The sequence below is a fragment of the Puma concolor genome, chromosome E1 (genome assembly GCF_028749965.1).
Source record: "Puma concolor isolate L17-30 chromosome E1, mPumCon1.1.hap2, whole genome shotgun sequence".
NCBI lineage: Eukaryota > Metazoa > Chordata > Mammalia > Carnivora > Felidae > Puma > Puma concolor.
This window is the reverse complement of record NC_141680.1, coordinates 37,513,940-37,583,533: the sequence shown is the minus strand read 5'-3', so window position 1 is coordinate 37,583,533 and position 69,594 is coordinate 37,513,940. Positions and strand designations below refer to the sequence as shown.

The 69,594-nt window shown below is 56.7% G+C and overlaps 1 protein-coding gene and 1 pseudogene across 1 annotated transcript; both read left to right on the top strand.

Annotated features, from left to right (window-relative positions):
* Positions 1-30,768: 30,768 nt before the first annotated feature.
* NGFR (nerve growth factor receptor) lies at positions 30,769-50,690 on the top strand. The gene is made up of 6 exons (XM_086687044.1): positions 30,769-30,971; positions 37,853-37,994; positions 41,435-41,794; positions 45,430-45,682; positions 47,517-47,677; positions 48,334-50,690. The coding sequence occupies exons 1-6, from the start codon at positions 30,897-30,899 to the stop codon at positions 48,633-48,635; spliced, it is 1,293 nt and encodes a 430-aa protein (XP_086543170.1). The 5' UTR covers positions 30,769-30,896; the 3' UTR covers positions 48,636-50,690.
* An 11,989-nt stretch (positions 50,691-62,679) lies between these two features.
* On the top strand, positions 62,680-63,189 carry LOC112852683 (large ribosomal subunit protein uL23 pseudogene; annotated as a pseudogene).
* The last annotated feature ends 6,405 nt before the right edge of the window (positions 63,190-69,594 follow it).

The window sequence follows — 69,594 nt, the reverse complement described above, 5'->3', positions numbered from 1 at the left end:
GGAATTCCGGGGCAGAAGATGCTAAGTGCTGTAAGCACCTCCGATCCAAGAAGACTTCCTGGTGACTTCCTCAATTGGCAGCCCAGAGCTCTGGCCGCGCTCCTCTCCTGTCTCTTTTCAAGAATCAGTGAATTATTTGAGATGAGCTCAGGGGGTCCTTTGCTGTTTTTTCACCTTTACTGGGGGAGGGGGGGGGGCTGATGGTCTCCGCCTTCATCCCCCAAAGTACCATGGAGTCATGCTACCTCCCCACTGGGACACAGAGACCCAAGTCATGAGACTCAGGTCTACGGCGTAAGTGGCAACGCCTAGTTTATTTTTAGTCTATCCTGCTGGCAAAGGTCCCGTCTCTTGGCACCGAGGCCAGCTTAGATGAGGCCAGGCTGGGGCGCAGGGCGCAGTACCATCAGCATCCTTCCCTCTCCCTGCCTCTGCTCTATCTGACTCCTGCTCTGCAGCTCCAGTTCATGGGGAAATGGGCTAATGCCACACCCACTCCGGCTCCCCAGGCAGCTACCAAGTCCCCAGAAGAACTGGACAAAAGCCTGGACTCCCTTCGCCATCCCTCCCAAGAGCCAGCAGAGGGGACTGGGAGTTCCGCCTGAATCTCAGATCCAGCCTGGGTATTTGTCCAGCTGTTGTGGCGGTTGGGGTTCCCTGGACCTCATGTAGACAAGGGGTGCTTGGGTCTTGTCCTCCGATCTGCTGAAATCCTCGAGCCCCCTCCTCCTTGAAGGTCTTCTGTGGGTTCACAGTTGGAAGCATTAGAAATTCCTTTTCCACTCTGTGTGCCTACAGGCTGAATTTGAATGGAATCCCTCCCCCAAGCTCTCCTCTCTCTTTGGCACTAACCCAGAAAACAGGTCTGTTTTCCAGCGCAAAATCTGATTGGGTCCCTCCCCTCTTCAACAACCTTCAGTGGCTCCCTATTGGCTTCAGGATAAAATTATCCTTAGAATGACATAAAAAGCCCTTGGCCATTCAGCTCCTGCTTACTCTTGAAGCGTCTCTCCTCCTTCTCAGCCACTTTAAGCTTCAGGTATTTGGATTGAGTGAATGAGTGGATGACGAGACTTGACCCTGCCCTTGGAAACTTCTAGAACCTCCGAGGTGATGAGACAAACCACAAGAGCAATGACCCCAATGAACTCTTGGCTTCGGAGGCATCGAGATCTGGGTTTGAATCCTGGATCTCGTTGCAATTGCCCCCCCACAATTCCATGGTCCACCCCTGTGCCTGGCTTTTTTTTTTTTTTTTTTTCTGCTTAGAACAATTTCCTCCTACTGGTTTACCCAGCAAATTCCTATCTGGCCTTCAGTTCTAGGCTCAAGTTCTAACTCCTCTGTGAAGCCCTTTCCTGTTCTCTGAGCATTTCCTATGTATGTGCCAGGCCCCTGTGCCAAGCATTCTCTGTGTACCACGATTTAATTTTTCTTGTGCTTCCGTGTCTGTCGTCCCACCGAACTGTCAGCTTCTCAAAGGCAGGGGACAGAGGTGGGCAGTTAATGCTGGGGGAGGAAGGATGGAAGAACTTGAGGGGGGCGGGGCTCCGCAGGGTTCCCTGTGTAGTTAGTAATTCATTAGCCCTGTGTAGTTAGTAATTCATCAGCAATTAGTTACCGATTGCTGCCGTAACTAATTACCACGGATCTCGTGGCTTAGAACACATACACAGGTCAGAGGTCAGAAATCTGAAATGGGTCAGCAGGACTGGCTCCTTCTGAAGGGGAGAATCGTTTCCTTGCCATTTCCAGTGACTAGAGGTTGCCTGCACGCCTTGGCTCCCGGGTCCTCGCTCACACCCCTCTGATAGCGGCTGTCATTGCCACATCTCTGTGACTCTCCTGCCTCCCTCTTTCCCTTATAAGGACTCTCGTGATTACGCTGAGCTCCGATATGATCATCCTGGATCATCCCCAAAACAAAATCCTGAATTTTTTTTTTTATTAAAAAAATTTTTTTTAATGTTAATTTATTCTTGAGAGAGAGGCAGACGGAGACAGAGTGTGAGTGGGGGAGGGCCAGAGAGAGAGGGAGACACAGAATCGGAAGCAGGCTCCAGGCTCCGAGCTGTCAGCACAGAGCCCGGCACGGGGCTCGAACTCATAAACTGTGAGATCGTGACCTGAGCCGAAGTCGGACGCTTAACCGACTGAGGCACCCAGGTGCCCCAGCAAAATCCTTCATTTGATCCCATCTGCAAAGTCCTTTTTGCCATGTAAAGTAATGCATTTACAGGTTCCAGGGATTAGAACATGGACATCTTTGGGCAGGGGGTGGGGGTGAGGGGGCGGTGCCATGATTCTGCCTGCTCCATGCTGGAAACTGAGAACGGGTCAATTTGGGAAGAAGGAAAGTGTTTGGAGTCTCAGATGACACCCCTGTCTGGCCTGAGTTTCCTCATTTGTAATCAAAGGAATGGTGCCACAGGGTCCCTGATGTACTCTTGGGGACATTTTATGAGCCCAAGATTCTACCTCTGCGGCAGGAGAGGATGAGGTGGGAACACTTCCTCCTGCACAGGTGACATCTGCCCATCCAACTTTGACTCTGACTTATCCTCAAAACCCTCCCCCGCCCCCCACCTGCCTGCTCCCGAGACCGTGGCTGGTGCCAGGGACCGCTCCTTCCCCGGTGCCCTTGCCTTCTTTTTCTGGGACGGGATGGAGGGCTCTGTCTGGGTGCTCTGTGTACCCACGGAGCCCCGACACATGGCTCAAATGGGGACGCAGGCGACCCCCCCCCCCCACCCAGGTCAGTCAGGTGCCCTCAGCAGGCAAAGCCATAGGGTTAAAAATGGCACTGCTTCTCACTCACAGCTTTTTCAGGGAAAGGTTAGAGAAATTTAACTGGGAGACCAAATATTTGCATATAGAACGCCACGGGTGCCTTACGGTGTAGAATACAAAATTGGCTAGAACTTTGGAAACAAAACTGGAGAACTCATCGCGGGACAGCCACTGGAGGAAAAGCTGGAGGAAGCAAAGCAGAGGTCCCTACTGGGGGGCCCTGGAGAGGCTGCGAGGAGTTGAGAGAGAAAACAGGTGTATGTTGCGGGACAACCGGGAGTGAGCGAATAGAGGAGATTAAGGGCAAATCTGTGCTGCGTGGGGCCTGGGGGGAGGCGGGGGATGAGGAAGATGCCCCTCCCACTCTCCCCATCTGTTGCCCCTGCTTCGGCCTTGGCCTCCCCCGGCTCTTCCTCCAGAGCCTTCACCGGGACCTTGTGCAAGAGAGGCAGATGTTTCCAGATGAGGCCAGATGCTGAGACTCGGGGAGCGGGTTGGCCCCTGTGGGCTCGGAGGGGTGGGGGGGAATGAAGGAGGTACAGGAAATGAGCGAGGAGGGAGTGTGATCTCTAGCCAGGGGTCTCCGCTAATCCTCACCACAACTGGGGAGGCAGGTGTCAGGTCCGTTTTTACAGATGAGTCAACTGAGATTCCGCACGACCCACTTTCCCGCCCCACCCCTTACCACTGAGTCCGCCCTTCAGACGGATCAAGCACTCAGGGCCCTCCTGTAAGGCCCCTGTCCCTCTCCTAGTCTCACCATAGACCCTTCCTCTTTACCTTTGGCCCTGCTGCTCTGTCCTCACCTTGCCTCCTCCTCCAGGAAGCCCACCCGAGGCCTCCACTCAGCTCTGTCCCGCTGGACTGCCTGTCCCTTCAATCTGTCAGCCTAGATGTGTGTCCCACCTGCGCCCTCCCCATCAGACTGGGAGCCCATTATGAACTCCAACTGCCCCTCCCATCGGATCACCTAACTCCTCTGAGGTTGAGGGAGGCTCACTTACAGTCCCGGTTGGAGGTGGGGGGCGGGCCGGTCACCATGGCAGGCGACGGGCAAGAGGAGAAGTACAAAGGCAGCCGCCCGGGGCCCCAGATGAGGTGAGAGCCTTGGCTGTGTCCCAGCCCCATAAAGAAGGATGTTAACGGCCTCTTAGGGAGCAGGCGAGGGTCGATCAAAGGGGTGCGCGGGGGTGGGGGGTGCTGGGCTCACTGCTGAGGGAATGAGGGAACGGCTCCTTCCAAGTTGGGGGGTCAACCCTGGCACCTCCTTTCTGACCCAGCAAATGGAGTATCTCATCCTAGGAGGCTACTGATTGAAGGAGAATGATTTCTTCCAGTCTCCGATTCCTCCTTCCTGCCGGGGTCTTCATGATCTCGACTGCCCCCACCGGGGTCCACCTCTTCCCCTCCCCCACCCCGGGGACACCCAGCAGTGGGTCCTGAGGAGCGAGAGAGGGCTCGGGTGGTATCAGCTGGGAGAGGAGGAGGGGAAAGCATAGGAGGTGGGGCCGGCTTACCACAACCTGTGCCCCCCACCAGCCTGACTATGAAAATCAAAAGCAGTCGGCCGTCCTGCTGGCTGACTGACTCAGAACCGGGATCTGGGAGCGGCTGGAAGGCCTGCTTGAAAGTAGGAAATAGGAAAACAAACGGTGATTTGGGGAGGAGCCCAGGAGAGCCAGTGTAGACACCCGGGCAGAGGCTCAGATGTGGCAAACAGGTGGGGTGCGGGGGGGGCTGAGGCTGCCAAGGCCTTGGTGGGACCACGGGATGAGCCCATGCCAGGCCCATGGTCCTCTGAGCCGGTCAAGAGCAACCTATTGTTTTGCACATGAGGAAAGAGACGCTCAAAGACAAACAGGGACTTCTTCAAGGTCACACACCCCTGAGTCAGCGGCAAAGCCAGGACCAGACCCCAGGTTAGGATTTGAGGTTGGTGGGGTGGGAGGCCTTGCCTCCAGAACCGTGTGTCCGCTTGAAGGCGCAGCAATGAAATTTTCTTTAGTTTGCTTATGAGGTCTATGTTCATTGCCCTCCCCCCCCCCCCCCACCCCATGAAAGGAGACGCAGAAGGCTGCTGGGCCCCACTCTATTCATTCCCAGGGACTCTCCATGCCCCAGGTCTTTTCCTGTCCCCTGCCTCTGGCCAGACCATTGATTTCCACAATTAACCAAATCGCAAGACCTGAAGCCCTCCTCTCAGTGTGTGCCCGCCCTCCTCTCAGTGTGTGCCTGTCGGGCCTTCTCTCCAACTCCCCTTCTCCCAGGAGCCACCTCCTGGGACAGTTGCTTGTCTGCTCTGGGCAGCCCACCCCCAAGGTACAGCTTTTGCTTCTCATCTACCTACCACCTTTCCAGGGTCTTCCGCAGGCCATGGGATCATGAAGCGATACATTTACACAGCCTCAGCGCTGGAGGAGAGAGAGAACCCCAAGCAGGCTCCACGCTGTCAGCACGGGCCCCGACAGGAGGCTCGAATCCACAAACCATGAGATCGTGACCTGAGCCGAAACCAAGAGCCGGGCGCTCAGCCCGCTGAGCCACCCAGGCGCCCCTGGAAGGGGTTTTAGAAATGTCATCTGTCTCTGCCCATACCCTCACTTAACATAAGGACCCGGAGGCACGCAGAAGAGAAATGACCTGTCAAGGTCACGAACTTCAGTTCCGAATCTGGACTGCCTGACTCCAGTCTGTGTTTTCCGGTCCCTGTGGTTCTCCAGATTGGGTACTTGCAGTGACAGGGGTCACATAGATCTTGGCCAACTCCCAGGATCGCCTGCCTTCCACAGGACTCCTTTAACTGGATGGTTTTTCAGCTTGGGAGCCAGGCCAGAAAAACAGGAAGTTGGAGAATAGAGAAAGAGGAGAGAGAGGGCAGTCCACCCATCTATCAAACCTTTATTGACCGTCTCTGATGTACCAGACCCTACTGGGGAAGCAGAGCTGAACAAGCCACGGCCTCTGCCTCTCAGACAAGGAGGGGCAGACCCCCGCTAACCGTGGTGCTGGTGTGGAATCGCCAGGCTAGCAGTTTGAGCAAAGTGCTGTGGGAGCACAGAGGAGGGAGCACAGCACATCCTCCTGGGGCAGGGCAGGGGAGGCTTCTCGGAGGACACGTACCTGACCTTGGAAGGGGGAGCACAAGCGTGCCAGGTGGAGATGGGGGCATTCCTGACAGAGGGACAGCAGGAGCGAAGGCCAAGAGGAGTGAAAACCTGGGTACGTCCTGGGGACGTGAGCCACCCCACGTGGCCACCAGCTCACTGGCTGTTGAGAAGGAAGTGGGTTTACCCAGAGGTGGGTTTAGAAAGGTATGCTGGGCCTGCTGGTAGAGGCCTTGCGATGCTTTATCTTGAAAGCAATGAAGAGCTAACCTGTTTAAGGTAAGAAGTGGGGATTAGCGTGTATTTGGGGAAACACACTCTGGCAGCAATATGGAAGAAGGAATTGACTGGGACGCCCGCTGGAAGAGTTCTGGAACCATCCAGCGGAGAGAGGCCCAGGGCCCGAGCCACACAAGTGTCAGACAGCTGGGAAGTGAGGGCCCAGAGGGGGCCCATTTCATACAGAACGGATTCTACACTCACAGACCTGGTCACATATGGAGGACGAAGGGGAGAAAGGGGGCAATGTCTCCACGTTGCTGGCTCGGGCAACCAGTGACCGGAGGCACCTTTTACAGGAGAGTGGGCTGGGCTGGGAGGGAGGGACGGATAATGAGCCTTGAGTTCGACACATTGAGTTAGAGGGCCCTGTGGCACAGCTGGTTGGCGACAGCAACTAGGCAGCCGTCCAAATGAGGCTACGTTCGGGACAGAATCAGAGTCGGGCAGCTCAGAGGCCGTATCTGCTCACACGCTGAAGTCAGCCAGACGGGGGTTCAAATCCCGTTCCCGTGTTCTTGTTCTGGGACCGTGGACAAGTCTCTGAACGTCTCCAAACCTTAGTAGTCTCATCTGTAAAATAGAGAGAGGAGTAGTGAAGATCAGATGAGGCCCGGTCGTTGGCCCGCACTTGTCACGTGGCACCCAAAGTTCTGGATGTTTCCCCCTCCGCCTGCTCTGTCTCCCCCGCTGCAACTTCCAGTTCTCCAACCGTGATGCCGAGTGTCCCCATAGAGGGCCCACCCTTCCTCCTCTGCTGCTGCCCAGCCTGGACTCCAGGCCAACCACCGCCAGAGTTCAGCTTTGGGGCTTCAATTCAGCCTGCTGGGCTCCCAAGAGCCCAGGGAGGCAGCCCTAGGCCCTGGCAAGGCTGACTGGGTGTGTGGTCCACTACAGGCTGAGCTGGGCCCCTGATAAGACCTTTATCTTCTGTGGGCTTCCTCTTCCTCCTCTGTCACCGAGGGGCGGGTTTGGGTGATGGGGGCTGACCTGGGTCATCCCTGAAACTGGGTCCGGGGCAGACAACGCCGGATGTAGCCCTCTGTCCCCGGAGGATGGAAGAGAGGGGCCGGGCTCTGGGGTCACCCGCCAAGTCTTTTCTCAGGTCTGACCAGGTGCGCTGGAGGGGTGGAGGGGGCGCGTCTGGGAGCGTCCAATGCCCTCGTGCCATGCAAATGACATGCAAATGACATGCAAATGACCGGCGTGCCCCGCTGCCTTCCCCCCTCCTCCCCGCGGCTTCCACGACGTGAGGGTCTTAGCGGTTCTAAGACAGAGGGTCTCTGGGGAGGAGGAGGCCCGTCCGGAGGGAGGAAGGACCCCCGCCCTCCCGGCCAGGACCCCACTTGGGTGGGTGGGGGGAGGGGCGAGCCGGTCCGACTAATGGGCTCATGATTCATCGCTGGGCTCTTGTCTGCGCTAATTGGCTCTGCCGGCCGCCTGATTCATGGCAGGGAGCCGGGCTCTTGGGGACCCCGGTGTCCCTCCCCCGCCTCCCGCGCAGGATGGCTGCGTGAGGCTTTTAGACCCAGGATCCGTTCCAAGGGACTGCTGCCCGGCCATCCATCACCGCTGACAGACTGGGGCTCCAAGGTGGGGGGCGGGGGCGCCGGCACCGAGCTGCCATCTGATGTTTCCGACCCCCCCCCCACACCTCCCAGCCACCGAGGGGCATTGGAGGGCAGCAGGCCCTTGGCCTTGGGTCTTAGGGAGCCACGCGGGGTATTCAGGCAGGTGTGAGCGGTGAGGGGGGGGGGGTGTTTCTAGAGGAGGGGAGAGAGGATGCGGTGGGAGGTGGGAAGGACTTTGGGGGCAGGAGAAAAGGCCGCGGAGGCATGTGAGGGAGGGCCGGGCTCGAAGAGCAGAGACTCGCGACACAGGAGTCTGGTGACTGTGAGCAGAGATCTGTGGCAACAGTACTGACTCCGAAGCTTCCTCTGAGGCTGCCCGGAAGAAGACTAAAGATACCTGAGGCTTTGAGACCTTCTGGACGACCTATGGCAAGTCGCTTAACCAGTCTGAGCCTCCACGTCTTAGGACCTTTAGAAGAGAATCATGCCCAGGCGTGGGCACTCATGGGAAGCAACCTCTGGCAGGGTCTTCGTCTAGGCGTCCAAGATCCCCAGGAGTAGTGTCTGTCATTCATTATAACCTCGATGACAAAAAGTATACATTGGTCCCTGCCCTCCCAGGTACAGGGATTGGTGGGGGCTGTGCTCCCTGAACAGGGACATCTCCCCCCCACCCCCCACCCTACGATCTCCGCCAGAGCGTGTCACTGCACAGTTTTTTCAAGCTCTCCAAGGCCCCTCATGTCTACGCCCCTGCATCTGGGCAGAGGCAGTAGAAAAGGCCACACCCACCAGGCTGAGGGGGAAGCAGCTGTCAGCCCTGACTGTCAGAAAAGGGGGCGGGGGTAGTTCAGGGTCAGGGACTGGGGGCTGGAAGGAGCCTAGCCGAAGCTGAAGCAATACCTCCTGCGGGATGAATCCATGAATGAACAACCGTCCCGCAGCCTCCGTAGAGGGAGGCCTGGCCTTGCAGCAGGAGATGAATGGAAAACGGTCCGCAGCGAGGCGCCACCAGCCTCGTGTCTCCACTCCTCCTTTTGACCCGCAGCCACATCCAGGTGTCGGCAGGGCCCTACTTCCCAGCCAACCCCGATCGGGCTCTTCTGTCTGTCCGGGCTGTGGGCCGGACGCTGCCGCCAGCGGTGGGTCCCGTCTCCCCTCCCAGCCTCCGTGCTGGCACCTGTAATCCATTCTCCATTCAGCAGCCGGATCTTGTAAAGACATAAATCAGATCTCATCGCTCCTCTACGCAAAACTCTCTCGTGGTTTTCTCTCACGTTCAGCAGAAAATTCAGCCTCCTTGCTTTACCTCACGAGGCCCTACGTGATCTGGCCCCCGGCTACTTCTCTGACCACACTCGTCCTGGCCTGCTTGCTCTGGCTCAAAACCATTCCCATTTCAGCACTGTGGCACTGGGGTTGCTTCCGCCCAGAAGGCTCCCCCCCCCCCCCCCCAGTTCTGCACGTGGCTGACTCCTTCTTGGCCTTCAGATGTCAGCGGAAATGCCACCGCCTCAAAGAGTCCCTCCCTGACCATCCCATCTGTCGCAGCCCCAGGAACTCCCTACTTATCACGACAATCCATTTGTCTTCGAACCCTTAAAACTACCTGATGAATTCTCATTTATCTGCTTGAAAATCTGTCCTCCCCGGGGCGCTGGGGTGGCCGCAGGTCATGATTAGTGAGTTCGAGCCCCGCATCGGGCTCGCAGCTGAAGGATCCTCTGTCTCCTCTTTGCCCCTCCCCCGCTCGCGGGCTCTCTGTCTCAAAAATAAATAAACATTAAAAAAAAAAAATCTGTCCTCCCCCAGAGAGTCCTGTCTCCTGAGGCTTCCCTGCTCCGGCTGCTGTGTCTCCGGGATGTCCGGGTCTCTCCCAGCATTCCGAGGGTCGAAGGAAGGACTCACAGGGCAGGCCTCGCCACCAGCTTTTCCTAATGGAATATTTTTCTTTTTCTGTGTGGAAATACTGTCTGCCCGATGTCCTCCCCCGGTAGTTGGACGGCTGCCCCTCTCCACCATCCTGCTCACGGCCACCTTCTCCCTCCCCACTCATCTCACCCCACTGCCTCCCCTTGGCAGGAAGTCTGGGGTCAGAGCTGCGGTGGGGGGGGGGGGGGAGGGGAGGGGCGATCGCGGGAGGGTGGGGTTGCCCCTCCCCCCACCCCCGAAGGGCTCCGTGGCTTTGTAATGGCACAGGTGGCTTGTGGGTTTGTGAAGGTAGTGAGGAGAGACATCCCAGCAGCGTCTGGGAGTCTAGCACCTTCCACCACACCACAGCCTCCCCTGCCCCCAGGGAGGAGGAACAAAAAGAGGCTATGTCTCCCGAGAGAGGATCCCCATCCCAGCGGGGGGGGGGGGGGGGGGGGGGGGTTGGGGTGGCTATGCCCAGCAGGGTCACTGCCGCTAGGCCAGGAAGTCCCTCTAACCTAGCATCCATCCACTCTGCAATTTGAGCTCTCGAGTGACCCTCTACTCCTCACGTAGGATTTATTACCCTCCCCCCCCCACCCCCCGCTGCAGAGGAAACTGGAGGTCAGGGGTCAGGAGAGAGGAGGCCAAGTTCATGTCCTCAGTGCTTAGAAGCCGGTGTCCACGGGGGAAAAGCTCTGATTTACAATTAGCAGTGGGGCCAGACCGGAAAAACACAGCCCCATTTTCCAGATGGAAAAACTGAGGCCTGGAGTGTTCACTCTACCTGTCTAAAGCCAGGGCGCCAGTTTCCTCCTGCTGCTCCTCCCTCCCCCTTCCTCTGGGGACTCCACCTTCTTCAGGCTTCCACCACAGACCCCGCTGGGGACCCCGCCCTGACAAGGGAAGCCCCTGAGATTTCTGTGCTCCCTCTTCCCTTCCTCCTCCCTCTCTCCTCCTTCCTGAACGAGTGTGGTGACTGTTAACCCCGATGAGGGCCACTGCTGCCTCTGCCTAGTGCTGGCACCTAGGGAGGGCTCCTTGCCTCTGTAGCTGACTCAGCGGCACCCCGAGGCAAGTGTTGTTCCTTCTCTGAGCCTCAGTTTCTCCATTTGCGCAGTGAGGTTGCCTTTTGTGAAGTCCGTGTGACTGCGGTTTGGGAGAGGGAGGTCGATGCGCTTGACGAGGGGGTGGGGAGTGGTCATAGACATTGCTGCATGTCTTCACTGACCCCCCTCCTCTCCAGGCCCTCCCTGCTAAGCGGAAGAGGAAACCAGGCAGAGGGCTTATGGAGGGAAGCAGCAGAAGGACCCTAAATCACCCCCATCTTGCTCTAGCTGCCAGCCAGTGACCTTCTCTCCCTCACCACCGTCAGCTGGAGTGGAGGCAGGAGGCGCGGCCCCGTACTGGGGGCTTCCACTTATTGGGACGCCCAGTCCCTGTCCCTTTGCTGTGGGATCCATAGGCACAACCCCTGCCCTCGGGTCCTTTTGAAATGAGAGGTGTCCCCGATCTCAGACAGCTCTTGCCCAAAGTCTGCGGATATCAAGACATGAAGGCTGATGTTGCCCCAACATCAGGAGGGACTTGGCACCCGCCCCGGCTCCCGGCGGGGGGGGCTCAGAGAGGGTGACTCAGGGGTCTGAGACCACCCTGTGAGTGAGCCACTAAGGCTGTGGAGGGTAGGATAAGCCCACTCTCGGGGAGCACCAGGAAAGGGGCAAGAAACCCAACAGGTTGAATTTCCGAAAAACGCACCAGGATCACGCGTATTTTCCCCAGCCATCCTAAGTGTGGTTTTAAATGGAAAACACAGCCCATCAGGGCAGAAGCGTGTTTAGATGAAGCGAGCCCTCTCCCTCCCCCACCCGGCTGGAAGCTTCATTTCTGCTGAGGCAAACATGTGATAATATTTATTTCACAGGCCTGGGAGGCCTGACTGTCACCCCTCCCCTCCCCCCAGCTGGGGGCATGAAGATTTAGGTTTCCCCAGTCCGTGGTTTCTTCTCCAGGAGCTTGAGGGTGGTAGAAAGTTGCTGGGGGGGGGGGGGCCGAGGGGTGTAACCAATGGAATATCGTAGAAATGACAGAGTATGACTTCATGTAACTTCCTCCTTATTCTCTCCTAGATCACTTAGTTGGGGGCGGGACGGGGGGGGGGGGGACTTTCGCTGCCATGTTGGGAGAACACTCAAGCAGCCCAAAGGAGAGGCCCAGGGGTCGAGCGGCTGAGGCCTCCAGCCAACAGCCGGCGTCAGGTGAGTGCGCCATCTTGGAAGCCGGTCCTTCGGTGCCAGTCACGCCTTGGGATGACTGCCGCTACCAGAGGACATCTGACTGGGACCTTTCAAGAGACCTTGAGCCAGAACTACCCAGCTAAACGTCTCCCAACTTCCTGACCCGCAGAAACGATGCGAAATAACACGTGGCTGGTCTTGTTTTAGGCCTCTAAGTTGTGGGGTACTTTGTGACGCAGCAATAGATAACTAACGTAGCCTAACAGTCCCTTTTCCTTCTGGTGTGGGCCGCCCCAGCAGCTGCCTTCCTCATCTGTGAGCCTGGGGTGCCCCTCTCCCAGTCTTGCCACTGGGAGGCGTGGATCGCCCAGCGTTAGAACCGGCCTTCTTTTGGCTTTTGTCCCCTGTTAGTGTTTCCCGTGAGATTAACAATCAGCTGGGACCCTTGTTTTTTTTTTTTTTTTTTTTTAATTTTTTTTAACGTTTATTTATTATTGAGAGACAGAGAGAGACAGAGCGTGAGCAGGGGAGGGGCAGAGAGAGAGGGAGACAGAATCCGAAGCAGGCTCCAGGCTCCGAGCCATCAGCACAGAGCCCGACGCGGGGCTCGAACGCGCGAACCGCGAGATCGTGACCCGAGCCGAAGTCGGACCCTAATCGACTGAGCCACCCAGGCGCCCCTGGGACCCTTGTTAAAAACATTTTGTCCCCCTAGCGGATCTGGGTCACCCCCAGAGAGTCCTCAGGACCCAGCAACTCTGGAAAACTCTAAGCTGTGTAGAAGCTTCTTATACAGCCCATAGCAGTGGTTCAATAAGTATCTTCTCAAAAGTTGTTTCTACTGTTCACATGTTCTCCATCGTGAACACACCTGCCGGGGGACACGCTACGTGTTAACCTGCTTACTTCTCACTCCTCTGAGGTGGGGGGGGGGGGGTGGGGGTGCCAGAGAGCTGGGAACCCGGCTCCTTCCCTCTCTGAAGCCGACCCTAACCACTCTCCCGGGTGAAGCCCAAAGTGTCTGGTGTCCCTCAGGAGTGCCGGCGGACCCTTCCCTTGCTGTCACACCAGTTCACCCCACTCTGGCTCCGTTCCAGCCAGTAGGCAGCGAGGCCACCGCCCCTGTGCCGGGTGAGCTCAGCCTGTCGGCCAGCGACTGCCCCCGCCAGGTACTCCCTGCCTCCACCCCTCCTCTGCATCCCAACCAAACTCGTGGCTCCCTCCGCCAGGAAGACTGCCTGGGCTGCCCCTGCCTTCTTGCCCACTGCTTCTCTGTTGCTGCCACGCCCACCTGGTGCCTCAGTCTGGATGCCCCACCCCACCCCTGTCTTTCACAGGGGCCAGGGACTCCTCACTGGGTTTACTCAGTTCAGACGCATTCGGTTAATCTGACCCCTAGCAGCAGATGAACTCGGGGTCAATCGCTTGACTTCTCCGAGCTTCCGCTTCCCCGTTCGTATACTGGACATCTTGCCCCCCTGCCCCCCCTGCTTGGGGTGAAGGTTTGATGAGATTGTGACTTTGGAGAGCACCCTGCAGATTATAAAGTGCTGTGTAAACGTGAAGGGTTGGTAAGTATGAGCTTTTTCCAACACCTCCTCTGCCCACCCCACCCTGCACACGTTATCACAGCCTTTGCTACCGTCCAGGGGTTACATTGGTCCCCCCCCACCCCCACCCCCACCCCCAAATCTGTGCTTGTGTTGCTCTGTTGCCTGGAAGGTTCTGGAAGGCTCTTCCCCCTTTCTCTCTGCCCGGCTTGCTCATAGTCACCCTTCGCAGCCCAGCTCAAGTGTTTCCGCCTCCATGAAGCCCTCTGCTTCTCTCCCTGGTGGGATTGATGCCTTCCATCCACGGCATTCGTGGGTGCCTTTACTGTCCTTGTCACCATGCGTATGTCTGCTTGTATGTCTGCCTCCCCCAGTGGACCATCTCATTCACCTTGGTATATATGCATGCAGCAGGCGCTCAATAAATGCACGTTAGCTTTGCATTCCCTGCTCTCTGTTCCAGTCCTACTTAATAGCAGTTTGCTGCCCTTCCTAGCTATCCACAGACACTTCCTCTTCCAGATGAGTCTTTAGCATCCACTCCCTGCCTCCCCGCCCTCCAAAATCTTGATCAATTACCTGCCCTCCGCAAAAAGAACCAAAATGAGGCATGACTGTGGTCTGGCGCTGAGCCTCTCTCCTAGGGCCTGGGACAGACAAGAAAGGCATGGGGAGGGGTGCGGGTGGGTAGGAGGCTCCAGCACCCCACCCCCCACTCATGGGGAATTGGCTTTGGCTCCACTGCTGTGGGGAGGGGGGTGGGGGTGGGGTCAGGGTTTGGTTTTCTGGCATTTCATTTATGCCTTGGAAGTTGGTTTGGGCTGTCAGGGGATCTGGGGAGGGGAGCCAGGCTGGTGGCAGGGGGTGGCTCCATGAGCGGTCTCTGCCATCTCATTGGCTTCTTCCCTGCACTGAAGGCAAGATCAAACATCAAACGCAGCCGGCTGGTGCCTGGGCTAATGGAGGGAGCTGGGCAAGCATCTTCCAGATGTGTGCAGCTGTTTTCTCCCACTCCCCGTCCGGGTCTTGGATTGGAGACCCATGTCAGCTGCTCCGTGGGTCCCAGGGCCCCGGGTTTGGGGCTGAGGGGGCTGGCCTCCTCCTCTCCCACCCATGACCACAGTTTTCCACTGACGGAGTCTCTCTCACCTTCCTCCACCCCTTTCCTTCTTCCTAAGGAGTCTTTTCGTCTTTTCATGCCCTACCCACCCGGAAGTCCTTCTTGCTGTATAGCCTACATCTTTCCTGATCTCAGGGACTATCTTCTGGGACTGGACAAAGGTGGGGGGGGGAACTCTCTCAAGCAGAGAGGGAGGAAAGGGAGACGCTCCGGATGATTCGACAGGGGGAAATGTGGGGAGATAATGAAATATGTGAAGCCCAAGTTAATTTGAAAATGGGAGCACTCCACTCCCAGGCACTCAAGCAGTCAGGGAGGATATCAGCCTCTTAGCCGCCCGAGTCCCTCTTCCCAAATGCTATCAGCTTCTAATAAGGATGTAATACAATTGAATCTATTACGAACTGAATTGTTTACAGAAATTTACCCAGCTGCAGACATGGTCAGGGAAAGACTGGCCCAGTGGGAAGGCAGGAGGGCTGGAGAAACAGATGAGGAGCAGGGAAAGGAACGGCGGACGATGGAGAGGTGGGAAGGGAAGGGGTAGAGAAGAACAGAGGAGAGGGATGCAAGGAGGGGAAGGAAGGAGGGACGGTGTCTGGGGGCGGAGTGAGGCAGTCCTCATCACTCCGGGCGGCCCCGGTGCCATGTTGGTGAGAGAGAGCTGTGTGCAAGATGGGCCAATGAGCCTCAGAGGGACAGGCTGCAGTGACACCTCGCACAGGTCCAGGTAGTGGCCGGGGGTGGGGGGGGGGACACCATGGGCGGGGCTTGCGGCAGGGCAGAGTTTCCGGCATTCGTGCAGAGACACGGATGCCTGTGGTTCGACTGTGTGGAATGCTTCTGCAGGAAGGCTCATGGGACTAAGCGGGGCAGTGGGCTGGCTTTTCTGGATCTAGGACTCCCCAGGCCCCTCTGCTCTACATCCTGTTGTACCTTTCCTTGGCTGCCTGCTGCCTCAACGCTCGCAAACACCGGAGAGATAAGCACTCGCTTATTCATTCAAAACGAATGCAAGCAAGAAGCAGGTCTCGGGGTGCTGCCCTGGGTACTGGGGATTCACCAGCATGGCGCCCATCGTCAAAGAGCTCACGGTTTAAGAGGCAGAGGTAGGGACAGATGTAGACATAGCCCAGGACATTAGGACGGTAGGAAGAACCACAGAGCCCCGTATGTAATAGGTGGCCACGGAATATGAGCCTACCTCCAGGAGCAGAGGGGAGGAGGGGACTCACTGTCTGTGGAAGCTGGCCATAGCACAGAGGGGCAGCATTTGGAAGATCTCAGGTGACTCTGAGCCCCTTGAAGGCAGGGGGCTGTGCCTCAGTCCCCCCCCCCCCCCCCGCCTTGGATTCCACCACCCAGCTCCTGGCACAGAGCAGGAGCGCAGTGACAAATTAATGATGCGTTAGTCAGGAGCTCTTGGGTTGTAAGTGACAGAAAGTCATCGCAAACTTTTTAAGGGAAAAAAAAAAGGGAGAGAGAATATTGTTCAACATCATGGAAATTTCCTGGAGGAGGCAAAGTCCGGCAAAGCCAGGCACAGGTGCTACCTGTTGTCACTGAGCACCTCTTGCCTCTGTCTTCTTCTTACGTGAGCTTCTCTCACACCATCTCAGTCAGGCTTTTGTTCTTAGTCAGGGTCTCCCCAAGGGATGGTAAGAAGGCTTACAGTAGTCTAGGTCAGCATCCCCAGCACAAAGAAAGCACTTCTTTCCCTGTAGTCCCAGAGGAAGCCCAGGACTGACTGTCACTGGGTGGATTCAGTGATATGCTCATCCTTGAGCCAATCGCATGACAGGGGCATTGTATACACTAATTTACCAGGTTTGGGTCATAGGACCCCTCCCAGAGTGGCCAGGGGGGTAAAAGCAGAACGAAGGTAACCCTCTCCCTACGAGAGACTTGGGGAGAGGAGGTTTCCCATAAGCTAAAAAGAGCAAAGTGGTGCTAGGCAACAGGTGGCCGTGACGAATGAATACATGAATGATTGGATAAATGAATTGGGCCTTGAAGGGTGAATAGGAGTTCACCAAGCAGTGAGAAGAGAGAGGGTCACCTTATCTGTGTGTGTATACGCACAGAGCCTGCTTTAACATTCTCTTTTATTTTTGTTCCTGGCTGCCCATCCATGTCTGTTCCCATCTGTGTGTTTGGAACATTCTGGAAGCCCCAGAGGGCAGGCATGATGTCCGCCACACTCCATCTGGGCACTGCCCAGGCCTGTCCGTTGAGACACTTAATCAGGGCTGTTTAGGCTCTGTGGCCACCCTCCCCTGCAAGCAGGGTGCTCTCCTCCTCCTCCAGCAGATATGGGCTAGGCCAGGCCACCAGCCAGTCCTGGACGAGCAGGTGGGAACAGTGAGGAGCCAGAGACACAAGACGGGGAATGATGGGGAACCCCCTGCCCACAATCTCTCCTGTTCATCTGGGGGTTTCTCCCTGTCCCTGACGGCATCGGAAAGTCCTTAAACAGCCATCTGTGAATTGTAAACACGAGAATCTGACATGAAAGGAGGATTCTTAAAAAAGGAAAAAACACACAATACAATTGCTCCCTTCTGGCCCTTGGGCGCGTGGCATGTTGGGTCGCGTGAGTCGCGGTTCTGCTTTTTCCCACTTACTCCTCTCCCTGGGCTGCCCCTTGCTTGCCAATCACGGCGTTTGACAGTCGCTTGAAGTTCATAGAGGGGCGTGTCTTTGACCTCCCCGACCCTCCGCTAGCTGGTGTTTAGGCGGTCAGTACATCTGCTCCTTCCTTCATTCATTCCTTTGTGTGTGCATTCGTTCATCGGCAGTGATCGCATACTTGTCACCCAGGCCAGGAGGACGCCAGATGGATAACAGACGCAATCACTGCCGTCCCCAAGGGGCTCAGTGCCCAGATGGAGGGAAAAGGCAATCCCCAACCCCCCCTCCGCGGCACATTGTGCTGGTGGCCGGGAGGGAAGCAGGGTGCCTGGGGTCCACGCGGGGGTCACTCAGACTGGAATAAAAGGGAGGGCTTCCCAGAAGAGGTGATTTCCTGTGCTGACGAGTAGGAGAGAGGGAGATAGTTCCGGAAGGGGACATGGTGGGGTGATGAGGCTGGAGAAATACCCAGGGGTGATGAACTGAACGTCATTGGCGTCAGGTTTTTTCTTTGGCTGAGTTCTTTCCCCTCCCCTGCTGCACCGTCTCGGTTCATTTGTTAGCTTGACCATTCGTGCCGCTTACGTATTCCTGCCTGCCTCCCTCAGTTCCAGGCACAGGGCTTAGGCTGCAGCAACCCCTTCACCCTGCCCGGGACTCTGGGGTGTATCCTGCAGGAGGGGGAGGGAAGGACAGGGGGCCCAAGCAGAAGGAAGGGGTGAGAAGGGAGTTTTTTTTTTTTTTAAGTTTATTTATTTATTTTGAGAGAGACAGAGAATGCACACGAGTGGGGGAGGGGCAGAGAGAGAGAGGGAGACGGAGAGTCCCAAGCAGGCTCTGCGAGAGCAGTGTGCAGCTGGCCCCGGGGCTCGAACCCACGAACCGTGAGATCATGGCCTGAGCTGAAACCGAAAGTCAGACGCTCAACCGACTGAGCCATCCAGGCACCCCAGGGTTATTTTTGAAATTGATTTCTTATTATTTTATTTTAATGTTTTTAAGTTTGTTTATTTACTTTGAGAGCGAGCGAGCAGGGGAGGGGCAGAGAGGGAGCGCAAGCGGGCCCTGCCCTGTCAGCGCGGAGCCCCATGTGGGGCTCGAACCCACCGACATGAGAACGTAACCCGAGCCAAAACCAAGAGTGAGACGCTTAACAGACCGAGCCACCCAGGCACCCCCCCCCCCCCTCCTTCTCCAGAGTTATTTTTTATTTAGGAAGAAAGGCAGCATTCTGCTCCTTGAGGGTCCGGAGCTGGGCTGAGATTGAAGGTCACATCGTAACCCCCTCCCCATAGTGCTTCGGTGACTCTGTGCTCCCAATGCCTGTCCGCTAGAGGAGAGGTCTCCAGAGAAGACTGGGGTGGTATGGGGCACCTGGGTGGCTCAGTCGGTTGAGCGTCCGACTTCGGCTCAGGTCATGATCTCGCCGTCCGTGAGTTCGAGCCCCGCGTCGGGCTCTGCGCCGACCGCTCAGAGCCTGGAGCCTGCTTTGGATTCTGTGTGTGTGTGTCTCTCTCTCTGCCCCTCCCCCGCTCATGCTCGCTCTCGCGCGCTCTCTCTCTCTCTCTCTCTCTCTCTCTCTCTGTCATAAATAAACATTAAAAAAAAAAAAAAAGAAGACGACGGGGGTGGTAGAGGGACCTCAAAAGGCAGAGGCAGGAGAGAAAAGCCGCCGGGAAATTACACGTTTCCGAAGCCTCTGGGGCTGCAATAATGAGAACCAGAGAAGGGTCTAATGGAGATCAGATTGCCCGGGGGCTGGCTCCCAGCAGCCCCCTCCCCAGCCTGCGGAAAAGAGAGGCCCCGGGGACAGGATGTAGGTGGGAAAGGGGCCACTCTCCCCACCTGGTCCCTCCCTTAATCTCAGCTGGAGTGGAGGGGGGCGAAGCTGGAGGAGTAGGACCAGGTGGGGAGAGCGGCCGCCTCATCCGACGGGGGGAGGCCACGGCGGTGGGGAAAGAGGCCGGCCAAAGGCAACCCCCCTAGGGCCTGGGGTTCCGTGGTTTCCCCAGGCCACTCGGTCAACCACCTGCCCCACACGTGGAGCCCTCTGGCCGGGAAGGACCAGGGCAGGGCACTTGGAGGGAGAAGAAAGCCCAGGCTGCCCCCCCCGGAGGCATTCCCAGTCTGAGGGAAGAGACACAGTCCAGCAAAGCCCCCGGCCTGGGGGGCGGGCCACAGCCCTGCTCTCTGGACCCCAGTCTGGTGGCTGGGCCACAGCTCCACTGGGGGGGGGGGAAGGGGGAGAGAAGACTATGCGTCCACGGCGGGGCGGGGGGGGGGGGGGGGCGCTCACAACCAGGGGTGAGACAAGGAAGGGGACATCAGCCCTACTGCAGGACCCCTCTCTCCTCGTACCACTAGGAGTAATGACATAGCCTAATGAGGGTAGTAACAGCAGCCATCTTGAGGTGAGCACTCTTTTCCCGCCAGGCCCCTGGGTGAGAGTTTCGTGCATATTAAATTTTTTTTAACGTTTATTTATTTTTTTCCCAACGTTTATTTATTTATTTTTGGGGGACAGAGAGAGACAGAGCATGAACGGGGGAGGGGCAGAGAGAGAGAGGGAGACACAGAATCGGAAACAGGCTCCAGGCTCCGAGCCATCAGCCCAGAGCCCGACGCGGGGCTCGAACTCCCGGACCGCGAGATCGTGACCTGGCTGAAGTCGGACGCTTAACCGACTGCGGCACCCAGGCGCCCCTTAACGTTTATTTATTTTTGAGAGAGAGAGGGACAGAGCACGAGCAGGGGAGAGGCGGGGGGGGAGGGGCAGAGAGAGAGGGGGAGACACAGAATCCGAAGCAGGTTCCAGGCTCCTTCCGAGCTGTCAGCACAGAGCCCGACGCGGGGCTCGAACTCACGAACCACGAGATCATGACCTGAGCCGAAGCCCGGCGCCCAACCGGACGGGGCCACCCAGGTGCCCTGAGTTTCATGCATATTTACTCTCGTTCAATCTTCACAACCACCTTGCGGGGAGGGAAGGGCTGACCTTAAGGCCATTTTGCGGGGAGAGAAGCCGGAGCTCAAGAGGAGCGAAATCCAGTGCTCCCAGGCCTGGCCTCCCAGGCCTCAGCACGCCCTCTCCTTCCACCTCTGTCCCTCTGTCTGTCTGTCTCTCAGTCCTGCTTTTTACTCCTTCCTCTTGTCTCTTCACTGACTTAGTGCCTCTTTCCCCTTTCCTGAGTCCCTCCTCCTCTGACTCAGTTCTGTCCCCTACCCCCCCCCCCCCGCCCTGTCCAGCGGGGCATTTGGTCCTGGAAGGTCATGTGCAGCCTGCCCCTTCCCCTACAGCAGGGAGCCAGGCTGCTGGGGGCTGCTAGGGGACCTGGGTGGGGCACACAGACCACAAAGGTCACCCACACCCAGGGAGAAGAGGCGCAGAGGATCTTGACAGGAGGCAGCTGGACACAAGGCTGGAGCAGGTCGGTGGGTCTCCGGCGAGGGTCTCTTGCAAGGCGGGGATGAAAATGCCTCTCCCCCCACCCCGCCCTGCCCCCACCTTCTCCTCCCTGACACTTTCCCTAGACTTGCATTTTCTCTCTTTCTCTCTCTCTCTCCCCCCTTCCCCACCCCTCCTCCTCTATCGATCAGTCTCCCCGGCCCTAGCCAACACGGAGGCCTTGGATGGTGCTCACGGTCTTGCTTTAAATTTATTGCCCAGTAAAGGAGGCAGCAGGTTGGAAGCCTCCATCACCCGGCCCCCACCGTCTGCGTCTCCTCATCCCAACAAAAGCCAATCGAGACGCGAACGTCGTCCATCAAATGCACCGATATGGGGTTATTTACAGGCTACCCCCTTCCAAGAAAGCAGAGTGTTTTTCCTCCTCTCTTTTCTCTTTGAGCTTTCGCGTCTCAGGAGCGAGGGGATGGTTGGGTTCGTTATTTGAAAAGGCTGCACAATGAGATTCCCATGCCTCGGATTCTAGGGTAGGGGGGCCTAGAAGTGTCTTGATTGGAAATGAATTAATTAGAAGCGAGGCTCTTCAAGTCTCTGAGTTGGGTTATTTATAGTGTTCGGTTAATTTTGATAATTAACACCGGGGAGGAAAAGCGAGTTCCGGGCAAAGCAGGGCCCGCCAACAGAGACACGCTTCCCGCCCCGTCTGCTCCCCTCCCCACGCTGCTCCATTTGGGCTCTGTCTAAATAGGCTACTCCCTGCCGTGGAGTCCCTGGGTTTTCTAAAAGTAGAAGGAAGGAGACAAAGGCCAAAGCTGGGGGGCTGCTTCGGTGAATAGCTCTCTCTGAGAAGTGGGGGGACTCAGGCTGTTGGGGAGCCAGGCGTCCCGTCCACCTGGCATCGGGCCAGCACCGCCCCCCCCCCATCCTCTCCCGGCCACGTGTCCTTCCTGGAGGAGCAGGTGCCAGGCTGAGGGTCTGGGTGGCATTCGGCAGGGTAGCCCGTGGAACTGAGAGAGCGGGGAGGGCTGCGCCCAAGAGCTGGGCAAAGACGCCCATTCTACCAAAACGGGCAGGGAGGGAGAAGCCGGGGGACAAGGGCCAAACAGAGACAGCCATTCTCCAGCCGCCTGGTTTGGAAGGAGAGAAAGGGTGGATTAGGAAGATTTTTGGAGAAGCAGGAGGTTTGGACTATGATCCTGCCAACTGCCCCCCCCCCCCCCCCGCCAGGAGCAGGACGGGCATTTCAACAAGGAAGGGTGGTCTATCACTAACAATGGAAATGGGACTTCTGAGTGCCCCCAACCGGTGTGGCCAGCTCCATCTGGGCCCATTTGCTCCCCCATCCCTCGCACAACCCCCACACTGATCGCTCCCTGTCACCCCCCTATACCCCCTGTTCAGAATGTCCTCCCCTCCCTGCCCTGGGAAGGTCCTTTCCTTGGGCATGGTTCATGGTGCACAGGACCTCACCGGGGCACCTTCGCCGAGTTGGTGGTTCTCGCTGCGCCTGCTCCCCTGACTTCGTCAGGTGCCATCCTCAGTGGTGGCAGGAGGCTGGGGCCAAAAGACGAGGGGGGGGCGACTCTGAAGCGCCCAGCTGGGACCCTCTCACCAGAGCTGAGCAGCGGGATGGGTTCTGGGCTGCCCCCAGACACCCAGGGGGTTCACCAGGAAGAGAGCGCTTTTCTTCCCCGGGATGAGGACCAAGGGCTGTCCCCTGAGTGGAGGGCAGGTGGGACCACCCAGCACAGGTACCGGAAGCGGTGGGAGGCCTTCCTCCCCGGGCCTGGCGGCTACTTCGGCAGCCTGGCCTCTTTAGCGCAGAGGCGGTCTGGAACACGAGAGGAACTTCAATGCAACCGTCCTCTCGGAGGGGAGCTCTGCTCCAGGGCTTGCCAGGGGCTGGGGCCAGACCGGAAATGGGATCGGTGACCGAGGGCTGTGGGCTCCTGTTGTTCCCGAAGCCTGTGCCAGCTCCCCCCGCCCCCACCCGCCTTCCTCCTCCCCTGCGGATGTTCTCAGGTGTCTCTACCAAATCCCTTCCTCTGCCATTCCTTCCCTTCTCTCCAGCTCCTGATCCCTGATAGGAGGGAGGGAGAGAGAGAGAGAGAGAGAAGGGTTGAGTTCTTCTGCTGGCTTCTCCCTGCTCTCTGTCTCCCCATCTTCTTAACAAAGTGCACCGTGTCCTGGTCTGGCTCCCCTTCCCGAAGCCTTCCCAGCCTTCCCACCACTGTAGGCTCCCCTCCCACACGCGTGCACCCCGTTGTTCTTTTCCGTATGCTGGGCCCCTGCTGCGTTTGCCTCTGGGTTGTTGGGAAGCTACTAACCCATCTCTCTCTCTCTTTATTTTTTTATTAAAAAAAAATTTTTTTTTAATGTTTATTTATTTTTGAGAGAGACAGAGACAGAATGCGAGTGGGGTAGGGGCAGAGAGAGAGGGAGACACAGAAGCAGCAGCAGGCTCCAGGCTCTGAGCAAGCAGCCAGCATGAAGCCCGATGTGGGGCTCGAACCCACAAACTGTGAGATCATGACCTGAGCCGAAGTCGGACGCTCAACCGACTGAGCCACCCAGGCGCCCCTAACCCATTTCTTATTTTCTATCCTGTGTTCTCTGGGTCAGACTCCACCCCTTCTTGAAGGCATGTTCCCACCCCAGACTAGGGCGGGGGGGGGGGGGGTTGCAATCGTGAGGGTTTGTGGGAATGGAGTCCCTTCTGCTTCCCAGCCCATCCCCACCCCAGATATGAGGAGCTCAGCTCCCCTGCTTGTTCACCCACCTGCCTGTGTCCCTGCTCTGTTCCTGGGCCTAGGGGACTCCAGGCCCCCCTCTGTCCTCTACAGGCAGGGCCCGTGGGCGCGTGGTGGCTGTGCAGGCCAGGCCCCTGACCCCAGGCCACCGCAGGCCAACCTTCAGACATCTCTTGAGTGTTTTCCCCTCACTTTTTCAGCCCAGGGGCCTTCGGGGAGCTGCTGTTCTGTCTCCAGCTTCCTCTGAACAGAGAGCCCATTTTTAATTAAAGTGGAAAAAGAGCTGAAAATCTGTTCGCATTTAATCATCTTGACGACCTTTTCGCTTAAGAGTTTCCAGCTGAGGGGGGACGTTGGGGGGGTGGGCAAAGGCATTCCTGGAGACTGGGCCTGGGTCAGAAAGGAGGCGGGAGAGCCTCTTACACGGATGAATAATGGAACAGGAGCGGAGGTGGCTGAGGCTCTGAGTGCCGACTCAGCACTTTCCTCCGCCTGCTGGCTCCTCCAGGAGATCCCCCCTCCTCGTCCCCCCTGCACCTCCCGCACCTGCCTCCCCTCCTCCGGGCACCGTGGGCTGGACCAGGCTGGGGCTGGACAGGAACCTGGCTTCAGACTCCCTAGAGAGGGGGAGCAGGGGTGGTCTGGGAAGGACCACTTTCCTCTCATGGCAGGTGGGGAAACAGGTCTGGAGAGGCCCTGGGAGTGGTCTCAGGTCACGGAAGTAGGGGCAAGCGGAGGGGACAACCCTCACCTCCTGCCTCCTTCAGCTGAAACTGCCAAAACGGGTTCTCGTAATCCCCTTCTTTGCAATGGACCCACTGAGCGACTTGGAATACATCGTGCGCTTCTCGGGGCCTCAGTTTCCCCAATTGTAGACGGCCGGGGGGGGGGGGGCGGTGGTGGCTTCCACTCCTGAGATCCGAGTCCTGGCCTAGAGTGGGTAACTAGGAGCATTCTTCCAGGTGTGAATCACTGTTTGACTGGGAGCCCCTTAGACTGGGAGATCCCTAAGGCCATGAGCTGCCCCCGCCTGCCGCACCCCTGTCCAGCCCAGCGTAGGAGTGGAAAGTGGCGTTGAAGTTCCTCTCCGTGTTCCAGACCCACCTCTCCGCTCCCTTGGGCCAGCAGATTGCAGCCTAGAGACCATGTCTCTCTCTCTTTAGAGCAGGGGGACTTCCAGGGTGAGGGCTCGGTCTCCTGCCTCAGCAGGAGCTGTCCCCAGGGCAGGGTGGTCTCTTCTCTTTCCTCCGAGGGAGGGGGCGCTCATGGCCAGTGGATATAAGACTGAGAGAGCAGGCGGGTGTAGGGAGAGCTGGCTGCCCGGGGCCCTCTGTTCAGCCTCCTCTCAGGGGCCCCCCCCAGCCTTGGAAGGGTGGGACAGAGAAGGGATACTCCTGCTTCAGCTCCTCCCCCTTCCTGGGCCCTCTTGGGGGTCTTCCCTTGACTGAGAGACTTGCCAGACTGTGCATTCCTCCCCTTTACCCTCCCCTGCTAGGAACCAACCCAGACAATTGCACTTGACCCTACTTCCCAGACGCGCCAGGGAGAAGATAAGCTCGAGCCTGGGATAGCTCCTCCCCCCAGTGATTCCCGTGGGAATTGTGCGGAGCCCAAGGCCCTGTCACAGGTCTGGCTCTTATCTGCAGCAGGAAGGCCCCGGAGCCTGGGTCTCCAGTGCTGACATGTCATCTCACCCCTCATCCGGTCCCCAGCCTGCAGGCCAGAAGCCACCAGCAGCAGCAGCAAATAGAACGAGAGTAATTGACATCTCACAAGCCCCCTTGACTTTCGGAGCACCCTCACTCAACACCGCTTTGACTCCTTGCAGCAGCTCTGGGAGACTGGGATCTCACACCCATTTTTACAGATGAGGAAACTGAGGCTGAGGGGAGGGGATGTGGGAGGGGACTGGGCCCAGGGCACCGGCAAATAATGGTAGACTGGTACCTGGGTCTTCTGATGCCCCATCCTCTTACCTTCCCACCTGCTGGCTTTGCCCGGCTCCAGCCATGGTGTAAGCCTGCTTAGTTTTTCTTTAAAATGTCTTGACTGTCTTTGGATGCAGGATAAAAAGTAGACGGACGACTGAGTCCTTCAGAACTGCGGGACAGCGCTGCGATCCTTGAGGGCTGGCACGGAGGAACTTTCTGGAGGATAACCACCCACAGGGGAGTGGGTGCTGCAGAGACGACGGCAGAGGCTCGAACAAAAGGCCAGGGAGGCTTGGGCCCTGGAGTTAGCAAAAAAGACCGCCTCCCTGGGGCTTGGGGTACCTGAATCTCTCCCCCGTGCCCTTACCACAAGGCCTGGAACACTCCACCAAGCACTCAGGTAGAGCCTTGCCCTCTCGGGGCACCCCTCCTCCCAGTCCCAAAGTCTGGGGGAAGTAAGTCCCTACTGCGGATGATGTCTGATGAATGGATCGGATCTGTGATTCCTTGATGAGAGATATGGATGCGAAACAGGGCACAGGAGAGAGGGTGGTTTCTGAAGGAAAAGATTCCAGATGGGAAGGTAGAAGCCTTGACCAATTTCGCTGTTATGTCAAAGGAAGAGAGAAGACCATTCTGAAGGAAGCGGAACCCAGGCAAGGGCTTGGGGTGGGGGGTAGGGGGCGGCTGATGAATGTGGGTCAGGCGGCGCCCTTGCGGGGGGACGAGTGGAGGCCTCTGAGGCTGGGGCAGGAGGTGAGGGAGGGCGCTGTGAACTGGCCCGCTTTGACACTCGGGTTAACCCAACTGGACTCGGAAACTGGCTAATTTCTCCCACCCCCTCGCATTTACTGACGCTGCTCCAGAATCAAACTGCACTGACCCAAACCAGTCCCAGGGCCCCCACCCTCCCCCTTTGTGGGTCAGGGTCCCCCTTGCAGCCCAGAAGGAGTCAGCTCAGAGGTGATCACTGCATCACGCTTCAAAGCCACCACTGAGCCAGCTCCTAATGGGGGACAGCAGGTTTCACTTACCTTGCCTGGCCGCCTGCCCAGGGCAGATGGGCTGCAGCTGGGGGGGCGGGGGGGGGAGGCCCCGCACCTCCTCTCCCCTCCCCTCCCCCGCAGAAATTGTTATCTTCTTGCCCATCTCCCTTCACCCCTTCCCTGGCTGGATTTTGGAACCGGGGGTGGGGGTGGTGGGGGCATGGGTAGGGGAGGCGATTCACCCAAAGCAGGAAAAGTGAGCGCTCACTGAGAGCGCTTGAAAATCATGCCTTGGAGCAAATGACAAAGATCGTCCCCGGGCTTACCTCCATTCCTCCCACCTGGGCCCCCAAGCCCAGATTCCATGAACGGGTGTCAGGAGGGGGCTCCTGAGTGGTAGCATGGAAGGACAGAGTACAGTCTCTCTGACATGGCAGGTTCTATCCCCCCAACTCAGGGTGAGGGCTGGAGGGGCAGGGATGGAGGGAAAGAGTGACAGGGAGAAGTGTGGCTGTGGGGGCCTTGTGTATTACACTGGCCACTTACCCACTGCTTCCTGCCTGGGGTGGGGGCAGGGGTGGTTCCTTGGGCCAGTGGCTTACCCCCTTCGAACCTCAATTTCTTATCTGTAGAATGTCAATCCCAGCACCTCCTTCAGGGGGACCCAGTGAGGATTCGAGGAGGTAATGTGTGGATCTCCCTGCCCACAGGACGTCTCCACAGATGCGAGTTCTCATAGTCTGGCTGGGGCTTCAGGCTGGTTCCCCAGGGACTGCTGGGGATGGGCACAGGGAGCTGTGAGTGGTGTCTTTCAGGGGGCCTGAGGTGAGGGGTCCCCGCGGGACGGGAGGACAGGGGGTGTGTATTAGGAGCTTGCCTCCCGGTGCCGGGGGGGGGGGGGGGGGGCGGGTGACGGAGGGGTGGCCAGGTGCATGCGGGGGAGGGCCACACACGTTGACTTCTGAAGATGCCCTTGACCCCCGATGCCACTCCCAGCTCCACGTAGGAGCGCACTGATATCCTCACCTTCTCACCTCAGGGTCACTATCAGGTCCGGGAAACCTCAGAGAGTGTGTGGTGGGGGTGGGGGCGCAGAAGCAGGAAGGCGGTTGGCCCAGCAGCCATGGCGATGATGGTGACGGTGGTGGTGATTGTCCCACTGTCACGGTAGTGATGGGGGTGATTGTGGGTGTGGCCGCGGCGGCCGCGATGGCCGTGCTCGTTCTGGTAGTGGTGCTGGTGTCACGGGGATGGTGGTCATAGTACGGGGATGGTTTTGGCACAGGAGGCCGTGATGGTGACAGTCGCAGTGACGGTCATGGTCCCAGCGAAGGAACGTCCCGTTCACAGCCACGCTATCTACAGGATGGTCGAGTCAAGGTGCCACCTCATAGAATAGTACTTCACATCAAACACCTAGAACCTGGAAGCCTCCACGAGGGCAGCTGCTATTCACCGCTGCGTCCCCAGGGCCTCCAACAAGCGTGTGGCACGTAGTAGGTGCTCAATAAATATGTGCTGAGTGAGTAAAATGAGATCAAGTCTTTCCTTGTGGTGGACACTGTATTACCTCATTTATTCTTCACCAAGCCCATTTCAGACTTTTTTAAGTGTTTATTCATTTTGAGAGAGAGAGAGAGAGAGAGAGAGAGAGAGAGAGAGAACCTGAGCAGAGCAGGAGCAGAGAGAGATGGAGAGAGAGCATCTCAAGCAGGCTCTGTGCCTTCAGCTCAGAGCCCCATGCAGAGCTCCATTTCATGAGCCACACACACCATCATGACCTGAGGCGAAATCAAGAGTCAGATGCTTAACTGACTGAGCCACCCCAGCCCCCTCACCCGCGGAGCTTTTTATTTTTTTATTTTTATTAAAAAAAAATTGTTTTTTAATGTTTGTTTATTTTTGAGAGAGAGAGCGAGTGGGGGAGGGGCAGAGAGAGAGGGAGACACAGAATCTGAAACAGGCTCCAGGCTCTGAGCCATCAGCCCAGAGCCTGACGCGGGGCTCGAACTCACGGACCGCGAGATCATGACCTGAGCCGAAGTCCGACGCTCAACCGCTCAACCGACTGAACCACCCAGGCGCCCCCCACGGAGCTTTAAAAAAAATTCCCACTTGAGGGGTGCCTGGGTGGCTCAGTCGGTTAAGCAACCGACTCTTGAGCTCAGCTCAGTTCTTGATCTCAGGGTCATGAGTTCAAGCCCCGCATTGGGTTCCGCACTGGGCATGAAGCCTACTTACAAAAAAAAAAAAAAAAAGAAAAGAAAAAAAAAATCCCACTTGATAGGTGAGGAAACTGAGGCCGAGAGAGATGACATAACCCACCTAAGACACCCGGGAGTGCGTGGTGGGGATGGGGTAGGGTGCGTAGGCATGCACAGCCAAGCCTACCTGACTCTCAGTTCAGTGCTCTTCCATCTACATACTTTGCGGCCCCTCCCCCCGCGGGTTCTCAGCACTGCATTGTGGTCTTGCGCTCAGGCTTAATCATAGAAATGCCGCTAATAATAGTAACAATTGCTGTGTGTAATTGTTGAAGTAAGGCTTAAATGATCAAGACCATGGAAATTATTAATAACCCAGGGCCCAGCCATGGTAGTGTGGGTCATATTAAATCGTGTTGAGATGGATAACCTTAGCAATAGTAGTAACCGGCATCATAAATTAATAACAGGAGTATTTAAATTAATGCCACATTGTCGATACCCTTGGTAGTAAGCAGCTCGATGCCCCTTCCTGCATCCAGGCCCCTTCCTGCCTTCCATGAACTTGGAAAGGAGAGGCAGGGCTGTGAAAAGCTGCCAGAGGAGGTGACAGTTTGGAGGTGGTCCCTGTTGGGGAGGAGGGATTCCTCAGGGATCTCTGGAGATGGGCTAACCGCCTGGCCTCTCCTGCCCAGCCATGGAGGTGGTGGCTTATCCACACTCATGCTCAAGGACCCAGGGATGCCCACCTGTTCTTTCTGAGGCTGTCCCCTGGACTTTGTTGGATGCACGGGAAAGATGCTCCCAGGGCAGATGCCCCCCCTCAGCCCCCCGATGAAGAAATTAGCTTCAGCTGATCTAGGGAGTCACCTACCAACTGCTTAGATACTCTCTTCCCAAGTGTACTTGATCTTCCCCCCTCTTCCTGTCATGTGGGAGGGCAGTACTATTTTTTTTTTTTTTCTGAGTCAAAACTGAGGTGGACACATGGCCAAGATCAGGGTGTGGGGATGGGCTTTGTAGATTTGCTCCTTACAGGCTCTCTGTTCGGTGGCCTCCTTGTCTGGGAATCAGGAATGTGTGGGGACAAGCAAGGAGTAGGAATTGAGGTGGGGTGCTTCCCCTCAAAAGACTGGTGGCACCCTCCCTGGGTTGCTGGGGCGGGGGGGAGGCTGCGATTGGGACCTGCTGTGGTTTGTAGGGCACGGTGAGTGTGGTCCTGGGGTTGCTTACGTAGTCCGTGGTATGTAGGTGTGAGCGTATCCAACCCCCTTTCCTCGTAAACCCTTCTACAGACCTTTCCTGAACCAGGCATTCAGATAAGAAACCGAAGTCCCCGCCGGCAGGCAGCTCATAAGCTAATGGACACACTCACAATCTAGTGAGGGTACACGTGTGCTTGCGTATGGGTGTGCATGTGTGTTCATGAATGTGTGAGCACCCGGCTGGAAGACTGCACCTGTGAGGGCTGGTGTGGTGACTTGCACGGAAGTGTGAGTGTGCAGGTGAGCATGTGTGTTTGCACGTTATGACCACAAGTGCAATGAGTGTGCACCGCGCACGAGTGGGTAGGTGCACATGCATGTGTAGAATGCACAGGTTTACACGAGTGCCGGAGGGTGGTGTGGACACGTGCGTAAGCACGTGTATACGTGAGCTTGAGGGTGTGTGTATTCCTGCGATCTTGTGTGCACACCTGATACCCCCCCCTCAACCCATCTTTTGCGAATTCAGAAACATCAGGATGGACTCCACCTTGAATGCCCCTGCTGCACGCTGTTGGGCTCAGACCACCTTGCTACCCCTCCCGTCCCCTTCCCCTACGCCTTTGCCCGGGGAAGGGGCAGAGGTAGGGATCGGGTGTGGACCAGGAGGTGAGGGGCCGGGCGGGCCTTCCTGCTGAGAACGGCTGGGAAGGGAGCAGAGCCCCGGGGAAAGAAGCCGAAGCTGGAGGCAGAGGAAGACGGGTTAGAGAGTGAACCCGGCGGGGTCTGCAGCCCAGAGGAATGGGAGCCGCGGTGGGGACGCCCCGGTCCCTGAGCCCACAGCAACCGGGAGCGACACGCCGTAGCGCGGACCGGGCACTGGGTACCGGGGCGGAGTCGGGAGAGGCTCTGAGGGCCCGGGCGCGGAAAAGCGGCCGCGGGGCGCGCGGGCGCGCAGCTCTCCGCAAGCCCTCCCTTCCCCTCCTCTCCCCTCCCGGAGGCGGCGGGGCGGGCGGGCGCGGTTCCGGGGGTGGGCGGGCTGGGCGGGGGAGGAGGCGGGGCCGCCGCACTGGCTTCTCCCGGCCCCTCCCGCCCGCAGCCAGAGCGAGCGGAGCCGCGGCCAGCTCTGGGGGGCGGGCGCTGGAGCGCAGCGCCGCGCAGCCCTATCCGTCCGCGGAGCGGACTCAACTGGAAGCCGAGCGCTGCCGCGGGAGGCGGGCGATGGGGGCAGGTGCCGCGGGCTGCGCCATGGACGGGCCGCGCCCGCTGCTGCTGCTGTTGCCGCTGCTCCTGGGGGTGAGTGCTAGCCGGAGGGGAGCCCGCGCCCTCTCCCCGGACGGGAACCCCAATGGGCTCAGGTTCCGCCAAGGGAAAACAGAACAGAGCGAGGGGGTCCCAGATGCTGGGGGTGGATGGCGGGCGGGGAGTTCCAATGCCAGGATCCACGGAGGAGCGTCTAGGGTTCTCAGAGCGCAGAGGCGACCCTGAGACCGAGGACAGAGATGCGCGAGACGGGCGCGGGGATGCGGGTCCTCGGGTACCGCGGAGGGTGTGTACGGCAGAGCCGAGAGGGGCTCTCTCGGATGCCTGGGTTCTTCTGAAGAGGACGCTTGGATGCTGGGATCTCGAGGCGACTTTCCCCCTGAGCATCTTGATCTCTGGAGGGTCGTGGGACGGAAGGCAGAGGAATGGGACGGGGATTGGAGATATGAGGGACAAGCGGGGCTGGGGCGGGGAACCGGAGACGAGGAGATAGAACAATGGGGGAGGAGGTTGGAGGGACTGGAGGCAGAGGGGACCGGGCATCGGACAATGAGGGCCAGGCAGACAATGGGGGGGAGGGGCGTAGGAGGGTGAGCTTCGGGGAGCGGGGGTCGGTTGCAGAGAGAGAAGTGGGTTAGGGAGGGCAGAAAAAGGACGACGGCGAGGGAGATAGATGCAAGCAAATTGAAAGAGGACGGAGAAGGGAGAGCGGACCCTGAAGTGGTCGGGGCCCCGCCTTCTCGCCGAGGGACAGTGGGACCAGCAGACAGCGGAGGGACGGACGTTTCCCGCGCCTGTCGCGTGCTCTTTCTCGCGGCCTCGCCCAGTCTGGGAAATGAGGCTGGGAAGGGAGCGCCCACTTCGCCGGGGCGAACCCGTTCCCTGGTTCCCCCGCGACCCGCGGGCTCCTCCGACGCGCTGATGTTCGCGGTTTGAAGCAGCGCCTAGGACCGACAGGGATGGAGCAGACACCGCGCGACCCGGTCAGGCCACAGCCAAGTCTCAGGGCGCAGAGCGCTGGGATTCGCAAAGCGGGGAAGGTCCCGGCGGCGCGCAGCCCCGGGTCGCGCTGGCCGAGGTGGCCGGCAGGGGGCGCTGAGATGCGACGGCTGTGCCACCCGCAGCTTCGGGCGCGCCTAGGGCTGCGCGCCGCGCCCGCATTCCGACCCCGTCAAGTTAAGCAACCCGAGCGCCGCACCCGCGGTTCGCTGGGCTCCAGCGCCCAAGCGGGTCTGGATACCGCCCGTGCCCCGCCCAGCTTTCGGTGGAAGACGCTGGGCACCGAACCAGACGGAGGCGCTCAGGTGCCTCGGATCCTGCCTCCGCCTAGGATTGCGGGTCCTCTTGAGCATCTAAGTCCGTCCGGTAGTCCCAAGATACTCAGGAGATGTGACCTGTGGGGGCCCCTGAACGGCACGGAAGAGGTGTCATCACTCTCCCTGCCATTTTCATCTCTCATCTGACCACTGCATCCCCAACCCCCATCTTACAGGAAGGGAGACAGAGGCTCTGGGAGTGTAAACGACTTGGCCAAGATCTCACAAGCAAGTTAACTCCCCAGTGCTTGCTAGGCCGTCCCTCACCTGATTCCCAGCTCGGTACTCCCCATACCTCGGAAGGAGGCAGCGCGGCGTCCCAGCTCGTTTCTTCGCGGGGGCGGGCTTGAGGCCATGCCCAGAGTGGGCGGGCGGTGGAATGTGGGGGCCAGGGTGGGCAGAGACCCTCTCCGGGCACTGGCCCCATCCCCGAAGCTCAGCCCCTTGGAGCTGTCAGCACCTGTGGCTTCGCCGGAGATCTGGGAGTGACCGTGGGCATGGTTGCTGACTAACGCGGCGGCTTAGAGAGGCATCTTGACTCGGGGGGTGGGACTGGGGTGGCCAGGAGTGCAGAGCTCAGAGGGACGAGGGCGTGGGCTCCAGACCAAGGCTGGAGAGAGTCCTCCCCCCACCACCCCAGTAGAGAAGGGGCGAGGAAGGAGGGGAGCTGGGCGCGGAGCGCCTGGGAGCTCGGGAAGGTGGATCCCGCGCAGAACGCGGCCCCCAAGCGCCTGCGGCTCTGGCCTCCGCCTCGCCGCGGGTCTGCTGTCTATGCGCCCGCTCTGCGCGCCGCGGCGGTCCGAGGTTCTTCCTGGGCCGCGGCGAGAGAGTGCTGAAACCAGAGCGCGTCCCGGCGGCTCGGCTGGCCGGCCGCGCCGGTAATGGAGGCACTTTGTCATTCAGACGTCTGTAACCGGAGCCGCCGGGCTGGCTAATGCGCCTAATAGGGATGCACCGAGCGCAGCAAATGAGAGGACAGGGCGGGGGAGGCGGTCGGGGATGGAAGGGGTCCCCGCTCCCCTGTACCCGCCGGGGTCCATTCACACGCCTAGATTCCGCCCTGGGGGTGGGGGGTGGGGTGGGGAGGCGGGAATAATAAAATCGGGCGAGTGCCTACTATGTGCCACGCACTGCCCTGGGTAATTTCTACTGTGTCATTTAATCCTTATAAGATCCCCGCAGAGTAAATCTAGTTATTCCCCTCATACAGTTAAGGCAGTTGAACCTGCCAGACGTTCAGGCATGAAACCAGGCTCCCCCAGTTCGGAAGGGGTGGCGCCCCTGTTGGAACCCGGGATGCTTGGCTTCGAGTTTATTCTGTCCTCCGTGTGCCATCACCACCCCACTCCCCGCCCCCCCCCCGCCCCCGCCAGCCTTCTAGATCACGGAGGGACACGAGGTCCTTGACCATCACTAGCCCTCAATATTAGATCTATGTCCTATGTCCTTGGCGCCACAAATTTGGAACTGAGCCCCTGCCCCCCACCCATGGTCTCCCCCCCCCCCGCCCCCTCCCATAGCCTCCATGCAGCATCATCCTCAGTAATTAGCTCTTGTCTCCTACCCTAAATTCAACCTCTCTCTAAAGGAGTGGCGCGCATGTGGCAGTGTCTCTCCTGGGTTTGCATCGACCTCAAAAGACCCTCCACGTATTTGAAAACTCTCCAGCCCCCTGGCGGTGGTTAATGGCTCCATTCACCTAAGGACCCCTTTGCGGAGACTGTTGTGAATGGTTAGGGCTCATCCCACTGAAGCAGTCATACAGTTTCAAATTCTTTCACCTATTTAGTGTGTTTTCTTGTTTGTCCAATTAAAAAAAAAAACAACGTTTTAAAAAGCCCGTTCATCTGAGGATGGGTCCACCTTAGTTTTTTGAAAGCCTTGAGATGGTGACAAGATTGCAAAACATTCTCAAAAAATGGGATGAAATCACTCCATTAAGTTGGAAGTGAATGAGTGTAATAGATGTACATTTCAGGCCGATGTACATTTCAGGCCAATGTGGCTATCATTTTGGTAAATTGATCATTTTGGAGCAAGAAGCCTGAATCCTGGTCATCCCTCCTTGCTTCCCGATATTGCCCCACTTTGGACCGAGCAAAGGTGTGACACAGGCCATGAGTCAAGCCACTTGGCAGAACGGCCTCTGTGAGCCTCAGTTTCCCCATCTGTCAGAGAGGAGATGAAGGCAGTCCCTCAAGTCTTTCCCCTTCAGCATCTTGGCTTCTGATGTCACTGTTTGAAGTGGTATTTTCTCTCCCTCAAGGGACTGTGACTTCCCCCAGGGGTCAGTGACCATGTCGCATTGGAAACTCTTAGTTTAGCGCTCAGTAAATAGTTGTTGACTAGCGAATAGTTGTTAATTAATCAGTTATCTGTAAGGAGAACAACTCCCATCCTCCTTTGGTCCCTGTGCCTTCTTCAGACTCTTCCTGGTGGGTAAGTCTATCTTCGTGCCTATCCCGCCCCCTCCTCTTAGATAGTTTCCTCTCTCTGGGGCTGACTACAACTCTCCCCTCCCACTTGGGCTCAGCAGCTCAGCCTCAGACAAGACACTTCCCTGACGACCAACATCTATCGAACTCCTACTACACACCGGACGGACTCGCATAAATTATTTCCTGTAATTTTCATGGCGACCCTGAGCCGTAAATATTACGAAGCCAGACTTTTAGGTGGGAAAATGGAGGGCTCAGGAAGACTGCGGTTTGCTCCCAGAGTAGCATACTGTTAAGTAGCAGATCTGGGGTGTTTTGAAATAGGACACACAAAACAAGCACAGGAAATGCCTGGGTACTAATTATGTGGCCTGGTGTCCAAATGCAAGACTTGGGAGAAGAGAGGGGATCGCAGGGAGGGCAGGCCTCGAGGAAGAGGGGGCTTGTACGGGATGCGCAACTGCCATCGACAGACCCCCTCAGCGGGCCCAGCTCTCTGCTGACCTCAACCAACTGGAACCCAGCCAAAAGCCACAAAAGCAGCAGGAAAGACCTTGGTGGGGGTGGGGGGCGGGGGGTGGGGGGTGGGGAAGAGGGATCTTGAAATGTATAAACACCTTCTTCGCTTAATGCCTACAGCAATGTTAGGAGACAGGTATTGTCACCATCACCTAAAGATGAAGAAACTGAGGCCCAGAGACACTTCAGCCTGGCCCAGGTCACCCAGCTCTAAGTGATGGGCCAGGATTCAGAGCAATGGACACCTCTGAGGAGGAAGGCAGTGTAGCTTGCCCCTTTTCCCCGGAGAATGGCCCCCTCCTGGTTCAGATCCTACCGACACTCCCGTTTTATCCCTCCCAACCCAGGCTAGTTACGTGCTTTCTACAGATTCAATTAGGTCTGGTAAGTTAGGGCGGTGGGGGAGGGGCTGCTCAGGTCACACTCTGGGAGCAGCGAAATTGACAACTGATATCTTGACAGGAAGGAGGGAGGCAGAAACACTTTAAAAAAAAAAAACACAAAAGGGCTGACAGGAGAACTCAGACACAAGAGTGTGATAGTTTGGGGTAAAGACACAAGGGCTTCACTGCACGGCAGCCCAGAATAATCACTGGGGTTCAGCACTGAGTCCCTGAGTCCTGGGGAAACTGGGCAGGCATGTTCTGGAGTCAGAAGGGCGCAACCATGATGCTTTACAACGGAAAGCATTAGAGCGGCAAATCCTCTAGTTCATATTGTATTTTCATATTCTCAAATTCCATAAACATAGGTTTTGAGTCCCTACTATGTGCCAGGTGCAGGGGCAACCACAGCGCTGCCCCCGGGGAGCTGACGGTCCAGTAGGGGACTCTGCGGACAAGAGCCGTGACCAGGGAGAACTGTAACAGGGCACCTCCACCTGATCTGAGAGGGGTGGGGGCCACAGGACCACTTCCTTGAAGAAGTGACGTTTAATCAGAGCCCTCGAGGATGAAAAGAAATCCAAACAGACCTTTCTGGAATCTCGCTCTCCTCCTGGGGGAAAGCCTGCATCTGGGACACCACCCACTCCCACCCCTCATGGCTTCCGGTCTGTAGAGATGTTCCCAGGTCGGTGTTCCTACCACCTGGGAGGGGATGGTGGCAATACCCAAGGCCCCCCTCCTGTGCTGCCTGCACCCTCCCTGCTGGTCACTTGAGGACCATGAGCCCCCTCCCAGACTGATCCCACCTGTCCATCCCCCTCCATCCACCAAACCCTAGGGAGACCTCAGAGTACTTTATTTATTTATGTTTGAGAGAGAGCGAGTGGGGTGGGGCCGAGAGAAGGGGAGACAGAGAATTCAGGCACTGTCAGCACCGAGCCCGATGAAGGACTTGAACTCACGCACCGGGAGATCATGACCTGAGCGGAAATCAAGAGTTGGCCGCTCAGCCGCCCGAGCCACCCAGGCACCCCTAGACCTCAGAATATTTTAAAGGGCTGGAGGGAAAGGGAATATTCTTGGCTCTGATCTGGCCAGTGTGGAAGCAGAGGGATATCCAAAATGACCTTTAACACTCCCCTCTGGTCCCATGACCCCAGAGCCCATACTTCCTCTTGGCATCAAAGGAGGGCTGCATGGTCTAAGGCCAGGGAAACAGGCTTTGGAGTTTTATTAGACATGAAGAATTTTTTTTTTTGGTAAGGAATAGAAACATAAAGCAAGCGGCCAGCACTCCCCCCTCCCCCCACCCCAGGGAATCTGGTGCTAAATCGTTCCATCCATGAGCAAAGAGCAAAGATGCCTCCGTGGCAGGAATCTGACTCCCCTTTCCCCCGGTTCCAGCGCTGTTCCCACTGGCTGCATGGGGGGCAGGGAGAGGGGAGGGCTGGTGGCTGGAAATCAAACCCTGGTGGAGCAGGGTGGCCGGATGGTGAGGGCAGCCCCGTTTTCATCATTGATAACAGGCGTCCCTTTCTCCCTTCTTGGCTCCAGACTCTTGCTAATTGGCCCGTTCTCTGCTCTGGCCCTGAGTGGTCTCTGTTGCCATCCACGAGGAGAGGCAGACTCAGAGAGGGAAGGCAGAGATGGTCAGAACTCCAGTGCAGAGTCAGGATTCGAACCCAAGACCCTACCCCCTCTGCCTTCTGTTCTTGGGTACAGACACCTCCCATCTAATATTCAGGATGTGGGAAGGTAGAATTAAGGCCCTGGAGCAGGGCCCTGCTAGCCTTTGTTAGAAAAGGGCTCCCCTCTGGGTAGATGGGGTGCAGGTGCACAGCTTTAGCAAGTGGCATGTGGGCTAGAATTTAGCTTCCAGTTGCCCCGTTGGCTGGGAGCCCTGTGCCAGCTGCAACCTGTACCTGCCCAAAGGCCCGCTGCTGGGTCTCAGGCCGCCTTCCCCAGGTGGCGCATCCTTGGGATTCCAGAAGCTGCCTTAACCCCAAGATGAACTCTGCACAAAGTCAGCCTCCGGGGCTCTGACCTCACACCCCCAGCAGCCGGCAGGGGCGCACTGTCCCCCCCACCACCTTGCTTCCCCGCCAGCTTTGATGTGCCTGATGCCTCCGTGGTGAGCTCATCCCCAGCCCAGGTGGTTCCAATAGAAGGCTCTAGGAGGGGGGTGTTGGATCCCCCGGAAGACCCCCTCTCTCCCTTCTCTTGCCAGTCTGACCTTCTGATCTCCCCCCACCCAGGTGTCCCTTGGAGGTGCCAAGGAGGCATGTCCCACGGGCCTGTTCACCCACAGCGGCGAGTGCTGTAAAGCCTGCAACCTGGGAGAGGGCGTAGCCCAGCCTTGCGGAGCCAACCAGACCGTGTGTGAGCCCTGCCTGGACAGTGAGTACAGGGTGGGGGTGGGGGGAGGGGCGGAAGGGCACATCGGGCCGGGAGGAACGGAGGAACATGCCCGCTAGAAGCCTTATGCGCGTTCTGCCTCCAGGCAGGGTCTCCGGCCCACCTCCGTGTGGTCTGACCCCATAGAGGAAGCCAGGGGGGAAGCGGAGAAGGGATGCAGGGAAGTATGCGGAGGACCTGATGAGGGATCCCCAGGGGGTGCCCCTTCCCAGCCCCCAGGCAGAGAGGCCTGGTAGAAGAATGTGGCCAGGTGGGAGGAGGCGCTGATGCTAAGACCAGCTAAAAATATCATCCGCACTGCAAAATCAATGGCTGCCACTTACCCTCACCGGGTTTGGGGGGAGTGGGGGAGGATCACATCCTGGCTGCCCTGGAAACTGACCTTGGGGGATCCTGGGAAGGTGTGGCTACCCTTCTCCCCCCCCCCACCCCCCCCAGGCCAACTGTTCTCCAGCTCTGACCAAGGAAGCGTAGCTTTCCAGAGGGGGTGGGAATGGGGGCTGAATCAATGTCAGGATGTCCTCCTCGCTGTGGGCTGGTGTCAGAGGGGAGAGGGCTGCTGTGGCCTGTCCTACCTGGGATTTCCTTGGGGAGAGGGGAGAACCCCATTTTCCAGGGCTGCTGGATAGGGGATGCAGAAGGATGGCAGGTCTGGGGTCTGAATTCTGGGTGCTTTTGACCCAGGAGTCTCTGTCCCTGCGGGATGCCCCCGGCCTCAGTTGCTGCCTTCAGGCCATGGGCTCAGTGCTCTCTCCCTGCCCAGAAACCTTTCCTCTCTGCCTAGATTCACATCCTGCCTTCTACCTGGCACTCACTGCCCGCCTGGAGGGCCGGTGGGAACCATCCTAGATTAGGCTTTTAAAAAAAAGTGTATTTATTTTGAGAGAGCGAGCGAGCGAGCGAGCAGAGGAAGGCAGAGAGAGGGAGAGAGAGTCCCAACAGGCTCTGCACTGTCAGCGTGGAGTCCAACAACGGGGCTCGGTCTCATGAACTGTGAGACCATGACCTGAGCCGAAATCCAGAGTTGGCTTAACCAACTGAGCCACCGAGGTGCCCTCAGATTATTCTTCAATCGTGATGGAAACAAGAGTATAGGAACCGGGAACCCTGAACCCACCCGCCTAGTCTGACCTCTGGATGCCTCTCCACCACCACCACGCAGGTGCACACACACACACACACACGCGCGCGCGCGCACACGCACACAGCCGATCGGCAACACCAACTCCTCGGTGTCCCCAAATACAGTTTTCCTCTCTCTGCCTGTGGATGCTGTAATTCTATCCTGCAGCAGAGAGATGCCTGGACCTCAGGTGGAGAGGCTACACACGCTGTAATGCCTTTTGCCACCTTGCCTTCTGGCCACTGGCCCTGGCCTAACGGGGTTTCCATCCCAGGGTGGGGGTGGGGGTTGGCCAACCGTTGGTTACCTGGAACCTCCCGAGTTTGCCTCTCTCGTTTCCTAGACCCCTGCCTAGTGCCTCTCCTCCCTGGACCCTAAGTCTCCCAGGATGGGACCCTACCCCCTTCTGTCAGAGCAGGAGGTAGGGGAGAGGAGCCTGGGAGAGAGGGAGGCTCTGGCATCTGCAGGGAAGGGGAGACAGGAGCAGAGCCCAGCAAGGAGGTGGTGGCAGGAGTCCCTCCCGCGTGTCTGCTTCCTCTGTTCCCCTCCCCCCCCTCCCCCACCGCTCCAGCTGTGTTAACAGGCCGCCTTTATAAGCTCACTTTATGGGATGGAGACCCCAGCGGACTTTCCCTCTGTCCTCAAAACGTTTCCACAAGGAAACCCATTAAGCTCCCGCCTTCATTCTCTGCCAAAAAAGGCCACATTTTCCCCACCCCTTAAAACCCCCTCCCAGGAGTTTTCTACTACTAGTTTTCTGTATTTTCCCATGGGCAGGGCCCCCCTTCCCCTCCCCCCTCCAGTGTGATTGAAACCCACGCCCCCTGCCACATGCCAACCAGACAGGATCCTTCTGTTTGCATAAACTGGACATCCTGCTTGACTGTGTATGTTTGGAAGTCCCTTCTGCTGACTATATCCTTGCTACTGAAGTTCACGGGGCTTACCACTGCCCACCCCAGGGGGCCCAACCTTTGTAGGGTCCCTGCTGTGTGGCTAGTGCTTTATGGTAGAATTTCATGTATTCCTCACCACAACCCTGTGAGCGGAGATATTATTCTCCATTTGACAGAGAAAGAAAAAAAGCTCAGAGAGGTTAAGTAAAACACCCGGAGTCACACAGCTAATAAGTGACAGACGCAGGTTTTGGGTCCAGGTCTGCCTGATCCCCGGGAAGAGAAACACAGGAGTTCCTCTGCCAGAGCAGACTTGACACTGGTCTCCTTTCAGGCTTGTCTTGTCTTCTGTGTTGTCTTCCCTCCTCAGTTTCTCTCCCTTTCATTCGGCTCTGCTTTTCTTTCTTTGCTTCTGCCAAAGATCGTGACCCTGTGCTCCATCTGGACTCTGGATTCCTTTAGATAAGGTTAAGCTCAGAATTGCAGGCCTCGATTTCCCCCCCCCAGTGGGGAAACCCTAGTTTACTTCCGCCTCCACATTCTGAACACCCCCTCCTTCCCTGGTTCTCGGTTCCTAAATTCTGCTCTTTCTGCCCTTGAAGCCAGGATGAATCCTCTTGGATTCGGACTGGCACAGAGTTCTGCACCTGGGCGAGCAGGGGTGAAGGATCTGTGCCTTCCCCGCTCCTCGCACACGGAGGAGAGGACCCTGGCATCCCCTGGCGTCCCTCTCCTTATTAGATCAGAGCTCACATCCATTACGAGAGGACTCTACGGGCAAGTCCTTCTTGCTGTCTAGCGTCAATCCCTCCTATTGTTGCCTTGTCAGGGAGACCATCCCCACCCTCAAGAGCCCAGCCCTTAAGCAGCGTGGGGTAGCGCCACGGGTGGACATTCTGCGGTCTCACCCTAGTCAGGTCACACCTGGGCCCCCCACCTGCGCACAAAGGAATGGAAGGGCAGAGGGGGCGGGAGGCTCCCTAAGCGAAGGCCCGCCCGTGCCTGGGTTGGGTTCGCAGGCCAGCTCTGGCCCGCGGGGAGGGCTGGATGGGAATCACGCTCAGATTATTCCTTAATCATGCTGGGAACAAGGGTACTGGGCCGGGAACTCTCTAAGAGAATTTAACAAGAAATTTACCGGCTCCAGGCGGGTTACCCCGCCTAGCCTCGGGGGTCCGTGCTTCCGGCCCTGGGGCACTGGGCTGGGGGGTGGGGAGGGGCCCTTCCCAGGAGGCCTGGGACCCCTGAGGAGGAGGGTGGGGCTCAGGGAGGGGCCCCTGCGGGAGGATACCGGAGGGAGGGAGCGCCTCCAGCCCCCACGTCCCGGATGCCCGGAGGGCAGGTGCCGAACTTCCGTGCCCACCCCCAACCCGCCCCCACCCTGCCCTTCCATCTGCCCTCAGGCGTGACCTTCTCGGACGTGGTGAGCGCCACGGAGCCGTGCAAGCCGTGCACCGAGTGCGTGGGCCTGCAGAGCATGTCGGCGCCGTGCGTGGAGGCCGACGACGCCGTGTGTCGCTGCGCCTACGGCTACTACCAGGACGAGACGACGGGCCGCTGCGAGGCGTGCCGCGTGTGCGAGGCGGGCTCCGGCCTGGTGTTCTCGTGCCAGGACCGGCAGAACACCGTGTGCGAGGAGTGTCCCGACGGCACGTACTCGGACGAGGCCAACCACGTGGACCCGTGCCTGCCCTGCACCGTGTGCGAGGACACTGAGCGCCAGCTGCGCGAGTGCACGCGCTGGGCCGACGCCGAGTGCGAGGGTGAGCGCGCCGCGGGCAAGGGCGCCCCCTGGGGGTCGAGACGGGCCGGGCCTGCTGGGTGGCCTTGAGCGCGCCGCCACCCTCCCTGAAACCCCCAGGCCCAAAGGACCCCCTCCCATTATTTCCTTCCTTGGGCTGAGTACTTAGAAAGCCCTCGTCTGGCCCCCAGGCCGCAGCTACTACCCTGGAACTCAGTTCCCGCGGCTTATTCATCTGTGGGACTGGATGGGCAACAGACAAGCAACTCAAAGGTGGCCTGCGGGTCAGAGCCCAGTGCGGGACATGTTTGGTCCTTGAGCAGCCTCTCTGGCCTGGACGAGGGGCTTGAGGACCCTCAGGAGTTGGGGCCCTTTGGCTCTGAGGCCTGGTCTCAGTCCAGAGTGGTTTATAGCCTTGGGGAATGGAATCTTCGCTGTCGCTCTTGGAGTGACGGTTGGGAGGTCACCCTTGTCTCTGGACCTCAGTTTCCTCATTGGTCATACAGCTTCCAGGGATGCTGTGGGTTAGGGAAGGTGGCTGGCCCTCGTTAACTTGCTGTGTCTGGGGGAGGGGTCAACAGTCATTGTTACCGTTAGCCGAGGAGGACATTGGACTCAGGGGACACTAAGGAGGTGGTGGGGGCAGAGGAAGCAGGCCTGGGGCTCAGGAGCCCAGGGATAAGACAGAGCACTCCTGGAGGGCTGTGGGTCTCCAGGGTGGCTGGGAACTGGGTGCACCCACCTTAGTCAGGCATGGCGCCCCATGGAGATGAGACAGTTCCCGGGATGGGAGGAGGAAGCGCTGTGGCAGCCAGGGCAGACCCATTTTGGTTTCTGGTTGGTGACATCCATCTCCGGGGAGAGGTTGTCAGTGCCTTTCCTTTCTGTCCATTGCCCTGTGGCTGGGTACCTCGTTAGCTACTTGCCTTTGGCTGCTGTCCCCTGAACAGCCTCCTTTGGGGAACCCCAGGTCTCACGGGGGAGAGACAGCCTTTGCCCCATTCCGATGGGACAGATAGGGTCCCAGGATTTAGTTCCCAGGAAGCCCCCCCCCCCATTCTGGGGGAGGCAGCACAGCCCCTGCCTTCAGTCAGCCCCCAGTCATTTGTGGGGGGGAGGGGGATAGATTCCCCTGCTCGTGGGGAGCACGCCAGCCTTCCACATCCTGTCATCCCTGGCTCGGGGAGCACACGGTGGGGAGGGTGGTTAAACATGGGCTGAGGCCAGGTATGTGTGTGAAGCTTCACGCACTGGGGTTGGGAGGGGGTGTTGGGGGGGGGGAGGAGTGGGGCGCAGAGCAGAGCGATTCCGGTGGCGATTGCCCTCGGCTAGGAGACAGGCAAGTGGCGTCAGGCACAGGGCAGAGCAGGGAGGGGGTTCCAGCAGCGGGCAGCAGGCAGGCGGGCAGCACGATTCAGGGGCAAGTCTGGACCAGCCGGTGGGGGGACTTAGTCAGGGGTGCGGTGACAGCAAAGAGAGGTGGTGGCTGTGGGAGGGGTAGGCTCTCCCTTCCCAGGCGTTCACGCATTCCGCCCAGATACCACCCTACTTTCCCAACCAGCCTGAAGGAAGAGGGTGCCCCTGAGGGCTGTGTTTATCCCTGCCCCTCTTCCCTTCTCTGAGTTTCCGAAGGGTTAAGTGTCAGCTTGGAACAGAAGGAACATTTCAGGAAATGGAATCGGATTGTGGTTTGGTCACCTCCCCCCCCTCCCCCCCAGTGCATTGTACTTTCTTGCATATACATTTCAGGTGTCAACATGGTGACTCACTCAGCCTTGGGGCAGAAGGACACCCCCCCCCCTTCACCCCCTTGTTCCAGTGAAATTTGGATTTAGGAGTAACCTGCTCCCTCTTTCAACCCCCAAGTCTGACAGCTCCCATTCCGGAAATGGCTGTCAGGACTTGCCAGGGGCTTAGCGGGTTGGAATGCTGGTGGACATGGCCACATCTGGATTTCATCCTGCTGTCCTCCCCCCACCCCCGCTAGAGGGGATCAGAGAGATGAGGAGAAAGTGCCCTGGACAGCCCCGTCTTAGCCCGGTCTGTCCCCTTAATGCCACTATCAACCGGTCCCATTTGAGATTTCTCGAATCTCTGTGATGGCCTGATTCACCAACACCCCCCACCCCCCACCCCTTCCACCCCCGCCAAAACCTTCAGCCTCTGGAGTGGGGTCGGTCCTAGCCAAGTTGTATCTCAGCCTCAGGGCTCAGGCTGCCCCGCCAGTTTGCCCAGTCTCCTCGCAGGGCAAGAGAAGACCCTCCCCAGTCCCAACACCCTGTCTGGGGCTGCCAAAGGACAGGGCCGTGTCTCTTCCACTTCCCGCCCTCCCCCCTCCCCGGACTGAGCTAGGGGAGGCGGACGATGGGGCAACAGATGGCAACCCCCTCCCTAATGCCAGCCAGATGGATTCCAGATTCACATCTGGGGGCCTTACCCCTCAGAAGGTGCTGAAAATGGGGGCCTTTGAACCGTCCACGTCTTGAGCCAAAGAGGCCCAAGGGACCAGTGGGCAGCCTCAGCTCCGACTTGGGTGGGCAAACTGGGGGCTGGGGGGGGTGCAGAGCCAGGGAGCGAAGTGCCTCTCCTTCACCCCACTGGCATGTTCCGTCTGGTTTCCCTCCGTGCCCCAGGCGTAGGAAGCGAGGATGGATAGGGTAGGCAACTCTGCCCAGACAGGTACCCCCCGGGCGGTCTGGAGCCCACAGCCCCCGGTCCTGGCCCTGGCTGGGTGGCAGAATGGAAAATCCCACCCACTAGTGCCCGGAGGTGCCAAGTCCCCTGTCAGGGAGGCTGGCAGTGCCCTGCTGGCATGTTCGGGCCAGGTGGGGGGCAAGGCGCCCCCCCCACCCCAGCAGCGGGCAGTATCTTCTTTGTAGGTCTTTTCTCCACCAACAGTCTGCTTCTGCCCAGGGAAGGGGTGGGCTACCCAACACCATCTTCTCTGGGTGGCGAGATCAGAAGGTTTGGTTTGGGGGCCGCACAGGGCAGGAAACGGAGGCTAGCCACTGGGCGGTTTAAGGATTGGCTGGAGGGGAGCAAGCCAGCTGGGCACCCCCTCCCCTGCCCAAGCTGAGAGCTAGGACATCAGAGACCGGGAGGGAGGCTGAGTGCCAGCTCCTGGGGAGGTGGTTTGCAGGGAGGTATCTCTCTGTCCAGGCCTGGGTATCTTCATCCTTCCCAAGGACCGGGATGACTGGGGCACTGGGACCAACTGGGACCGGAGACGTTCCAACATTTCCCCAGCGGGCTTCCCGCTAGAAGCTTCCTGGCGCTCACTCTCTCTTCTTTGTGTGTTTACTTCCCTGCCAGGCTTTTGGGTACCCAGGGCAGGCAAAATAGATTCCTAGGACCACGGCTACAGCTCAGATGGATGGGCGCCTAGAGACCATCTCTCTTAATATCCCCCTTCTAGAGATGGGGGAATTGAGGTCCTGAGCGGTGTGTGCAGAGTCCCATAGTAAGTCAGTGACAGAGCTGAAGGGGACCCCGGTCCGTCTTCTCCACCGTCATGACTCATACGCACGATGTCAGCTCTCACCCCTGTGTGCAGCTGGGCACCCTAGCACCTGGAGCCCGGCCGGGGCTGGGGAAGAAGTGGAGGGGAGGGGTGGGGGTGGGGGGACGGGCCCTCACTCCTGTAGTTCCTTCTCCCAGAGATCCCTGGCCGTTGGATTACTCGGTCTACACCTTCGGAGGGCTCGGACAGCACCGCCCCCAGCACGGAGGAGCCAGAGGTACCTCCAGAGCAAGACCTCATAGCCAGCACGGTGGCAGATGTGGTGACCACAGTGATGGGCAGCTCTCAGCCCGTAGTGACCCGAGGCACCGCCGACAACCTCATCCCTGTCTATTGTTCCATCCTGGCCGCTGTGGTTGTGGGCCTGGTGGCCTACATTGCCTTCAAGAGGTGAGAGAGGGGATGGGGGACAAAGCCGGGTCTTTGCTCTCAAGTAGGGCTTAACCGTGACCTTGACCTGAAAATTCATCCCCTTTTTATTTTTTTTAATTAAAAAAAAAGTTTTTTTTAATGTCTATTTATTTTTGAGAGAGACAGAATGCGAGTGGGTTGGGACAGAGAGAGAGGGAGATGAATCTGAAACAGGCTCCAGGCTCTGAGCTGTCAGCACAGAGCCCAACGTGGGGCTCGAACTCACGAGCTGCGAGATCATGACCTGAGCTGAAGTCGGACGCTCAACCGACTAAGCCACCCAGGCGCCCTTTCATCCCCTTTTTATTTTTTTTTATTTTTTTAAAAAAATGTTTTATTTATTTTTGAGACAGAGAGAGACAGAGCATGAATGGGGGAGGGTCAGAGAGAGGGAGACACAGAATCTGAAACAGGCTCCAGGCTCTGAGCTGTCAGCACAGAGCCCGACGTGGGGCTCGAACTCACGGACCGCGAGATCATGACCTGAGCCGAAGTCGGCCACTTAACTGACTGAGCCACCCAGGCGCCCCTTCATCCCCTTTTTAAACTCAACCCCAAACCATGGTCATCGTCACCAGCAGCTGCCCCATGCCAGGGTGTGGCAGGTCAGCAGGACGCAGGCAGGGGACGGTCTCTGACCGGTTCTGCCACCAGCCCCACCCCCCCTCTCATGCCGCTCCCCTCCCTGACTCCCCAGGCCCCCGCTGCACACAGAGTTTTCTTCACCAGCCACCTGTGCCTCATCCCTCAAACCCTATTTACCCACAGTCACCTGTGTGTGCCTGTGTCTCTTCCTTCCCATGGCACACCTGGGAAGTTGTGGCACCCACACCCAGAAATTCAGGATGTGCAAGCACTTCTGGAAAGTGCTTGAAAGGTTTAAGTGCATTTTCCATTCGTGGAAAAAAAAAAAAATCATCCAAGGAATACATGCTTGTTTGGGTAAATGCAATACAAGGCCAAGGTCTTGTAAAGGAAAAAAGTAAAAGCCTTCTTTTATCTCCTCAAGTCCCACCTCTCTTCTCATTGGAATCTGTTTGGAATGGATCCTTTCCAACCGTTTTGTGTGCCTTTGTAAACACACGTACGGGAAACTTTTTATAGTTATGTGTAAACACGCAGAGGGTTTTTTGGGGTTTTTTTTTTTGTTTTTTTAGGGATCAGCGGGATCACACTATACATGCACCACAACTTACGTTTTCACTTAATCTCCCTTGGGAGAGCTTTTCGCGGGACATAGGGATTATCTGATTGCTTGTAACCACTCATTCAGTGTATGCGTGGATCATAATTTAGTGGAACAGTCTTCTATTGATCCACCATCCATTCCATGAACGTTCTTTAAATTTTTTTTAACGTTTATTTATTTTTGAGAGAGAGAGAGAGAGAGAGCGCGTGCGCGCGCACGCAAGTGGGGGAGGGGCAGAGAGAGAGGGAGACACAGAATCCGAAGCAGGCTCCAGGCTCCGAGCTGCCAGCCCAGAGCCTGAGGCAGGGCTCAAAGCCACGAACCGCGAGCCCATGACCTGAGCTGAAGTCGGACGCTCGACCGACTGAGCCGCCCAGGTGCCCCTCCATGAACGTGCATTGGACGTTGGCGCTTTCAGTGCGAGGCCGGTGGGGGCGGGGAGGTTGGGGGTGAGGGGCGAACATGGAGAGAAAGGAGAACCTTAGGTACCATGGTGGGGGGGGGGGGGGTTGTAGCTGGGTACCTACCGTGGCCCCGGCCCCACGCATCAGAGCACAGATCCCTTAGCCGCCCGGCCAGTGTGGCCCCTCACCCGCTGACACTGGGCCCATCCTGTGGCTCCAGGTGGAACAGCTGCAAACAGGACAAGCAAGGCGCCAACAGCCGGCCCGTGAACCAGACGCCCCCGCCCGAGGGAGAAAAGCTCCACAGTGACAGTGGCATCTCTGTGGACAGCCAGAGCCTGCATGACCAGCAGTCCCACACGCAGACGGCCGCCGGCCAGGGTGAGCAGTGAGGCTGGGCGGGGTGAGGCCGGGAGGAAGGTTAGACCGCAGGAAGGACCGCCCGAGGGGCTGGTTCCCAGGGAGCAGGGCCTCTGCGGAGGACGGGAGATGCGGGTAAGAGAGGTCTTTCCAGCGGAGAGATGTGGGAGATGGGAGCTTTGACAGACTGGAGCATCCAGACTCATCAAGCTAATTGTCCCTCCTAGGGCTAATTACTCCCCAAAGTGGCTGCAATTAGCCTCCTGCTCCGGACTTCTGGGGAACACGTAGTTAATTATGGACCCTAATTAGTGGCCCAGAGCCCAGTTCCAAGATATTTGCTGCAGTTGAGTCTGGGGCTAAGCCCTGTCCCGGCTCATCGTCGAGGGGCAGGGACGGGGTTACACGGTGGGGTTGGTGCCAAAGCTGTGGGGCGACAGGGGATGTGAGTCCGCACCCCTGGGCCCCTCCGCAGCCCTGCCCCACCCCCCTCCATCCAGGACCTCATCTTGGACTCCTCTGCCTCTAGGCCCTTGGGGCTTCCCTACATTGGGAGGAGAAATGCCTCAGCCCTTCTTGGGTCTTACTCCAGGCCCCCCATGCCCACTGGGGAAAAGGGGGTCTGGAGGGTAGCCCCTGACTCCCCCACCCCCACCCCCACCCCGGGTTCTTGGCAGCCCTCAAGGGGGACGGAGGTCTCTACAGCAGCCTGCCGTCAGCCAAGCGGGAGGAGGTAGAGAAACTGCTCAACGGCTCTGCGGGGGACACGTGGCGGCACCTGGCGGGCGAGCTGGGCTACCAGCCTGAGCACATAGACTCCTTCACCCGCGAGGCCTGCCCAGCCCGGGCCCTGCTCGCCAGCTGGGCCGCCCAGGACAGCGCGACGCTCGACGCCCTCCTGGCCGCCCTGCGCCGCATCCAGCGGGCCGACATCGTCGAGAGCCTGTGCAGCGAGTCCACGGCCACGTCCCCGGTGTGAGCCGACCCGGAGCCCCCCCCGCCCTGCCCCCACATTCCGACGACTGATGCTCCAGCCAACCCCCACGGGCCGGCGTCAGAGCTGAGCTCCTCTGGGCAGGGCCTCAGAGCCCGGACCCCTCCACCACAGCCCTGTCCTTGCTCCCGTGGGGCCCCCCTCGCTTCTGCTCACTCTCTCCAGTGCCAGAAGTGCCCCTGCCGCCTCTCCCGCCCTGCCCCTGCTCATCGCCTCTCAAACCCTCTGCTCCCTTCTTCTCCTGGCACTCCTATAGGTGGGCCAGCCCCCCCCCCCCCGCCCCGCCGCCCCCGACCTCGACCTCAGCGGGTGTCGGGCCTGGGGGGCTGACACCAAGGACGGTGTTGGGGGTGATGACAAAGCCCCAGAGACTCAAAGGGAGAGACTGAGGAACCAGAGCCATGGGCTCTACACTGTGAACTTGGGGAATGAGGGACCATCATTGTGGCCTACATCCTCCCTCAGCCCCCTCACTCCCCTCTCTGGCCCAAGACGAAGATGGTCAGAGGCTTGTTAGAGCTGGAAGGGGGGTTTTGAAATCTGGTCCGCCCCCACCCCTTGTTTTTTATACAGGACAGTCGGGCCCAGAGAGGGAGTGGCTTGTCCAAAGCGCCCCAGCAATGGAGAGGCCAAATGTGGGCTGCCCCACCCCCACCCCACTCTCTGAATTAGGGGGTGTGGCCCTCAGGTTTACGTGAGCCTGAGAGCCGGGGGCAGGCGACCCTCTGGGAAATGTCTCAAAGCCAAATCCAGCCTGCCCTCCACCATCTCCAGGCCCGTCCAACCCCCGTGGAGATGGGATGCTGTGCCCAAGGCCTGGCCCGTTGATCCGTCTCGATCAGTGATGGATTTGATCGAGCGTGCTTTGGGGTTTGTGCTTCCCTTTGCTGATCCCCCGCTCAGGCACGTCCGTGTGGCACCCGTGGTGCGGCCCAGCCTGCCGGGTGCCCTCCATGCGGGCACAGACCAAAGCCAACGGAGGCAGTGTCTTCTAGAGCCGGCCCCGGGGGCCAGGGACTAAGGACCCCCCACCTGCAACAAACAGATACAGAGACACAGAGAGGATGAGAAATCTCGCTTTCCTCCACAAGTTCTTTCCCTTGGGCCGGGGCCGGCTCCTGCCCAGGGCAGCTGCCAGAGAAGCACGGGGAGGGGGGAATTGGGAGTCAGCTTGCTCCGTTCCCTCGCCCCTGGTCTGGCGGGCCAAAGACGGCTGAGGCCCGAGCTGGCGTCTGCCTTCCGAGGGCCTGCACGCGGAGGAATGCACCCCCATCCTCCCCTTTCCTGCAAGTGTGGGTTTGGCTGGGCTCCGAAGGTTGCAGTGGAGAAGAGTGGACCCGGGTGGGAATGCAGCAAGAGGGAACAGAGGTCGCCTGCGGCCCCGCACAGGGCCTCTCCCGAGTTCAAAGGACCCCGCAAAGGACTGTTTGTTCCCTAGCTTGGTGCCAGAAAGGGGCCATGAGGTCTCCTGAGGTCCCTCCTGGCCTGTTCTGTTTTGCTTGATGTTGGAATGAGTGTGGCGCCCCCTCTATTTAGCATGAACGAGCCCCCACCACCCATCCCCGAGCCCCAGGCAGGCTGTGCGCTGACAGGCACCCCTCTGCCGCCCAGGGTTCTCCCGACTCCGTGTAAGGGACTGGGGGCGTTGTAAGTAGATGGCATTTCTCCGACCTCAACCTGATGGGAGGAGGAAACTCACCTGCTGGCCCCTCACCTGTGCACCTGGAGAGCGGGACAGAATCAGTGTATTTATTTTCCTCCCGAGCAGCTGGGGAGGGGGTTGGGGTACCGCAAGTATGTTTTAGCATGTGTTTGGTTCTGGGGCCCCTCCTGCCTCCCTTTGGGCTGAGATGAAACCCTTTTGCCCTTCTCCGCGCCCCCCCCCCCCACCCGCCCCGGCCAACCTCCGCCACCAGCTGGGGGCTGTGAGCTCCAGACTCCCTGTCCTGTCCCCCTTGCATCCTGTGTAATCATTTCTTGGGCCTTCCTAAACCTACACATAAAACAAATGATGAGCATTAAATAGCAAAGAAAGAAAAACCGCGCCAAGAGATTTTTCGGGAAGCGCACGTGATCTGAGCCAGCGGGGGCTGCATGTGCTGCGGGGACCCGGGTATCCTTTCTCATTGCGTGAGCTCCCGTCCTATTGTTCCCGCCAACCCCCCCCCCCCCCCGAAACGGGGAGTTTTCGCAGAAATCAAGCAAATTCACATGGGTAGCCACGGAGTAAATTTAAGTGGGACAGGGAAGGAGTGGGGGCCCTTTGCCCCCAGATTTGGGAGAGGAAAAGTGAAAACAGCCACGCAGGAAGCTCGACCGCTGTGAACTTGACCAGATGTCAGAAGTGAAAGTGACCACAAGGGAGCCAGAGGCTTGCGGGGGGGGGCGGGCGAGGTCACCACCCCGCAGCTCCCAGCCACCCACGTGGCCTGGGAGACACACACTCACACCCACACACATGCACATACACAGGGTCTGGCTCCAGATGGCCTGGCAGGAGCTGGGACTGTTTGGCCTGCAGTTAGGCAGACCCCTCCCTTGGCGGCTCTCCGGGGCAGGTCCTAACCTCGGCTCCTGGCAGCCTGGCCCAGGAGCTGCAGGGCCTGCGCTCCTCGCCGAGGCTGGCCCGGGAGCGGGTCAGAGCTGCTTGGCCTCTGCTGGTCACTTGGCCAGGTCTTCCGGCGGGGCTGGCTTGTGGTTGCTGGGGAGGGCCACGGGAGGCTTGCTGTTCCCAGAAAGGACAGCAAACAAGCCTTCCTGGTCTCGAGATCCTGGCTGGGGCAGCCGAGTAGAGGGGTGGTGGGGGGGAGGCCGTCTTCCATACCCACCCCCAGCCTGTGAGGACCGTGGGGAGGGCATGTGGAAAGGGGTGGCTCGGAGTAGGTAAGAGGGATGGTCCCAGTGCTTAGATAACCCCCAGGGTGATGGGGGAGACCGTCTCTGTCTCAAGGGAGCCTCTTCTCGTCTGCTGGAGAGAACACAGTCCAGGACTTTGGGTGCCTCTAATCTGATGAGGGAGGCACAATTCCTGTCCTAACAGAGCCCCATTCTGACAGCGGCGGGGCGGGGGGGGGGGGTGGGGAGGGGGGGGAATGCTTCTGATTTGGTGGGGGGAGAGCCAGATGCTGCCCGCGGGAACAAGGGAGACGGCAGACAGGCCTTGCGTGATGTGCAGAGCCGTGAGTGGGGGCGCCCCAGCCCAGACCCACCCCTACCAGGGGTTAGGGAAGACTTGCCAGAAAAGGGACATTGAAGCGACCTTGCGTGGAGTCAACAAGCTGGGGGCGGAGAGTATTCCTGGCAGAGGGACGCAGCTCAGCCAAGGCCCAGAGCACATAGGATTGGGGAGTGGGGAGGAAGCTGGCCTAGGCTCCCTGGGTATAGGAGCAGGGAGCCTTACAGACGTCATACCAGACATTTGCACCCTCTCCCTCAGCAATTGTGAAGAAACCCTCTCTGCCCTCCGCCTAATCTCCATCCCTCCTTCTCTAATCCCCCCCCCCCCCCGCAAGGGTAAAAATGCTTCATCAGCTTCCCATTTTTAATGTCGCCCTCAGAGGGGTGTGTGAGGCCTCTGCCGACTCCCCCAGATTCACTGCCTTCTGTGTTCTCCCAAACCAGCCTTTTTACGATTCTTCAAGCTTCAATGTTGCCTTTAGCCACAGGGCCCTTGCACATGCTGTCCTTTCTGTCTGGAACCCTTTCTCCTTTCCTAAGTTACTTCGCAGTCCAGTGCTTCCCTGGGGAAGCTCTCACGTACTCTGGACACAAATCAGGTTTCTTTTTCAACGTTTTTTATTTATTTGTGGGACAGAGAGAGACAGAGCATGAACGGGGGAGGGGCAGAGAGAGGGAGACACAGAATCGGAAACAGGCTCCAGGCTCCGAGCCATCAGCCCAGAGCCTGACGCGGGGCTCGAACTCACGGACCGCAAGATCGTGACCTGGCTGAAGTCGGACGCTTAACCGACTGCGCCACCCAGGCGCCCCAACAAATCAGGTTTCTTGATTCCACGTCCAGAGGACATCGTCTTCCACTCCTTTTCTTCAGAATTCTTTGCGATCGGGCACCATCTGAGTGAATTTTTGATTATTGTAAATGCCAGGAATCCAGAGACAGGGTCTGGTTTTGCTCACCTTCTAATCTTCAGCACCTCACCTGGCATATAGCCGGCACCCAATAAAAATGTGTTGAATAAATGAATGAATGAATGAATGTGCTCTAAAACAGCCCTGTCCAGTAGAAATATTGGAACATACGTGATTTTTAAAAATTTTCTAGTAGCCACATTACAAGAGTGAAAAGGACCGGGTGAAATGAACTTTAGCCCAATATAACCAAAGCATTATTTTACCATATAATCAATATTTTAAAATTATTAATGACACAGGATACATTTTTTCCCCCCTTACTTGGTTTTCAAAATTCGGTGTGTATTTTCTTCTTACAGCATACCTCAGTTTGGACTAGCCCCATTTCTTTTTTTTTTTTTAATTTTTTTTTTCAACGTTTATTTATTTTTGGGACAGAGAGAGACAGAGCATGAACGGGGGAGGGGCAGAGAGAGAGGGAGACACAGAATCGGAAACAGGCTCCAGGCTCCGAGCCATCAGCCCAGAGCCCGACGCGGGGCTCGAACTCACGGACCGCGAGATCGTGACCTGGCTGAAGTCGGACGCTTAACCGACTGCGCCACCCAGGCGCCCCGGACTAGCCCCATTTCAAGTGCTCATAGCTGTATGTGGCTAGTGGTTATTACGTTGGGCAGCTCAGCTTTAGAGAGTCATACCCCCCAGAGTAGGGATGCGTTTGGAACCCCCAGTGGGCTCAGGGGACAGATAGATGCTTCTTCTTGTGTCATCAGTATCCTTAGGCCTGAAGCCTAGGGCTCCCCCCTCCCACCCCCGCTGCCCATCTCCATGGCCTCTCTGTTCTCTGCTCAGGCTGGGAAACCTCCCTTTATCTCTTTCATTCTCTGGGCTGGAGGATGAGATCCTTCATCTTTGCCCACCCATCGGGGCCCCTTGTCTTCCCCCAGTACCTCCTTCGTCTCTTTTCCACGAAGCTGAGATCAGATTAGAACCATGTGAAAGGCCTCTTCATCCAGTGGGGAGGGGTGTGGTGGGGCCACAGAGCCCATAGCCCAGTGCTCCAGGGGGCTGGGCCAGAGCTGGGGTCAGGAGAAGACATTTCCCATGATGCTCCAGGCTGGGGGGGGGGTTTCTGCTGACCATATGCCTGGGGGAGGCGGCTCCTCTGATAATGCAAAGCAGATTCCTCTCCAGCTTGGTGGCAGCTGGTGGGCAGAAGGCCAGGGGACAAGACTGAGCCCCCCAGGCTTCTGGGGCATAGAAGAACAGAGGCAAGAGGGGGACCTGCCCCCCTCTTTTCTGACTCCCCCCAACACCCCTGCCCTCCTGCCGACCCTCCCAGCTACACCAGGCTCCCTGCAGCAATCTGCCTGCCCGGCCCTGCCCCAGCCTCCAGAGCCCTCTCCAGCCCCAGCAAAGCCCCCTAGTTGTCAGCACATGCCCAGGCCAGTCTCTGGGGCAGCACCTTCATCATATAGGCACCCGGTTGTCCCCCTGGGGGAGACGCTGGGAGGCTCTCTGCGTCCCTGCGGGCAGGGGGAGTCCTCCCAGGGCCCCACTGAAAGTTAGGGCTTTGCACAGGACTCCCCATTTCCACACCCCAATTCTATCTGCTCCAGTCCCCCAACCGTGTTAGAGGATGCCAGGAACGTTCTCCTAGGGCTCGTTCATGGAAGAATACTCAGGAACAGTCCAACCCTCACCCCCCAGCCCTCCCAGGGCACTGCGTGCGTCCAGCCCTCTTCCCACAGCATCCAGGCACATCCCAATGCCTGTGCTTCCTTCCCGGCAATCTCTGCTCCCGGCTGCTTCCAGCAACATTCCCAAAGGGCTCCCGGGAAAGGTAGAATCGGGTCTCCTCCCTGCTCTGATGCTCTCTTTGGAAAAGTCTGGAAATACTCCCACCCCCCTCCCATATTTTAGTGACTCATAGAAGCCGGTCGTCCTTCTGCCTGACGCCCCCCTGAGAAGTCCGCAACGTTCTCTGGCCTGGGCTTGGGGCTCAGTGTCCACATTCCAGGGGCCCAGCCCTACCCCGAGGCCTAAGGCTTCCATCAACAGTCCAGATGGTTCTCATTCTACTCCTACGGACCTTGGGATGGCAGCAGTCCGCACCGGATGTGCGGGCCAGGGGCACGGAGCAGCCACGCTTCCATTGGTCAACCTCGGAGCCGAGGGAGGTCACACGATGACCTCCTGGAAGGTGGTGCTGACGGCCGGGAAGCCAGCCACCTGGGATCTCCCCTCTCCTCACCCCGGGTACCAGTTCAGATTCTCTGTGTTGCAAGAGGGCGAAAATCCCGCCCCGGGTGGTTTAAGGGAATGCACTGTCCATCCGAAGTCAAAGGTCCTGGGGTAGGGCCGGCTCTAGGCACAGCTTGACTCAGAGGCTCCAATGGCATCCCAGGGCCTAGCTTCTCTGTCTCTATCTCTTGCCTTCACTTCCTTCCCCAGACGATTCCCTGGTGGTGAGACGATGGCTGCACAGCTTCAGGTCTGTGGCAATGAGAACATGTCTTCGTTCTAGAAGCTCTGTGAAAGTCTCCAGGCATCCTTGGTTCTAACTGGCCTATCCCTGTGGCCGTGGAATGGCCACCACTGACGGGCTACGGTGGAGGTCACACGCCCCACCCCCGAGGCAGGAGGGTCGCCCCACTTGAAGCATGGGGACCGAGAGTGAGAGACATTGAGGTACAGTTACCCAAAGGGGGCCCGAAAGGACAAACGTAGCCCCCATCCTAGACCAACATTTGAGTTCCTTCCTCCTCACCAGGCAACCCGAGCGAGACCGCACCCCCAGACCCAGGTGGTTCTTTCTAGTAAGAATCGCCGTGAAACACCACGGGCGTCAAGATTCGAGGGCAACCAAGAGGCACTGGGGTTCTGAAGATGGAGGGAGTCCTCGTGGCTGCAGGCACCCGAGGAGGATCCCCTGCAGAGACCCGAGCCTTGAACCATGGTCAGGATTTGGATCGTGGGGGATGGGGGGAAAAATGTGGGAAGAATGTTCCAGGCAGAGGAACCGGGTGGAACAAAGACAAAAGAATGAAGGACAGGGAGGAGTCCCCTTTGAGCGGCATGAATAACAGTGGCAATAAGGTGAAAATCGGCCCGGGTCTAGAGGGGACCCCAATGCCGGGCTGGGGAATTTGGACTGAACGGGGAGCTACCGGAGTTATCTAAGCAGGAGAGTGTTCTGGAAGGAGAGGCAGGAAGCCCAGCTGGGAGGCTGGTGCTTCAGGCAAGAAAACCAGCAGTGGGGAGGAAGAGAGGGAAGCAACTCAGGAAATATTAAGGAGGGGGGAATGAGCCGGCTCTGGCACCGGATCAGATGGGAAACGGCACAGCGGAGAGGAGTCTACACGACTCCCGGTCTCCGGCTGTGACAGCCAAGGGCATGATGGTGCTGTTCGTAGAGTCAGGAGCCCTGGAGGAGGAGCGGGCTTTCACTCACTGTTAAGTGTGCAGGAGGAACAGGTGATCCCCGATGCCAGAACTGCGGGGACGCCTGGGAGGGAGGGGGCTGAGATGAGCCTCTGGGCTGGAGGAGGGGGTGCAGGAGACAGATGGCAGTGGCCCAAGGAAAAGGTGGCAGGTGAGACGAGGGAGCCCGCGTATAAGTCTCCTAGAAGCTTTGCTGGGAGGGGAAGGAGATGGGGTTTGCCTGGAGGAAGGAGGGGGTCTCCATGGTCAAGGAGGGCTGACCTTGAGCCATCCCTCTCCTCTTGGACTCCCTCTTGGGCCCGGCTCCATCAGCCCAGCCCCTCTGTGTGATATTCCACACCCTCGACAGTCCAGGCCAGCAAAGGGGACTGCGCTGTGGTCCTCGGGGCCCTCCCCGTCTCGTCCCCCACCCGCGCCAGGATCACGTCAGATTCATGCAGAAGCCACCTGGACAGCTCTGGGCACCAAGTCCCGCCTCTTCCTGGGGCCACACACGGGCCGAGCACGTGCCCACAGAGTGCCACACGCCTATCAGGCTGAGACCTGCCTCACGCCTCTCCAAGGAGGCTGCCAGAAATCCCGGGGCAAGACAAACCCCCGAACAGTGACTCAGGCGAGGGGGGGGCCTGGGGCGGGAAGGCTGCCTCCAGGCCAGATTGTGGCACCCCCACCCCCACCCCGCCCACAATACCAGGTGCAGGCTGCTCAAGGGACGAGGGGGGCAGGGAGGGTGCCAGGGGTGGGGGCTTAGCTCCCAATCTGGGAGCATGCTTCCCTTAACAGCAGGCAAGCCGGCATGGCAGACTGGCATGGAAGCCGTTTCAGACGGACCCGCACTTGGAGCGGGTGCCCCGATGCCCGGCAACCCTCCGTCAGCAGAGTCTCCGTCGAGGAAGGGCTGGGGCAAGGGGCAGGGCTGGGGAGGCAGGGAGCCGGGAGCGGGGACTGGAATTCAGACAAAAGGATGGAGGGTGAAAATAAGACGACCCCATTCAAATACTTCCGAAGTCTCGTTCCCCTTCTAGAATCCCCTGCCCCCCTCCCGCAGAGTGGCAGGGACAGCTGGAACCCACCAGGGGAAGAAGAAAGGGGATCCCAGTTCAGCGCCCGGTGTCTTAACCTCGATGCCGCCACCGCCACCCCCTCCCCTCTGCTCCCAGCCCCCCACCCAGGCGGCAGGAGGCTGGCGCCACGGGGAGCCTGGCACAGAGCCACATAGGCCAGGCCTGGTGGAGGGGGCAAGAAGACCACCGTGGCCAGCCTGCAACCCTGTGCCCGGACCCCTCTGCGCGCCCTCAGCTGCCCACCACTCTGCCCGTCCGAGACCTCAATCTGGGGTTCAGCTAAGTCTGCCGTTTCAAGACATCCCGGTCCTCCGTCTACCCTGGGCTCTTGCTGGATCCCCCTGGGCAGCCCCACAGGGACCGTCCCTGGACCCCTAAAATGAAGGCTCCACGGCCCTGCCAGAACACTCCTCCCTTCCTGCTGGGTGTTTCGCCTCCACCCCCAAGGGACGCAAGTAGAAACAGCGTAAGGTTTAGAGTCACGCCGTGCTCGGTTCAAACCCCAGCCTTGCTGCTTCCTAGCTCTGGGGTCTCAGGCCCGGCGAGCCTTTGTTTCTCAGCTGTAAAACGGGAATCGACAAAGCTCCCCGGAAGGTGTGCTGTGAAACGTAAAGTTAACATACGGGAGGCTAGAGCTGGCACACCCCGGGGTCACGGTGGATATCTGAGTCGTCGTCACCCCCACCCTGGCGTCGGAGATCCCATAGGAACCCCGCCCTGCCTTTCCAGCCTCTCCCCCGGAAGCCAGACGGTGTGGCTTGCGTTTCCTGAGGACAGGCCAGACTCCCCATTTGAGGTCTTTCCGGCTGCACCTGCAGCCTGTGGGGCCCCGTCTGTAGCCTGGTCCCTTTTCCAGCTCCTCCAGGAAGCCCTCCCAGACCGGCCTCTCACGTTGCATAGAAAGGGCTCTACTCCGCTTGGGGGGGGGGGTGTCCTCACTTCACATCTTTTATTAGATTTTTATCTTGATAGCTTTGAAGAACTCTTCTTTTTAAAAAATTTTTTTTTCAACGTTTATTTACTTTTGGGACAGAGAGAGACACAGCATGAACGGGGGAGGGGCAGAGAGAGAGGGAGACACAGAATCGGAAACAGGCTCCAGGCTCCGAGCCATCAGCCCAGAGCCCGACGCGGGGCTCGAACCCGCGGACCGCAAGATCGTGACCTGGCTGAAGTCGGACGCTTAACCGACTGCGCCACCCAGGCGCCCCTGAAGAACTCTTCTATGAGATTATAAGCTGATTCCTCTCTGCAACCCTTTCCCATCCTGACCATGTTCCCCTTTCTCCAGCACCTGGGCGACCACTAGGTTCTCAAAAGCCCGTGGGAGGCTGATCGCCTCCCTTTTCCCTGGAGGGAGCCCAGCCCATCTCCCTCCGGTCTGCTCGGACCCACTTCCACATGGAGACTTCACACCACCCAGCGAGGACACTGCCACTCCAGGGAAAATCCGAATGGCGCTTGGGGTGGGGGGGGGGGGTGGGGGGAAGAGGAACGGATTAACGCAGGCCAGCCCTGTGATTTAATCCAGCTTGACACGGTTTGGCAAAAGCCATTCACCGTCGTCCCTCTGGCTCCAGCCAGGCCGGCAGCTCTCGCCTTCCCCTGTTCTTGGCTGACGATGTGGAGAAGGAGAAGCCACCCACAGACACCAGCCTGCAAGACAGACATAGCCTGGCCCTCCGGACGGGAGCTGGAAGGAAGGCTGTGGGTGGGGGGTGGGGGGTGGGGGCAGGAAAGTCAGGGGGACGATGGCTGAGTTTGGCCGCAGCTGACACGGGACCGGAGACTAATGCATCAGACACCTGTCTGCTTTCTGGGCTGCTGTCCTCCATCTATCCCCCCACACAACCCCTCTTAGACTTCTGGTAAAGTCCCTTCTGCCTTTCACCCGAACCGTAAGCTCAGGAACAAGGGTCTGGCTCTTACTGATTAGTCCCCCACACGTAGCGCTGTGCCTGATGGACAACCATTAGCACAACCGCCCCACTGTACAGATGAGGAAACTGAGGCTCCAGGAGGTAGAGCGACTGTCGCAAGGTCACACCATGGAGATACAGCAGAGGTGGGAACCCGTTTCGAGACCTCGTGACTCTTGTCACAATCCCCTTGGGGCAGGGATCTCCAGGGCAAGATGTTTCTACCCACAGACCCCGGAAGCTCAACACGTTCTGGAGGATTCTGGGGGCAGAAGCCGGCTCCTTCTGCATGCGCCTGCCCTTGCCAGCATGCACCCCAGGGCTCAACTGACCTCCTAGCTTAGAAGGACCCGAGCGAGGTCACTCACCACCGACCGGGGGAGCCTGTCTCTTGGTTTTACAGCAAACCTCAACCTCTTCCCATTCGCTTGCTGCCCTGGTTCTGTGGAGAGGACCCAGATGCCCGGGGAAGGCTGCCCAGGGGTCTGGGCCCGAGGTTCTAGTCTGTCCCACACTCTGAGCCATCCCAGTGCAAACAGCAGAGCAAAGCTCTGCACGCTCCCCCCTGCCTTAGACCCAACCTCAGCGTCTTCTGTCCTTTAGAGAAGATTTTCCAACCGTGTAGAGCAACCGCTAAGAAGCCCCCAGACTGATGGGACAGGCACGATTCTGGTCTCTGGTCACCTCCCCTTCTGATGGCAGAAGCGGGCCCCACATGGAGGACAGCACGGAGACAAAGAGCGCTGGGCATCCTCCCAGGGGTGACGGGGGAGGCGGGGGGAGGCCGAGGGGAGGCCACGCGGATGGACTGGTCAGCGGCAAAGAAGGGCTGCGTTGGGGGGGGGAGCGTTTTTGGCCAGGGGAGAGCCCGGGGGGAGAAGGGGAAGCTTGCGTGGGTGGGGGACGGAGGCTGCCTGCCAGGACCAGCAGAGGGAGCTGAGGTGGGGGGGGGGGGGAGGCGGACCCTGGCCCTGGGGGCCCCAGATCCTGGACTGGGCCCCCGCTGAGAAACCTAAGCCTGGGGGCCCTCCCCCTTCCCCAGGCTCCGGTGCTAAAAAGCCCACGACATTTACGACTTCAGGAGGGTAAAGAGCCTGAGAAAAGAATCGCAGACCATATGGATTTGTTTCCTGGGTTTAAAAAAAAAAATCCCTCTAATTAGGCCAGGAAAAGCCATTGGCCTCTGTCTGGAGGCCCCTGGATTCAATTACGGCCGGCTTCCCCCACTCGCGCCACGACCCTCCCCACGTCCTCCACGCGCGGGGGTCAGGGCCGGGCGTGTTGAGCAGGGCGGCCACAAGGACGTCGGGGAGAACACAGGGTTTGGAGTCATTTCTGATGATTCTGTATTAAATCCCAGCCTGGCACCCCCGGTCCCCTGCTCCCCCCCCACCCCGCAGCCCCCCTGTGTCCCCCCAATTCCCTCCCCCATTCCAGCCTTCTCCTCCCCCCATCCAGCCCCCGCATCCACTAGGCTCTGGGAAGGCCAAGGTCTTGGGACAGGACCTCCTTGGATTCCCTTCCCTTCTGCCAGGAAAAACTTCTTCACATTAGAAGAAAAGGAATCTTTGAGCGAGTCGAGGGGTGTGATTATGGGAGTTTTCCCAAAAAAATGTTTTAAGAGTTGGTGTAATACCTTTTCCACAATAAATCGAAATAAGCCATGAAAGTCCCTTACTCCTACACCTGTGCTCTGGATTCTCTCAGAGTCTGTCCCCTTAGTCTATAAACACGCTCCCACTTCCCTCACCCTATAAACACCTTCTCTGAGCCCTGCCGCCCTCCCAGGCCTCTGCCCTCTCACCCTCCCCGGCAAGTTCCAGATTCGGGGAGAAAGCCGTTCACTCCCTTCTCCCACCCCCACCCACTCCCACCCCGGTTGGCCCCCTCCTTGTGGGACCCAGTGGGGCCCCCTGAGACTCACCCTCCGGTCGTCTGAGGGCCTCAGCTTGCCTGAGCCACTGTCTCCCCTGTATTGCCCGAACATGGCTACCTGGGCCACCGCCCCAAGGCCAGAGCTTCCGGGTCCCCTTCTGGGCCTGTTCCTCCCTCCCTGTCTTCCCGGCTCATGTGACTTACTGCCACGGTGGCCCCCACGGCTCTCTCACCCCCTCTCTCCTATGCCCGATTTTCTGGTTACCTAAAAATGCCAACATCTCAGACTCGACGCGCTCAAAATGCAACAAGGACTCATTCTTCATCTGCGCTATCCCTCCGTAACCCAAACGGCGAGGACAAAAGTTCTTCCCTTAGTGCTCTCTTCTCTTCTTGTGAATTAAATAAGCTTTGTTTTTTTTTAGAGCAGTTTTAGGTCCGCAGCAAAATTAAGGGGGAAATACCAGGTTCCCCCATATCCTCTGTGCTGGTCACACGCATCCTTCCCCACCAACTCCATCCCACACTACACCTGCGCTATAGTGGATAAAACTACACAGACACATCGTGTCCCCTAAAGTCCGTTATCTACCCTAGAGTTCACCTTCAGTGGGTTTGGACGAATGTGTAAATGACACGAAGCCACCGCTGTAAGTATCAAGAAACCGCCAAATTATCTTCCAGAGTGGCTATACCGTTTGTGCATCCCACCAGCAGTGACTGAGAGTCCCCGCCACTGCACGTCCTCGCCAGCATTTGGTGCTGGCAGTGCTTTGGGTTGGGGCCGTTCCAATAGGTGGGTAGCGGTATGTCACTATTGTTTTGATTCGCGATTTCCTGATGACATAGGCTGTTGAACATCTTTTCGTATGCTTCCTTGCCATCTGGATAGCTTCTCTGAAGAGGTGTCTGTTCAGGTCTTTTGCCCATTTTTGGATCAGGTTGTTCATTTTCTTATTGTTGACTTTTTTTTTTTTTTTAATTTATTTATTTTTGAGACAGAGAGAGAGAGCATGAACAGGGAAGGGGCAGAGAGAGAGGGAGACACAGAATCCGAAACAGGCTCCAGGCTCTGAGCTGTCAGCACAGAGCCCGACGCGGGGCTCGAACCCACGGACCGCGAGATCATGACCTGAGCCGAAGTCGGACGCTCCACCGACTGAGCCACCCAGGCGCCCCTTCTTATTGTTGACTTTTAAGAGTTCTTGGTGTATTCTGGGCCACAGTTCTTTGTCACATGTGTCCTTTGCAAGTATTTTCTCCCAGTCTGTGGCTGGTCTCCTTGTTCTCCTGACATCGCCTTTCACAGAGCAGAAGTTTTAAATTTATTTAGTTATTTTTTATTTAAAAAATTTTCTTTTAATGTTTTTATTTATTTTGAGAGAGAGAGAGAGAGACAGAGTGCAAGCAGGGGCAGAGAGAGAGGGAGACACAGAATCTGAAGCAGGCTCCAGGCTTTGAACTGTCAGCACAGAGCCCAACGTGGGACTCAAACCCACAAACCGTGAGATCATGACGTGAGCCGAAGTGGGACACTTCATGGACTGAGGCACCCAGGTACCCCGGAAGTTTTAAATTTTATCAAATCCAGCTCATCAATGATTTCTTTCTTGGGTTGTGCTTTTGGTGTTGTATCTAAAAAGTCATCATTTCATGAAGATGGTGCTGAAGGCAAAGAAGGAAGCCCCTGCCCCTCCCCAACCCGAAGCCAAAGCAAAGGCTTTGAAGGCCAAGAAAGCGGTGCTGAAAGGCGTCCACAGTCATAGGAAAAAGATCTGCACATCACCTACATTCTGATGGCCCAAGACACCGCATCTCCAAAGGCAGCCCAAATATCCTGGAAAGACCACCCACAAGAGAAACAAGCTTGGCCACTATGCCATCATCAAGTTCCCCATGACTACCAAGTCACCCATGAAAAAAATGGAAGACAGCAACACACTTGTGTTCATTGTAGATGTCAAGGCCAATAAGCACCAGATCAAACAGGCTGTGAAGAAGCTCTATGACATTGATGTGGCCAAGGTCAACACTCTGATGAGGCCCGATGGAGAAAAGCAGGCCTATATCCGACTGGCTCCTGACTATGATGCTTTGGATGTGGCCGACAAAATTGGGATCACTAAGCTGAGTCTAGCTGGCTAAACCTACATACGCATTTTCTCACTATAAAAAAAAAAAGGATAATAAAAAATAAAAAGTCATCAGCGGGGTGCCTGTCTGGCTCAGTTGGTGGAGCATGCAACTCCTGATCTTGGGGTTGTAGGTTCGAGCCCTATGTTGGGTGGAGACCTTACTCAAATCTTAGAAAAAGCTAGAAATAAATAAAAAGTCATCACCATACTCAAGGTCAACTAGATTTTCTCCTGTGTTATCTTCTAGGAGTTTTACAGTTTTGCGCTTTGCATTTAGATCTTTGATCCACTTTGGGTCAATTTTTGCGAAGCACCTAATAGATTCTGTCTGGATGCAGGTTTTTGCAGGTGGATGTCTACGTTGTTCCAGTACCATTTGTTGAAAAGACAATCTTTCCGCCATTGTATTGCGTTTGGTCCTTTGTCAAAGATCATTCGACTGTATTCATTTGGCTCCGTTTCTGGGCTCTCTATTCTTTTCCTTCATTTATTTGTCTATTCCTTTGCCAATACCACAGTTGCTTTGATTACTGTGGCTTTATGGTAAGTCTTGAAGACAAGTAGCATGAGTCGTCTGACTTTGTCTTTCTCCTTCAGTACCAAGTTGGCTACTCTGGGGCTTTTGCTTCCCATATTACATTTTAGAATCATGTTGTCGATAGCCACAAAATAACTTGCTGGTATTTTGATTTAGGATGACGCTGGATCTGTAGATCAAGTTGGGAAGAATGGAGATCTTGACAAAACTGAGCTCTCTAATCCGTGAGCATGGAATGTCTCTCCATTTATTTAGTGCTGCTTTGATATCTTTCATCAGAGTTCTGTAGCTTCCCTCACAGAGATCTTACACATATGTTGTTAGATTTATATCTAAGTATTTCCTTTGGGGGGATGCTAATATAGATGACAATGTGTTTTTAATTTCATTCATTGCCGGTATATAGGAAAGTGATTGCCTTTTGTATATTAACCTTGTATTCTGCGATTACTTATTAGCTCCGGGAGTTTTTTATTGTCAAGTCTTGCAGGTTTTCTGTATAGACGATCATGTCAGCTGTGAACAAAGACAGTTTGATTTCTTCCTTTTTTTTTTTTTTTTAATTTCTTCCTTCTCAATGCCTTTCCTTTCCTTCTCTTGTCTTACTGCAGTAGCTAGGACTTTCAGGGCAATGTTGAAACACAGTGGCGAGAGAAGCATCCTTGCCTTATTTCTTTTCTTTTTTCTTTTTAAAAAATGCTTATTTGGGGGCGCCTGGGTGGCTCAGTCGGTTAAGTGTCCGACTTCAGCTCAGGTCATGATCTCACGGACCGTGAGTCTGAGCCCCGTGTCGGGCTCTGTGCTGACGGCTCAGAGCCTGGAGCCTGCTTCTGATTCTGTGTCTCCCTCTCTCTCTGCCCCTCCCCCGTTCGTGCTCTGTCTCTGTCTCAAAAGTAAATAAACGTTAAAAAAAATTTTTTTTTTAATTAAAAAAAATAAAAATGCTTATTTGTTCATTTTGAGAGAGAGAGAGTATGAAAGAGAGCAGGGGAGGGGCAGAGAGAGAAGGAGAGAGAGAATCCCAAGCAAGGTCCATACTGTCAGGGTGGAGCCCGATGCGGGGAACGATCTCATGAGCCATGACATGTGTCTTGACCTGAGCCAAAATCAAGAGTCAGACGCTTAATTGACTGAGCCACCCGGGCGCCCCATCCTTGCTTTATTTCTGATCTTAATGGGAAAGCTTCCAGTTTCTCACCATTAAGTATGATGTTAGCTAGACGTTTTGGTAGATGTTCTTTATCCAGTGGAGGAAATTCCCCTCCATTCCTAATTTACGGAGAGTTTTTAGCACGAATGGGTGTTGAATTCTGTCAAATGTTTTCTCTTTAACTATTGATATGATCACGTCACTTTTCTTTAGCCTGTTGATGTGATAGATTACACTAACTGATTTTCAAATACTAAACCAGCCTTGCATATCTGAGAGAAATCCTGCTTAGTCACTGTGTATAATTCTCTTTGTACATTGCTGGATTTGATTTGCCAATATTTTTGGAGGATTTTCACACATATGTTCATGAGAGATATTGATCTGTGGTTTTCTTTTCTTGTCATGTCTTTGTCTGGTTTACATATTTGGGTAGTGTTGGTCTCATAGGGTGAGTTAGAAAGTATTCCCTCATCTTCTATCTTTTGAAAGAGATTGTAGAGCATCGGTATAATGTCTTCCTTCGAAGTTAAAATTCTCCAGTGAGCTCATCTGGGCCCCTGAACGTCTCTGATCTCGGTTTCCTCATCCACAAAATGATGAGAACTGGTTGTCACAGTCATGTTGGATCACAGCCCGCCACGTGGCTCTGCAGTGAGTGATATTTACATGGTCAGACGCTATTTTTTGGTTGTCGTTGGTTTTTTTTTAAACAAGGATCAACTTTTAGACAAATGACGGGAGACTTGTCTATGGTTACAGCCTAAGAGGGAAATGTTAACGACTTGACATCAAAAATATAGCTCATAGTGGCTGGAAGGTGGAAAGAGAGGAGCGGGGGTAGGGACCAATGTGGAGAATCGAGAGATCCCGTCTTTGGTGGGCTGGACAAGAAGTGGCCTCTGTAGTGGGCTGATGTGTGATGACTGATGGTGCGTAGATGAGGAGTGAAGGGCTTGAGAACAGTAGATCATGACCACATTTAGGAGGGAAGGAGAGATTGGGAGGTTGAGAGCCGAATTCTTATCAATCCTAAAAGGCAACCAGTTGATAACGTCTAAAGTTGACAAGTCAAGGAAGAGAAGTAAAATGTTTTAAAGTAACAGTATACTGGAGTTATCAAGAACTCTTGGTCTCAGTTCAGGTCCTGACCTCTTGGTTTGTGAGTTCGAGCCCTGGATAGGGCAGAGCCAGCTTGGGATTCTCTCTCTCTTTGCTCATGCTCCCCTGCTCGTGCTCGCGCGCGCGCTCTCTCTCTCTCTCAAAATAAATAAATAGGGGTGGTTGGGTGGCTCAGTCAGTTAAGCATCTGACTTTGGCTCAGGTCATGATCTCGCGGTTTGTGAGTTTGAGCCCCGTGTCGGGCTCTGTGCTGACCGCTCAGAGCCTGGAACCTGCTTCCGATTCTGTGTCTCCCTCGCTCTCTGCCCCTCCCCCCATTCGCACTCTGTCTCTCTCTCTTTCTCTCTCAAAAACAAATAAACATTAAATACATAAATACATAAATAAACAAACTTTAAAAAATTAGAGATAAGAAGACAATCACCAGAGTATCTAAATAAAAATGGTTCACAAGTTTCCCTGGGGATCGGGACTCCAGATAGGACAAGGAGAAGTTGTTTTTCACTTGAATCCCTTCTGTGCTCTTTAATTTTTCAACTATGTGTATATTACTTGGTGAAAAATGTTTACATAAGTTGTCTCAATTAAAAATTTCAACTGAAGGGTATTTTTAGTCTTCCTTTAAGATTTTTCGTTGATTTATTGACGTGTAACTGACATACAAGAAGCCGCACAGACTCGAGGTGTGCAATTTGGTCGTTCTGACCTATGTATACAACCGTACGACCCTCACACTAATATTAATTAAGGCCCACTTTATTCAGATCTCCTTAGTTTTTACCCGATGTTCTTTTTTTTTATTCCAAATTCCCATACAGGTCACCCTATGTAGGAGCCACATCTCCTTAGGCTGTAGCATTTTCTCAGACTTTCCTTGCACTGATGACCTTGACATTTTTGAGGAGTGCTGGTCAAGTATTTTGTAGAACGTCCCTCCATTGGGATTTCCCTGATTTTTTTTTTTTTTTTTTTTTTATGATTAGACTAGGGTTATGGATTTGGAGGAAGAAGGGTCAGTTTTAGCATATCATATCAAGGGTACATGCCAATGACATAACTTATCACTGTTTATGTGAGCCTCGATCACTCAGCTGAGATCATATTGGTCAGATATTTCCACTGTAGAAGTGCCTCTTTCCCTTCACCCCAACTTTCCATACCGGACTCTTCGGAAAGAGCCCACACTTAGAGAATGAGAAACAATTCTCCATCTTGAGGGGGACATGTATATAAAGTATCTGGATTTCTTCTGCATGGGATATTTGTCTCTTTTCCCCCATTTATTTACTTACTCAGTGATTTATTTCTCTCCGCGTGGACTCACGGACTCTTTCAGTTAGGTGCTGATTTTCCTTTGACATACCGTGATCGTGAGGGTTTTTTTGTGTCTCCGTTTCTGTCCGTCTTGTTTGAGCACTTTCTTACCTGTGGCGGCACAAGATTCTCTAGGCCCATCTTGTGTCTTTCTTGCCCGGGTGCGAAACTCAGCCATTGCCCCTGCCCCAGGAACTGCTGGTCCCTTTTGTTGGGAGAATGGGGTTAGAAAGTAACCTCTGGGCACCAAGTGTGCTCATGTCTAAGTTGGTGTGGTTACTTCCAGGGGGTTCCCCGTGGACAGAGCAGGCAAACATATGCACACTAACCCTTTGGATAGATAGGTCTATAAACAGTTCTAGATGTGACCATTCTGTACCTCTGTGAACCTAAACGGAGAGTAATGTCTCCAACTCTAATGCGTAAATCATTCTATCATTCTCACTTCCTCTCCTTGCTTACTGACACCACTACACAGGGGGATCCCTGGATCTTGCAATCTGCCACCCACTGACCTTGTTCAATTCCAACACCCCGGCATCAGAATTGTTAACCTGTACCTCTGCGAGAAAGAAGCATCCGCTAGAGTGCGGTGCTCACGTACGGTTTCTGTTGACTTTAGTCTCGCAGACGCGACTCATTTCCAGGGCCACTCAGAACAGCACCTTTCCTTCCCGTCTCCTTTTGGGGCGTTGCTTCCCACGTTTGTAACAGATTGGTTTGTTACAGGCTGAGCTCTTTCCTGAGATCTCCCAGCCTCCTAAATGATTTTTGAGGCCTGCCACATGACGATTCCCTCTCCGCGCTGTAAAGTTCTAGGGGGTTGACAAAACGCACACTGTCCTGGGTCCGCCCACGCAGTGTCATACAGAATAGTTTCACCGTCCTGAAACAAAATTCCCTGAGCATCAACCATTCAACCCTTCCTTCTTCCCCCAAACTCCTTGCAAACATTGACACTTTGCCCGTCACTGTAATTTTGCCTTTTCCAGAAACGTATCATTGGCATCACACGCAGCCTTTTTAGACTGGTCTGTTCGACTTAGAAATATACATTTAAGACTCATCCATATCTTTTCTTTTCTCGCTGAATAATATTCCTCCAGATAGATATATCCCGCTCGTTTACCCATTCACCCTTTGAAACATCTTGATCGTTTCCAGTTCGGGGCAGTTATAAAGCTGCTAAAACATGGGTGTGGACATAAAGTTTTCAAGTCAGTTGGGTAAATGCTTCGGAGTGCGACTGCTGGAGCATACATTTAGCTTTGTAGAAAACTGCCAAATTGTCTTCCGAGGTGGCTGTACCATTTTCATTCCCACCAGCCACGAGTGAGAGTTCCTGTTGCTCCCCGTCCTCCCCAGCAATTGCTGTCGTCGGTTTTCTAAACTGGAGCCATTCTAATAGGCTGCCTTGTTTTTGCTTCAATTTGCAATTCCCTGGTGACATATGAGGTCGAGTATCTTTTCGTATGTTTATTTGCCATCGGTGTATTTTCTTTGAGGGGGGGAGGCGTCTGTCCAGATTTTTCTGCCCATTTTTTAATTGGTTTGTTTGTTTTCTTATTGTTGAGCCTTAAGACTTCGTTTGTATACTTTGGATACAAGTCGTTTTTCAGAAACGCGTTTTGCAAATATTTTCTCCCAGTCTGTGGCCTGTCTTTTCATTCTCTTAACAGTGTCTTCAGAAAGAAGATTTTTATTTTGATGAAGCCCAATTTAGCCACTTGCTTTTCCGTGGATCCTGGGTTTGGGGTCATAGCTGAGAAATCTTTGCCTAACCCGAGGTTATGAAATAAATAAGATTTCAGGGCTCCTGGGTGGCTCAGTCGGTTAAGCGTCTGACTTCAGCTCGGGTCGTGATCTTGCAGTTTGTGAGTTTGAGTCCCGCATCGGGCTCTCTGGTGTCAGAACAGAGCCCGCTTCAGATCCTCTGTCTCCCTCTCTCGCTGTCCCTCCCCTACTCGCGCACACTCCCTCTCTCAAAAATAAACAGACATTACAAAAATAACATAAACAATATGCTATTGATATTAACCCTTCACATTTTGTTAAAAAAATTAAAAACACTTTCTCTTCTGTTTTCTCCTAGAAGTGGTGTCATTTTAAGTTTTACCTTAGGCCCATGACAAATTTGACTTTATTTTTGCATATGAGGTGATACATGGGTCAAAGCTTTTTGATTTTTCCTTTTTGTTTGTTTTTGTTTTTGTTTTTGTTTTACATGCGATGTCTGCTTGTTCTGGCACCATTTGTTGAAAAGAATGTCCTTTCCCCACTCAGTCGCCTGG

Bases quoted from the DNA above. Each gene is read 5' to 3' on its own strand.
- NGFR (XM_086687044.1), top strand. From the start codon at position 30,897: ATGGGGGCAGGTGCCGCGGGCTGCGCCATGGACGGGCCGCGCCCGCTG. The intron at 41,795-45,429 runs GTGAGCGCGCCG...TCCTTCTCCCAG, and splicing joins GGCCGACGCCGAGTGCGAGG to AGATCCCTGGCCGTTGGATT. The intron at 45,683-47,516 runs GTGAGAGAGGGG...CTGTGGCTCCAG, and splicing joins GCCTACATTGCCTTCAAGAG to GTGGAACAGCTGCAAACAGG.